General features: G+C 43.7%; 3 protein-coding genes and 2 long non-coding RNA genes across 13 annotated transcripts in view; 3 read left to right on the forward strand and 2 right to left on the reverse strand.

Annotated features, from left to right (window-relative positions):
* Positions 1 to 9,843: 9,843 nt before the first annotated feature.
* Positions 9,844 to 15,860, reverse strand: LOC110533159 (G protein-coupled receptor 83-like). Its single transcript, XM_036933470.2, has 4 exons — positions 15,301 to 15,860; positions 14,820 to 14,945; positions 13,976 to 14,109; positions 9,844 to 13,519 (listed from the first exon to the last, which is right to left on the reverse strand). The coding sequence occupies exons 1-4, from the start codon at positions 15,736 to 15,738 to the stop codon at positions 12,817 to 12,819; spliced, it is 1,401 nt and encodes a 466-aa protein (XP_036789365.2). The 5' UTR covers positions 15,739 to 15,860; the 3' UTR covers positions 9,844 to 12,816.
* Positions 15,861 to 16,061: 201 nt separating this feature from the next.
* On the forward strand, positions 16,062 to 25,507 carry LOC118936719 (uncharacterized). Of its 3 annotated transcripts, XR_016483852.1 has the most exons (3): positions 16,062 to 16,343; positions 19,631 to 19,738; positions 23,909 to 24,875. It is a non-coding gene; the product is annotated as an uncharacterized LOC118936719 (long non-coding RNA). The 3 variants fall into 3 exon arrangements; XR_016483851.1 differs by lacking the exon at positions 16,062 to 16,343 and having other exon boundaries at positions 19,441 to 19,738; positions 23,909 to 25,507; XR_016483850.1 differs by lacking the exon at positions 16,062 to 16,343 and having other exon boundaries at positions 19,631 to 19,796; positions 23,909 to 25,507.
* A 2,789-nt stretch (positions 25,508 to 28,296) lies between these two features.
* On the forward strand, positions 28,297 to 29,868 carry LOC149980100 (uncharacterized). Its single transcript, XR_016483853.1, has 2 exons — positions 28,297 to 28,940; positions 29,110 to 29,868. It is a non-coding gene; the product is annotated as an uncharacterized LOC149980100 (long non-coding RNA).
* An 821-nt stretch (positions 29,869 to 30,689) lies between these two features.
* ankrd49 (ankyrin repeat domain 49) lies at positions 30,690 to 44,387 on the forward strand. 4 transcript variants are annotated; one of them, XM_036933477.2, is made up of 4 exons: positions 30,721 to 30,794; positions 31,645 to 31,697; positions 39,382 to 39,634; positions 41,139 to 44,387. In XM_036933477.2, the coding sequence occupies exons 3-4, from the start codon at positions 39,425 to 39,427 to the stop codon at positions 41,604 to 41,606; spliced, it is 678 nt and encodes a 225-aa protein (XP_036789372.1). In that variant the 5' UTR covers positions 30,721 to 30,794; positions 31,645 to 31,697; positions 39,382 to 39,424; the 3' UTR covers positions 41,607 to 44,387. The 4 variants fall into 4 exon arrangements, with proteins under 4 accessions (XP_036789370.1, XP_021474885.1, XP_036789372.1 ...); XM_090187240.1 differs by having other exon boundaries at positions 39,385 to 39,634; XM_036933475.2 differs by lacking the exon at positions 31,645 to 31,697 and having other exon boundaries at positions 30,690 to 30,794; positions 39,385 to 39,634.
* Positions 44,388 to 61,911: 17,524 nt separating this feature from the next.
* Positions 61,912 to 71,655, reverse strand: part of si:dkey-117m1.4 (uncharacterized) — a 14,737-nt gene continuing 4,993 nt past the window's right edge. Inside the window, exons 2-9 of one of the 4 annotated variants that reach the window (XM_036933473.2) lie at positions 70,108 to 70,211; positions 69,693 to 69,771; positions 68,682 to 68,886; positions 68,032 to 68,103; positions 66,482 to 67,539; positions 65,259 to 66,085; positions 64,531 to 64,740; positions 61,912 to 64,435 (exon numbers count right to left, since the gene is read on the reverse strand). In XM_036933473.2, the coding sequence (XP_036789368.2) occupies positions 64,182 to 64,435; positions 64,531 to 64,740; positions 65,259 to 66,085; positions 66,482 to 67,539; positions 68,032 to 68,103; positions 68,682 to 68,886; positions 69,693 to 69,771; positions 70,108 to 70,211 (2,809 nt within the window). In that variant the 3' untranslated portion in view covers positions 61,912 to 64,181. Of the gene's footprint in view, positions 64,436 to 64,515; positions 64,741 to 65,258; positions 66,086 to 66,481; positions 67,540 to 68,031; positions 68,104 to 68,681; positions 68,887 to 69,692; positions 69,772 to 70,107; positions 70,212 to 71,655 lie in introns of all 4 variants that reach the window. The other 3 variants (XM_036933471.2, XM_090187236.1, XM_036933472.2) reach the window with 3 other exon arrangements.

Consider the following 71,655-nt stretch of genomic DNA (forward strand, 5'->3'; position numbering starts at 1 on the left):
ATGTTATTTTATCAAACCCGAAGTGATGTCACGGCCTACGTCATTATCTTTTACTCGTGAGACCAAAACAATGCCTACACAGCTATATAAACAAGGCTTTTATTGTGTTATCTAAAAGCTTAGCAGTAAATGTCCAAGTTGATTTATAGTGGAATGTCTGACTAGTCTTATCTCCTACACTCCCCTGCAGAGTTCTGTCTCAGTCACACATTTCTCAGAGGGGTCTCTTTATAAGAGGCAGAGCGAGAACTAGAAAACAACTGTGGAACAATATTAAAACCTCATAATGTATATATATTGCTAATCTGTAGTCTAGGACCCTATAAATGTAAGGAGGGAGGGGTCTTATAACTCCTCCCCTTCTATTAATACAACATAAGCGTAATCAATTATTCTAATACGTCCATCATTTGGTACAGCCCCAATCATGACCCCTAGGTGAACCTCTAACAATAGCATACGATCAGAGATACAACTTGGCTGCAATAAGCTTGTTCACCACTTCATCTCAAAACAAGATATAGGAAAATGGTTTGATAATGTGCTAAATAATGTGCTGGATGATTGACAATGTCACACCCTCTCTGAGGGAAGTAATCGATAGAAGATGTCAGTGTGATGGCATACCACAAAGATAAACATCCTTACCATCCTTGCTCATCTCTGTCAATCGTTGCCATGGCAATGGGGGCCACAGTGATTGAAAGCTCAGTTACTTAAACGTCCTATTTCTACATGAAATTACATCTGATCAATCACACACAGGAACATTTTGTTCCTCTGGCGGAAATGCGATGGAATTGACCCCAATCCTAGCTGTAACTTTGCACAAAAGAAGAGTAGATAATTATCCACCTCTTAAAGTTGTTAGTTTAGAGGGTTGTTGCTTTACACATTTATTTCTATTTAAATAACAGAGAAAAGCAGGGTTGGGTAGGTTACTTTCTAAATGTAATCCGTTACAGTTACCAGTTACCTGTCCCAAAATTGTAATCAGCAACGTCATTTTTGGATTACTCAAACTCAGTAATGTAATCTGACATTCAGTTACTTTTTGATTACTTTCCTCTTAAGAGGCGCAGGTTAGTAGCTGGCACATCCACAGTCATAAAGTCTGATTTTAAACCTAACCCTAAATCAAATCCAATGTTATTGGTCACATACACATATTAGCAGATGTTACTGCGGGTGTAGCAAAATGCTTGTGTTTCTAGCTCCAACAGTGCAGTAGTAGTAGTAAGTCACAACAAAACACACAAATCTAAAAGTAAAAGAATGGAACTAAGAAATATATAAATATTAGGACGAGCAATGCCAGAGTGGCATTAACTAGAATACGGTATATGCATATGAGATGAGTAAAGCAGTATGTAAACATTATAGTGACTAGTGTTCCATTATCAAAACGGCCAATGATTCCATGTCTATAATATATGGGGCATCAGCATTTAAAGTGCAGGCTTGAGTAGCCGGGTGGTAGCCAACTAGTGATGGCTAATTAACAGTCTGATGGCCTTGAGATAGAAGCTATTTTTCAGTCTCTCGGTCCCAGCTTTGATCCACCTGTACTGACCTCGCCTTCTGGATTATAGCAGGGTGAACAGGCCTTGGCTCGGGTGGTTGATGTCCTTGATGATCTTTTTTGGCCTTTGCTGTAGGTCCTGGAGAGCAGGCAGTGTGCGTTGGGCAGACAGCACCACCATCTGGAGTGCCCTGCGGTTGCTAACGGTGCAGTTGCCGTACCAGGAGGTGATAAAGCCCAATAGGATGCTTTCTATTGTGCATCTGTAAAAGTTTAAGGGTCTTAGGGGCATATCCAAATTTCTTCAGCCTCCTGAGGTTGTCCACCCACTGTCTGCTTGGGTGGACCATTTCAGATTGTCAATGATGTATACTCTGATAACTTTAAGCTTTTCACCTTCTCCACAGTGGTCCTGTCGATGTGGATAGGGGCGCGCTCCCTCTGCTGTCCCCTGGCTATATACTATCTCCACCCGCCACAGCCAGAAGACGACAGGCCACCCCTCAGAGCCTGGTTCCTCTCTAGGTTTCCTCCTGGGTTCCTGCCTTTCTAGGGAGTTTTTCCTATCAGAAATTGCTCAGTTCTGCCTTCAGGACAAGACTCATCCCAATAAACATCAAACTACTGAAGAGGCATTAGAATAAGACAAAAATGTCTATTACCAATTGAATGACATCTATTGCAGGATAAATTAATGTTGCATTTTACTTTATGGGTTGGTTATGTAGGCTTGTTCTAACCCATTGCTATCTACTATGATTAGGCAATATATTTACATTTCTGTGAAATTTCCAGTCATTCCAATTAATTTAATACCCCTTGATCTTTAAGAATAGGAAATATGGAAATATACCTTGAGTGTACAAAACATTAGGAACACCATCCTAATATTGAGTTTCATCCTCTTTTTCCATAAAATCAGCATAAATTCGTCAGGGCAGTACTCTACAGGGACGCTGGCCCATGTTGACTCCAGTGCTTCCCACAGTTGTGTCAAGTTGGCTGGATGTCCTTTGGGTGGTGGGCCATTCTTGATACACATGGGAAACTGTTGAGCTTGAAAAACCCAGCAGCGTTGCAGTTCTTGACACAAACCGGTGCGCCTGGCACTTACTACCATACCCCGTTTAATAGTACTTACATTTTATGTCTTGCCCATTCTACCTCTGAATGGCACACATACACAATCCATGTCTCAAGGTTTAACAATCCTTCTTTAACCAGTCTTCTCCCTTCACTACACTGATTCAAGTGGACATCAATATGGGATCATAGCTTTCATCTGGATTCACCTGGTCAGTCTATGCTATGGAAAGAGCAGGTATTCCTAATGTTTTGTGCACTCACTGTGGATTAGCAAAATTGTTTGACCTGAGCAACACCCAAAAACTAAGAACAAATTAGCCTACTTTGTTTTTTGTTAATTTTTGGGGGGGTTATGAAGGGTTGATTGGTCTCATTGCTTCGAGTTTAAAAGGAATTTGCTCTCGGAATGGCATGCTTGGAGCACTACCGAAAAGTAAAAAACTAGATGGTAATTTTCCATTAAGAAAATAAAAGCCCCACTCATGGTCTTCTGAAATTGAACAATACCACAAGGGAGTTTAGAAGGGAGGAACTCAAACTTGTATTCCATAGGCTGGGATCCACACTATGCAGCTGTTGAAATACCACATTTGTCACTGGCTGGCCACTGGGGCGGGGCGTATTCATTACTCCGAATCTGTTGCAAAACATTTCTTAAACGTAACGAAACAGAGACCAATATGGGGACCTGTCCAATAGAAACTCTCATTTTGCTTTGTTTGCTTCAGTTTGGTTCTTAAATGGTAACCACAATCTGTACGGCGCAAATAAATGAGAGCAGCAGTTTGAGTCACAGCAATACGCTACAGTCGTAGGCCAAAAGTTTTGAGAATGACACAAATATGAATTTTCACAAAATTTGCTGCTTCAGTGTCTTTAGATATTTTTGTCAGATGTTACTATGGAATACTGAAGTATAATTACAATAATAATAATTATAATCATAAGTGTCAAAGGCTTTTATTGACAATTGCATGAAGTAGATGCAATATTTGCAGTGTTGACCCTTCTTTTTCAAGACCTCTGCAATCTGCCCTGGCATGCTGTCAATCAATTTCTGGGCCACATCCTGACTGATGGCAGCCCATTCTTGCATAATCAATGCTTGGAGTTGGTCAGAATTTGTGGGTTTTTGTTTGTCCACCCGCCTCTTGAGGATTGACCACGTGTTCTCAATGTGATTAAGGTCTGGGGAGTTTCCTGGCCATGGACCCAAAATATCGATGTTTTGTTCCCCGAGCCAGCCACTTAGTTATCACTTTCGCCTTATGGTAAGGTGCTCCATCATGCTGGAAAAGGCATTATTCGTCACCAAACTGTCCCTGATGTTTTTCCTGGAGAGAAGTGGCTTCTTTGCTGCCCTTCTTGACACCAGGCCATCCTCCAAAAGTCTTTGCCTCACTGTGCATGCAGATGCACTCACACCTGCCTGCTGCCATTCCTGAGCAAACTCTGTACTGGTGGTGCCCCGATCCCGCAGCTGAATCAACTTTAGGAGACGGTCCTGGCGCTTGCTGAACTTTCTTGGGTGCCCTGAAGCCTTCTTCACAACAATTGAACCGCTCTCCTTGAAGTTCTTCATGATCCGATAAATGGTTGATTTTGGTGCAATCTTACTGGCAGCAATATCCTTGCCTGTGAAACCCTTTTTGTGCAAAGCAATGATGACGGCACGTGCTTCCTTGCAGGTAACCATGATTAACAGAGGAAGAACAATGATTCCAAGCACCAACCTCCTTTTGAAGCTTCCAGTCTGTTATTCGAACTCAATCAGCATGACAGAGTGATCTCCAGCCTTGTCCACGTCACGACTCACACCTGTGTTAACGAGAGAATCACTGACATGATGTCAGCTGGTCCTTTTGTGGCAGGGCTGTAAATGCAGTTGAAATTTTTTGGGGGGATTCAGTTCATTTGCATGGCAAAGAGGGACTTTGCCACTAATTGCAATTCATCCGATCACTCTTCATAACATTCTGGAGTATATGCAAATTGCCATCATACAAACTGAGGCCACAGACTTTGAAAATGAATTTGTCATTCTCAAAACTTTAGGCCACGACTGTAGATAGGCCCATCAATAATAAGTGATATATATTTGCAAACATGTCTAGGAACCTGTTTTTGCTTTGTCATTGGGGTATCTTGTGTAGATTTATGAAGTTTTTGATTTTTATTGAATCTATTCTAGAATATGCCTGTAATGAAACAAAATGTGGAAAAAGTCAAGGTGTCTGAATACTTTTCGAATGCACTGTAGCTGCAGGAAGGTGTTTTGGGGCTTTTTTTGTTATTGTGTGAGGGGCAGAATTTGTCTTTGTCGCCCGCACCACAGACGGCTATATCGGTCTGCTAATACAGGACTAGTAAAGGCTCAGGGCACTTTTTAAAATTCAGATTTGTCAAGGGGTGCTGCAGTACCCATACCTCCCGTGGCTATGAAGGGACAAGCTAACCGCTGGTCTCACTCTCTCAGTGGCAGTAGATCTTACAGAGCAGCACAATGAAAGACCCCAAGTCACCGTGTTAAGGGCTTCTTTGTCGACACATTTCCAATGACATCTTTCAGCGCTGTGCATTGAATTACCTGTGCTCAATCGTGTATAACTGACCTAGTACACCTTGTTCCCTGGACACAATGACTCCCACTCACATGAATCGTAGCAGAGTGGGAATTCAGAAACATTGTCTGACACACACATAGACTTAATGGAGGAAGTGCATAAAGCCATATCATTATCTATGAATCACACCAGCCCATCCTTGTCACGTGGCTTTTGAAAAGAGAAATAGTTAAAACCAACAATGGGTTGGATAATGAATGTATTGACCAATTGCTCAGTTAACAAATCAGCCAGTCGTAAGAGCAAAACCAGAACAGAACCTTTATTCAAACCCTTTGGCAATATCAACCCACACATACAAGCATGCGCACACACACACACACACACACACTCACACACACTACCTCGACTAACCTGTACCCCCGCACACTGACTCGGTGCCGGTACCCTGCGTATATAGCCTCGTTATTATCTCAATGCATTTTGTTCATTTTTGATTTTATTATATTTTTCTACTTGAGTTTATTTAGTAACTATTTTCTTAATTGTATTTCTTAAACTGCATTGTTGGTTAAGGGCTTGTAAGCAAGCATTTCATGGTAGGGTCTACAAAAATATGTGCACCTTGAATTAAGGCAATGGATCAAGAGATACACCTTTCACAGTCTTCACATTTTGTTGCCTTAAAATGTAATCTAAAAAAGGATTACTTTGCAAATTTTTTTTACACCAATTTTGGTTCCTTGAAAGTTGTGGGAACGTATGTTTTTGGTTTCCTATATATAACCTGACCGTTAAAACGGAACAAAACGTTATGAGAGCCATAGTGAAAATTTTAACTGTTCTGGTAATGCTCAGTTTTTAGTTTGCATGGAGGTTCTGAGAACGTTTCTCTATGGTTACCGGAAAGTTTCGATAATGGAAATGATAGGTTATTTGAAGGTAATTAAATAACATTCAATAATACTTTTAATAAGACTTCTGGCTTAGTTTGGGCTTAGTACATTGTTTTGAACTCCAAGCACATATAGGACACATGGACATCCATTTGCTTAGGCATTAATCATGAAAAACATGGTCTTTTTTTATGGTGGCATGTTGTCAGTGAGATTCAAACCTTCTGGTCTCTTTCATTGGAATTAGTCCACCGCGCCACCAGGATGGAGCTACCGTGCCGTGTTTTTGTCACTCATGCAAAGCTGTTCAATTGTGTCTATTCAAACGGACCCTATTTCAAAGGAAACAAGCACTCATTAAGATCACATGTGGGAAATGAGTGGGCACTGCCAACACACAACACACATAACAAGATAGAGGGACCTTTGAATGCTACTAATGTTTTGTTGTGGTTTTAATGGTACGTTCTCTAAACGTTCTGAGAACGTGACTTTGAATAGAACCATGAGGAACCTGGGAAGAAAAACATTATGCAAAAGTACCAAAATTCCCCAAGAAGAACATTTTGTTTCTTAACGTTCTCTGACCATTTTGACAACATTACTTTAAGTAGATCCATGAAGAAACCTGTAGGAAAGGTTATGGGAAGGTTGTATCCAAAATAACCATAGAACAACCACGCTCCTACCAAGCTCCAAGAAACATCTGGTTCTCAGAACCACTGGGTAGGCACTAACTGCATTTTGATGAGGACTTGTTCAGAATACAATTCAAACAGAAACTGAAATTGTCTCCGACAAGCACAATGTGTGAATATAAAATTGGAATAGATTGTGAATAGCAGCCTAGCAGGCATGTTAAATGTCACACACTTATTCGCAACAGCAGGACAGAAATGACATTTTTCGTATATACCTCCGTATCCTGAAAGTGTAATTTGATTACGTAGGGGCAGAGAAGGTTAATCAACATTCCTTTGGGACTTGCTTGAGGTCATCAGACAGATGTCACCTTATTTGTGCTTCTTGATGCCACATTTCCATCTTTCAGGTGTTTCATGTGCCGTACGTGAAATGCTCTGCACTCATTCATGTAACTGACCTTGGACCTCACGTTCCCTCGACACAATGACCCCCCCCCCCCCCCCCCCCCCACACTCTCATGAATAGTAGCAGAGTTGGAGTTCAGAAAGAGTGGCTACACACACACACACACACACACACAGACAGACACACAGAGAGACTCATAATGGAAGAAGAGAGGGAGTTCAGAAATAATAGTGCACAAAACCATACCGTTGTCTATGAGTCACACCAACCCATCGTTGTCGCATACTTTAATGGATTTTGAAAAGAGAAAAAGTTAAAGGGGTTGGACAATAACATATTGGCCAAATGTTAACAGAGCAATCAGCCAGTCACAATCCATTACTAAGGAGCTAAACCAGAGCAGAAACTGAACTCAAACCCTTTGGCAATACCGTCCCACGCATGCAAGCATCTGCACACACTCACGCACACACATGCATGCGCACACACAAACACAATCTGGCTGGTGCACGGCTGACCATGTAAAGTAGAAATATATATTTTACACTTTTGTAAAGAAGAACAGGACTTTGAATCACTTATGTGGAACTATGAACACAGACACATAGATAACACAATAATTGGTGGAGAATCACAATTCATGAACAAATTGCTACATATCTCAAAAGGAAAGTGCAGTATTTTATGAGAAAGGCGTGTACACGACAAAAATATGTGAACTATGAGTTCAGGCAATGGATCTCAGAAAGCACAGATCGAGAGAGGGAAGAATTCACAATTCAGATCCCACATCACAAAAACATCATATTACAGATGCTCATGTCTGATGTTAGCATCAACTCGCACAATACCCTAGCGTCAACGTTCAAAACAAGAACAACTTCCATGAAACCAAACACTAACACAAGCATGTTCAAATGCTCACACTTCACCCTGTCCGCTCAACATTCAAATGAATTAAGAACGAAACGACACAAACATTTACAAATCTGTAATTCAAATTACCATCAGGTCTTGGTGGAAACGCCACTTGTATTCTTTCACATGAATTGGGTGTTCTTGATTACGTTGCCCTACAATAGAATTGTCAAAAAGTGCAAACCCCACCCACCTGGTGCTCCTGTTCAGCTAAATAAAATAGATACAACATTTTTTTAAGAAAACAAATAAAATGTTATCCAAGGTCTGGTTACCAGTTCCATCAACAGTATTACAGAACCCTTTGAGTGACTCATCTTGTCCACCAGCCGGCCCTCTCTGTAATTGAGCCTGCGGACGAGGTTACTCAGTGCCTCATTGCCAACAAGTGAACGCATAACGCAGCATATAACCAGTAGCCTTCTCGTGGACAGTGTCCCAAATGGCACCCTGTTCTACTTTAGTGCACTGCTTTTGACCAGGCCTATAGGGTACCTTCCGTCAAGTATAGTTTACCACTTTCTTCTTTCCCACAGTCCTGAAGTCAAATCAGTTCTTAAAGGCAGAGCACAGCAACCAAATGAATGCTTGAGATTGTATTTTGAGAAGCAGCTGGATTTAGGCATTAATCAGGACAACACTTTTATTTTTTATTGCAGCATGTTGTCAGTGAGATTTGAACCTATGAACTTCTCCTTTCTACCCATGGAATTAGTCAACTGTGGGACCAGGATGGAGCTACCATGCCATGTTTTTGTAACTCATACAGAGCTTGTCATTTTAGTCTATTCAAACGTACCCTATTTCAAAGGAAACAAGCACTCATTAAGTTTAGATGTGGCCAATTAGTGGGCACGGCCAACACACCTAACAAGATAGAGGCTGGAGAGAGTTTTGTTGATGCTAAGAACGGAATGTACATGGTTTTCAGTAATATACCTAGAATGTTACTAATGTTTTGTTGTGGTTTTAATGGTAAGTTTTCTTAACGTTCCGAGAACATGACTTTATATAGAACCATGAGAAAACTGGACAAAAAGGTTATGCTGAAGTACCAAAATTCCCACAGAAGAACATTTTGTTTCTTAACGTTCTTTGAACATTTTGAGAACATTACTTTAAGTAGATCCATGAGGAAACCTGAAAGGTTATGGGAAGGTTGTATCCATAACAACCATAGAACAACCACGCTCCTACCAAGCTCGAAGAAACATCTGGTTCTCAGAACCACTGGGTAGGCACTAACTGCATTTTGATGAGGATTCATTCAGAATACAATTCAAACAGAAACTGAAATTGACCCCTCAACCACAATGTGTGAATCCCAATTTGGAATAGATTGTGCATAGCAGCCTAGCAGGCATTGTAAATGTCAGTACACTTGTTCGTTACGGCAGGACTAAAATCAAATTTTTCGTAAATACCTCCGTATCCTGAGTGTCATTTGATTCCAAAGGGGCATAGAAGGTTAATCAACATTCCTTTGGGACTTGCTTGAGGTCATCAGACAGACGTCACCTTATTTGTGCTTCTTTGAGCCCACATTTCCGTCTTTCAGGTGTTTCATGTGCCGTACGTGAAATGCTCTGCACTCATTCATGTAACTGACCTTGGACCACACGTTCCCTCAACACAATGACCCCCCCCCCCACCCCTCCCCCCCACACTCTCATGAATAGTAGCAGAGTTGGAGTTCAGAAAGATTAGCTACACACACACACACAGAGACTCTTAATGGAAGAAGAAAGGGAGCTCAGAAATAATAGTGCACAAAACCATACCGTTGTCTATGAGTCACACCAACCCATCGTTGTTGCATACTTTAATGGATTTTGAAAAGAGAATCACATATCTATTTCTACAAACACATCTGTAACACAATATTTGGTGGAGAATCCTAATTCATGAACAAATGGATAAATATTGCAAAAGGAAAGTACAGCCTTTTATGAGAAAGGCGTGTACACAAAGATATGTGCACTATGAGTTAAGGCAATGGGATCTCAGAAAGCACAGAGAGACGGAAGAATTCACAATTCAGATGCCACATCACATTTACATCACAAAACCATCATATTACAGATGCTCATGCCTGAAGTTACCAGCAACTCGCACAATACCCTAGCGTCAACGTTCAAAACGAGAACAACTTCCATGAAACCAAACATTAACACAAGCATGTTCGAATGTCAGGTTTAAACCACCATCATTATCATCTGTACACGTGAACATCATGTCACAGATGCTCACACTTTTACCCCGTTCGCTCAACATTCAAATGAATTAAGAAGTAAACATTGACACAGACGTGCAAATCTGTCATTCATATCACTGTCAGGTCTTGGTGAAAACGCTGCTTGTTTTCTTTCACGTACTTTAGATGCACTTGATTTCGCTTAACCTACAATAGAATAGTCCCAAATGTGCAAACCTCACCCACCCGGCACTCCTGGTCAGCTAAATGAAATGGATACAAAGTTTTTTTTTTAAAACAAATAAAATGTTATCCCAGGTCTGGTTACCAGTTCCATCAACAGTATTACAGAACCCTTTGACGAGTGACTCATCTTGTCCACCAGCCCTCTCTCTATGTATTTGGTTCATGGTTCGAACGAGGTTACTCGGTGCCTCATTTCCAACAAGCTAATGCATAATATAACCAGTACCATTCTCATTATAGAAAGTGTCCCAAATAGCACCCTGTTCTACTTTAGTGCACTACTTTTGACCAGGCCTATAGGGTTCCTTCCGTCAAGTATAGTTTACCACTTTTTTTCTTTAATATATTCATCCAACTGAAAAAAATAAATATATATTTAATATTGATTTAATTAGGCAAGTCAGTTAAAAGAACAAATTCTTATTTACAATGACGGCCTAACCCGGCCAAACCCAGACGGGCCAATTGTGCGCCGCCCTATGTGACTCCCAATCACAGCCAGATCTGATCCAGCCTGGATTCAAACCAGGGACTGTAATGATGCCTCTTGCATTGAGATGCAGTGCCTTAGACCACTGCACCACTCGGGAGCCCATTTAGACATTTATGCTCTGGTACTTTGGCAACTAGTATTTTTTTATTTTATTTTTTTTACCTCCCGCTTTGGGCTGGATGTGTCAATATGTATACATACAATACATAAATCTAGGAGCAGAATTACGATTTTATGTCAATTAGCCACGAAATCCCTACATTTACCCCCACGTGGGCCAGCCCTCTAGCAGTTTCCGGCCAATGAGCTTCAGCCCCTCGCCATTTGAGTGACAGCTAGCAAGAATCACACACAGCAGAGCGAGAGACCGCAATGACGTGGTGCACATACCTGGGCATTTTCGGGGGCCACAAAAGCTTACCCCCTTCCTCTTTCCCTCTGAACTCTTATCAGATCTTAAAGGTTCGGTCTGTTACTTTTGTTTACAGTCCATGGTTAAAAGCGCTGTCCCTCCACATTTTTGCAAACATTAGGAGTGGATCTTGGCAAATGCACAGAACCTGCTACAGAGTTACTGAAATTCTGTGGGTCACCTTCAGTTACATTTGCCGAGCGAGACCCAACGCCACAGTATACAAACGTGCAGGGATAGCACTTCCGGCTGGAAGTGAAAGTTACAGATTGTTCCTTCAAACTCTAGCTCCATCAGCCCCTCGCCTTCCTGCAACTCCGCGACAGCAGCAGTGAAACTCGGGGAGCGGAATATTGCGCTCACAGTCTTCACCCCCACTGGTTAGATAGTTCTGTCTTCAACAAAAATGAAATGAAAAGCTGTCAGGGACCCACCACAACACTTAATAATCTGTGTGCAGTGGGAATGAAGTGGGAATGACAATATTATTTTTTTGGAATGAACAGCAGCTGGTGAAATGACAAAATTCCACCGCCTTTTGATGTCCAATAACGGATATAAATGTCCGTGACTTATTCGGAAAGCGAGACAAAATAACTAGACAGAGCCAGAACATAAAGAGAGGCAGAGAAGTTTCGCAGGTTGTGGTGCAACGCGGTCCCGAGACAAAGCAGAACTGTCTATGCCGCGACAATACTGTTCTGCTAATGTATACTGAGTGTACGAAACATTGAGGACACCTGCTCTTTCCATGGCATAGACTCCCCAGGTGAAAGCTATGATCCCTTATTTATGTCACTTGTTAAATCCACTTCATTCATTGTCGATGAAAGGGAGGAGACAAGTTAAAGAAGGATGTTTAGGCCATGAGACAATTGAGAAATGGATTGTGTGTGTTCCTTTCAGTGCCTTTGAACAGGGTATGGTAGTACCCACAGTTTCCCGTGTGTATCAAGAATGTCCCACCACCCAAAGGACATCCAGCCAACTTGACACAACTGTGGGAAGCATTAGAGTCGACTTGGGCCAGCATCCCTGTTGAACACTTTTGACACCTTGTAGAGTCCATGCCCCAACGAACTGAGGCTGTTCGGAAGGTAAACTCAATATTAGGAAGGTGTCCTTAAATGCTTTGTACACTCAGTGTATACAGTATGTGCTGACAGAGTAGTTGCTGGTTTGGGTGTTGCATTTGTTGCTAGACCTCTCCAACCCCTACTCCTATCCATGTGAGACATTTCTTCCTGAAAGTGGCGCTGTCATGAAAGTTTAAAGATCTCACATTTCCTGTTCAAGAGCCCCCACTGTCTTTGGCTAACAACGTAGTCCTTCAACAGGACTCACCACCTAATGCAGCAACTTTACACGTCTTTAATTGTCAAATAAACTCAATCATTCACTCAATCCCAACCAAAATGCATTCTGGTAGTTGAAGTTAACTGACAGCTACTATAGGCTCCACTGATAGGATGTCTGTTTTACTGGCATGTCTAGCGGAGAAAAGGACATGCCTGTCTTTAGGGGGCTGGTGAGAGGACGAGGAGTGGCTTGGTCGAGAAGAGGCGTGGCTCGGGTGTGAAGAGGCGTGACTCGGCCGAGAACCAGTGCGGCTCTCCGGCCAGGCGGCTCTGTGGCAGGGTGCGCAGGAGGGCGGAGCCACCAGCACCGGCCCCACCCCTCCACGCCCCCTCCTCTGGCACATGCCCAATAGCTGCCTTAGCTCCTGGCGGAAGGCGGGGTTCAGACAACAGTAGATGAAGGGATTGTAACACGTCGAGCTCATCGCCAGCCAATGAAAACAGAAATACAAGGCATTGGATGACTGAATGGCCTGGCTGGAGAGAAGCACCACGTAGCAGTTCAGAGGGAACCAGCATACCGCGAACACCCCAACAACCGCCAACAACATAGCCAGGGTGCGCCGCCGCTTCCGCCGCTGCACGGCGAACTGCGCAGTGGTGGTGTCCCCGATAGCGTTACGGCGCCACAGGCGGCGAGCCACGGTTGAGTAGGCGGCCGTGATGATGAGGAGGGGTAGGACGTAGAGGAGGATGAAGGTGAGGAGGTCAATGCACTGCCAGTAGACGTCAGAGGGCTCGGGGAAGTCGGGGACGCAAAGGCTGCGCACCTTCTCCTTACTGAGGGGGGGGGGGGGGGGGTTGAGAGAGAAGGGAGAGGGAGTGAGAAGGAGGGGAAGATGGGGGAGAGTGAGAAGGAGAATGAAAGGAGGGAGAGAGAGGAAAACGAGAGAGACCCCATTACCAGCTATGAGTATTGCACAGGGAAGAATACACTCGTGAAAAGTCAACAATATTGGAACAATATTGGAAACCCCAAAACAAAAAGTCTAATGAGAAATGTAGTGAGAGGGAGAGTGAGAGAGGCTGGAGGGAAGAGAGACGTGTGAGAGAAAAATACCTTGTGGGTATTGTGTACACAAAGGTGGTGTTTGGTTGATCAATATAGTGTGTGTGTGTGTACCTGTGCATGAAAGTGAAGTGTTTGTTCTATCGATTTATTGTGTGTGTGTGTGTGGGGGCGGGGGGTACCTGTACACAAAGGTAAAGTGTGTGTGTGTACTTGTGTGTGTGTACCTGTACACGAAGGTTAGGAGCTTCTGGTAGATAGCATGAGGCAAGGAGAAGCAGCTGGCCATGACCCAGATGAGAATCACACACACAACCCCGCGAGTCGGGGACATGCGGGGCCTCAGAGGGTGGAGAATGACCTGCACACACACAAAGTGTTTTTATCAGGCCGCATTATACACACCAGACCGCACACATTCTCCAAGACACACACTCCATTACACACACCTGCTGCTATTCTCTGTTACACACTCCTCCTGTACAAGCTACACTTTTGGTTTGAGAAAAAAAAAATCGTATTCAAACTCAGCTTGAGCTCTGTAGCTCATTGATACATAGTAGACTTATATCCAATACAACTCTATGAAAAACAACTTAATGTGAAAACCATCAAATATGAATTATATTGAAAGGATAGACTACAGCAGACGCCAGAAAATAGCTTGGGAGCAGTCTTGTCCCTCAAACTATGACCATTAACCAATAAATGTATGTTACATTTATTGTCATGCTTCATTGAAATAGACCTATCTATCCCTAAAAATGTATTTCTATGTGGACACAACATCATAATAGTTAGCTTTTCGTTGCCTGTATCGAACGGTCAGCCTGGTGATTCACTAGTAACAAGCTGACAATTAGCGAGTCTATTTGATTCACCGCTTGAGCTAAGGCAGAATTGCCGCGTGGACAGCTCCCCTTTGCGCTTTCGCGTGCTGACGCTTGGCCCACTTTCCTAACAGCTTTCCTTTACAGATGTTATTTTGCTAGACTAAGCAAACTGCAACACTTTAATTAGACGAAGCACATACCCGACATTCACCAATTGTATGCATGACTGTTGGCCTACCTGACGTCTGTCCAGCGCGATTGCCGTGAGAGTGAGTGTGGATACGTGCAGGGAGCAGTACTGGACGAACCGGCTGATGTGGCACATACCCTTCCCGAAACCCCAGCTGCTGTTCACAAAGCGTACCTGAGGGAGACCACACAGGCATGTTGTCGAGTGTGTTTTTTTACTTGCATGATGGAGTGATGAAAGGCTGGAGCTTTCCTATCCATACGCGTAATAGATCGATTTAACACTGACAGATAACCCCTCACACATCATCCAAACCATCTGTGAATAATTGGTTAAAATGGATTTTAAAACCTATTCGTTCTTTCCCTTCCTGAGATAACCACTGATCTACCATGATAAAAAAGGTAGCAGTAAAATATTACATTTTTATACCGCAAGAATCTCAGGCGCTCTTAAAACAACAAAACATCGAAGGTGTGTGTGTGTGTAATGATCTGTGATGTGTGTTGTGCCTGTGTGCGAATCGCACCAAAGTAAAGGGCATGTTGAGCAGCGTGATGAGAATGTCTGCCACCGCAAGGTTAATGATGAACAGGCTCGTGGCGGAGTGCATCCGCTTGTTCTTGATCACCACATGGCACACCAGCGTGTTTCCGAACAGCGAGATGACAATGATGAAAGAGTAAGCCACGACCAGTAGGGATTTCACGGTCGCGTTCTGGAACTCTCCCCCGTAGCCCTTTTTACCCGCCATGGAGTGCCAGTCCGCGAGCGTGCCCTCGTCCAGGTCCAGCGAGAAGACATTTGTCAGGTTGGACGTGTACGGGTCTGAGAGGTTCAACAGCCCTTCTGCGTCCACAAATAGAACCCCGCCGATAACGGTTGAGTTGCTGTATTCCCGTGCCCCCAACCCGTTGGGGCTGGCGGCCAAATAGGTGAGGGACAGCCATAGACACGCACCTCGCATGTCTGCGGGTGATTGGGACTTCCAATTGGGACTTCCAATCACCGGACTTCCTCGAGCGCATCAGTAGCGGCGCGAGGAGAGGGGGACATTGCTTTCTCTGTGCAGATACTGGAGGAGATGTAATTGCGCGCGATGTGTTGGCAGCACTTTTAAACCGGTGCTGCAGGCGCGCGCAGTGTGTGTGTGTTTGTGTCAGATATTGGCGGCTCAATGCTTGTTTGTTCACGCTGAGAGAGAAGAGAAGCGAAGCATTGAGATAGAGTGAGAGAGGTCAAAGTATGAACGCTTACATGTTTACTTTTACAATGATCGATGAGGTACACAGCAGTGTTCTGTGGCTCTTTGTTGCTCATGGTCTGATAAAACAGCTCTAGCGTGGTCGATTGAGAGACATCCAATGCAACAAAAAAATATCTCTAGTTCAAACTGACAGATTTATATGGCGATTTTTTTATTATTCTAATTCAACTTCCGCGGTCCGCGGGCATCGACTCTAGGGTTTAAACTGGTTGTGGAATCTCTGCCCTCCTCTCCTGATTGTGTAAATTGATTACTAAGGGGCGGAGAAGGTTCATTTCCTTTCCTTGCAGTGACTGAAGAGCCAGGTTAGTCTCTGCCTCTCTCTCTCTCGCTCTCAATTTAATTTCAATTCAAAGGGATTCATTGGCATGGGAAACATAGATAAACAAAAGTGAAATAAACAATCAAAAATGAACAGTAAACATTAAACTTACAACATTTTCAAAGGAATAGAGACAAATGTCATAAAATGGCTATGTACAGTGTTATAACAATGTGTAAATAGTTCAAGTACAAAAGGGAAAATAAATACACATAAATATAAGTTGTATTTACAATGGTGTTTGTTCTTCACTGGTTGCTCTTTTCTTGTAGCAACAGGTCACAAATATTGCTGCTGCGATGACTCACTGTGATATTTCACCCAATATATATGGGAGTTTATCAACATTTGATTTGTTTTCAAATTCTTTGTGGGTCTGTGTAATCTGAGGGAAATGTGTCTAATATACATTTGGCAGGAGGTTTGGAAGTGCAGCTCAGTTTCCACCTCTCTCTCTCGCTTGTTAGAAAGATTCTGAATTATTAAAATGCAATTTCATTAAAATTCAAAGCACCCCTTGGCAGAGAACTTGATAGCTAATCGCAATTAAATCAGCAAGATTTATTGGCCACCCATTTATTATGATTGAGACAGCCCACCCACACACGTACCTAAAGTGTTAAACATAGTCTGTCAGAGAGCCGGATTCTATGGCAGGGATCATCAATTAGATTCAGCCACGGGAGGATTTTTTTCTTGAGCAGATGGTCGAGGAACTGGAACATAATTACAAATAATTTGGAGACTGCAAATTGACCACAAGAAACCCAAACAGATTAGACTAAAACATAATGGTGTCAAACCTTGCTTATGTAACCGATGTGAAACGGCTAGTAGTTAGCGGTGGTTCGCGCTAATAGCGCTTCGATCGGTGACGTCACTCGGTCTGAGACCTTGAAGTAGTCGTTCCCCTTGCTCTTCAAGGGCCGCGGCTTTTGTGACGCGATGGGTAACAAATGCTTCGTGAGTGAGGGTCCCTGGTTCGAGCCCAGGTTGGGGCGAGGAGAAGGACGGAAGCTATACTGTAACACTTACACGTGCAGTATACGATCACGTACACTGAGTGCACAAAACATTAGGAACACCTTCTTAATATTGATTTGCACCCCCCTTTGCCCTCAGAACAGCCCCAATTTGTTGAGACATGGACTCTACAATATGTACAAAGAATTCCACAGGGATGCTGGCCCATGTTAATTCCAATGCTTCACCCATTTGTGTCAAGTTGACTAGATGTCCTTTGGAGGACCATTCTTGAAACACACAGGAAACTGTTGAGCATGAAAAACCCAGCACCGTTACAGTTAAACAATCCTTATTTAACCGGGTCCTACCCTTCATCTACACGGATTGAAGTGGATTCAACAAGTGATAAGGAATCATAGTAAATTCCATGTACCGAATACAAAATACAAGTTAAATGGAACTTCACATGTTCAACTCTACTGATAGTTTTCTTCAAATTTTTTTTTGCGTTATATAGGTAGTGTGCCCACTCTGGTATTGGCACGTGCGCTCTAGCCAACAGCTCGCAGATACAGTGCAGGTGTAGCCGACATCAGGGTTGGGAAACTGGTGACTCCCCTTTTAAAGGCCCCCTGGCGACTTCCCTTTAGAAGTGCCATTTGAGATGCACAAATTTACATGAATCACCTAAAGGGTAAACACATGGAGAAAAAGCTGAGGATTACTGAAAACGCCTTTCCAAGTGCCGGGAAAATTGAAAAAGTAGGCTATGCGAAGGTGTGACGCACAAATGCACGGCATTCAATTCACGCTCAGAAAAGCAAAGGCTCAATTAGACCTGGAATAAATGTTAACCTAATTATGTAAATTATACGACTGACAGCAGGAGTCATAATAAGTGTGTGCGTGCGTATGCGTGCTAAGAGAGAGTATGTGTGTGTGTGTGTGTGTGTGTGTGTGTGTGTGTAGAGGTGTGTGTTTATCGAGGGGACTGAGGTGAGCTGCGTCACTTGCAATTTTCTCCTGCTCTGAGAAATGTAATTTCAGCCAGAGATACTTAATTAGAGAACCAGAGATAGACATAATTACCACAGCAGGACTAAGCCACCCCGGGGTGGACTGGGATCAGCCCTGGAATGTCATCCACACCAGCCTTTTACCAGGTACTGCAGGAATATCTACCCAAGGGAGGCTGTGCACTTCAGTTGTGGGTGGGATATTATTTGTTTTCTTTCAATAAATTTGTTGTGCTTGTTTTGGCTTACCTGATGTGCTGGGTGGGCAGGCTTTGCTCTTTTTTTTGGACTCGTCAATGTGTTGCTTTACACCAGGCAGTCTAAGATAAGCTCGACCAAATGTATTTAGAAGAAAGCAACCAGTGATTTCTGTACTTCCTATGTTTAAAAAAAAATGGTTCTATTGCTGTCTTTTGGCTTCTTGGCCAGGCTGCTGTAATCAAGAACAGGTTAAGAATGGTAGGGGAGAGTGAGGTGAGTTGTGCCATTTTGTTTTTACATTCAGCATCACTCCGTCAAGGGAAATATAGTATTCTTTCAACAAATATACATCGACAAATATTTCAGGATGTTTTGTATCCCTGGAAATAGTCAGAACTCATTGAAACATTGCAGTTTTGAAAACATAGCTTGTCCAAAAAAAAGTGGTCTCTTGGGGTAAGTTGAGCCACAGCCGGACAGTGGAAGTTACTCTGCCCAGGGGTGGACTGGGACAAAAATTCAGCCACACCTACCTTTTGTCTACCAATGGCATGCCCATCTTTTTTTTGTGAGAGATTAGACAGGTGACTCAAAACACTTCAAAAGTATACATAAAGTATAAATAGCACTCACTTTAGATTAGGGACTGCAAAATGACTTTGCTAATGATTAGTAAATGGTTTATTCATGTGGGAGTAATGGTTAAAGAAAGGTATTATCTGAGCCTATGGGCATCTATAACAGCCTAACTACACATTTCAAATGAGTACATGTCAAGTGTTCCCCCCTGTCCATTTAGCTAAGTGTTTAAATATTAAGCTACATATAATTCAATACAAGAAAACAGTGAGAGACAAGGAGAGACTGCCAGTTCCTCGCTCTCTCTTTCTCTCTCGCAGTGCATGCTGGGAATTATTTGTGTGAGTTTGGGTGTTTGCTGTGGAGGGCTCTCTCCTAACTTATTTTCTTGATTCTCTCCTTGGTCTTTTCTTTCAATTTTAATTTCAATGGTGAATGCACTGTTTGTTTTCTGTGGTGGAGGGTTAATGCACCGTTTGTTTTAGCTGTACCCACTGTTTTTTCAAAGGGTGGAAGAGGACAGAGTTTTCGTTTCCTGGGGTTTGGAAGGTGTGGTGTGCGTGATGACTTCTCAGCCTAGCGCGGAGGAGACTCTGTCGACACGGCATGGATTCAGGTGTGTTCCTGAGAATGGAGTTAAGGTGGAGGAGGTTCTGCTCGCGGTCGGTGAGCAGGTAAGAGCTGAATTTATACATTCTGCTTCCAGAATGAACAAAGTTGTGGTTGTGTTCATGAAAATAGCAAATTTGGTGTGTAGGCTCATTGCTAGTGGAATATTTGTAAGGGGTGTGTTGGTGCCAATTTTGCCTCTTTCTACCCCTTCGACCAGGGTGGTAGTTGCAAATGTGGCTCTGTTTATTGTGGATGATCAAATCAGGAAAGAGCTGAGTTGTTTTGGTAAGTTTGCTAGTGGTTTTCGTGTACTGTTGGCAGGTTTTCAGGCAGATGCCGTTAAGCATGTTGTTTCGTTCCGGAGGCAAGTGTTCATGTTTCTGAATAACAATGAGCCACAGCTAAATGTGCATTTGAAAGTGAGGCATGGGGAGAGGCTCTACACAGGGTTTGCCAGCACAGATAGTCTATGGTGTTTTGAGTGAGGGGATTTACGTCATAAGAGCTTTGTGTGCCCACATAAAGGCCGTAGACAAGGTGAGGGTACAGTCAAGCAGAATTGTCAAAGTACACCGTGAGGGAACTGACAAGGTTCCTGAATGGGAACAAGGGGAAAAAAGTTCATCTTTTTTTCTGATCCGAGAAAGTTTGTAAGATCAGTACAACATGCTATGACAAATGAGGGGCATGGTGTCCTCTCACCCAAGAAACGGTTTAGGTTGAGGAAGTCTACCTTCAGATGTTGTTTAGATGAATATGTTTTTTCTGGCACTGGGGATTTTTGAGTTTTGCTATTGGTGTCTTTCTTTGCTGGCTCTTTTCCCCACTTCTTATGGAGACTCTTCGGGTAGGATCGTTCAATATAAATGGCGCCAGAAAGAGGAGTGTGTTGGGCGAATATGTAAAACAAAAAAAGAGTACAGGGTTGTTTCTGCAGGAGACATAGTGATGTGGTGAATGAAGTCAATTGGGAGCTCTGGTGGAAAGGGACACATCTGTTAGTGCAGGGGTGGCAGTCCTTTTTGTACCGGGGCTGTCTGTAAAAATGTGCTCCTCAAAGGAGGTATGTAGGGGTAGGCTGCTTATTGTGAAAGCAGAAATTAACAACATGGGTTTTGTCTTTATAAATGTGTATGCGCCTAACACAGGGAGAACGAGTGGGGGTTCTATTTGAGTGTCTTAGACAGGAACTCTCACAGGTAGCGCATGAGGAGACGCTGGTGGTCGGCGGGGACTGGAACTGTACAATGGATTTTGAGAAAGACAGAAATGGGGAAGAGCCTCATTCAGGGTCAGCGGGAGTGTTAAGGGACATCATTAATCAGTTCGACCTCGTGGATGTTTGGAGAACTCGACATCCTGACACAAGACAGTATACATGGGTGAAGGTATTTGGGGCTAGGGTGAGTGCAGCCCGACTTGATAGTTTTTACACGTCCAGGAATCAGAGCAATAGGCTGTTGGGCGCTACCATTCTCCCGGTGGGGTTTTCGGATCGCCACATAACCATGGCTAGGCTGTCTATTTCACCAGGGCCTCGGCATGAATCCTATTGGAAGTTTAATGTAAAGCTTTTACAAGATGACACTTTTTTCTCAGATTTCCAGATTTTTTGGGGAAAGGTTGGGGCAGCAAAGACAGGAGTATAAGTCTGAGTCAATGGTGGGATGTGGGAAAAGTACAAATTCGGCTTTTCTGTCAACAGTCTACAGCTCTCTCATCCTCAGAGGGTAGGAAAGTATTGAGGGAACTCGAGCATAGTATTAGTGAGATGGAGGTAGAGATGGTGGGGCAAGGAAATGTAGTCCTCCAGGCTAATTTAGCTTAATTACGTCGAGACCTGGGAAGTTTTTTCCAGGTTAAAGCAAAGGGAGCACTTGTAAGAGCTATGTTCTCCATGCTCAAGGACACTCCCAGATCCTTCTTCTTTGGTTTGGAAAGACAGAGTGGTGAAGTCAAGGGCATGCATTGTCTACGGCTGTCTGATGGGCGGGTGACCTCTGTGGTGGGGGAGATGCGGGAGTGGACTGTGGAGTTTTATACTGAGTTGTATAGGGCAGAAATGTGTGATCCTATGTGTGCTCAGGTCTTGTTTGCAGAACTCCCTAAGCTCTCTCTGGCACAGAGGGATGAAATGGACATTCCTCTGTTATCCCATGAACTGGCAGAGGCCGTAACCCAGATGTCCCCCGGCCGTGCACCGGGGGTAGATGGACTCCCAGTGGAGTTTTAAACACAATTCTGGGGAATAGTTGGACTAGACTTCTTTTTCGTGAATGCGTCTGGGTAGGAGAGTTGCTAATGAGCTACCGTCGGGCGGCACTGACTCTCCTGCCAAAAAAGGGAACTTGTGTGAACTTAAGAACTGGAGGCCTTTGGCATTGCTCTATGCTGACTACAATATATTTGCCTAGGTCAGACTGAAGTCCCATCTGAACTCTATAGTACACAAGGACCAGACACATTGTATACTGGGACGCTCAAGCACGGACAACTTGTTCTTAATCAGGGACATGTTGGACTTGTCAAGAGGTTCTAAGGTGAACTTTGGACTGGTCTCTTTAGATCAAGAGAAGGCTTTTGATAGAGTGGACCATGATTATCTGTTTAATGTGATATCTGTGTTTGGGTTTGTGGAAATGTTTTTGACCTGTGTGAAGATATTGTATGCTGGGGCGTCATATATGGTCAAGGTGGGGGGGGGCTCAGTAAGCCAGTCTGGGTGAGATGGGGCATCAGACAATGATGCCTTCTATCAGGGAAGTTATATACACTAGCTATGGAGCCTTTTTTGGGCCTGCTACACAGGAGACTGCAGGGAGTGTGCTGGACAGGCATGGGTGTGTTGACAGGCATAGCAGTGTCAGTGTATGCAAATGGCGTATCCAGGATGGTCAGAATATGCAGGCACTAGAGACTAGTCTGAAGGTGTACGAGGGAGCTTTGTGAGCTAAGGTAAACTGGGGCAAGAGCAAAGCTCTGTTATGTGGTGCATGGGTGGATATGGCCCCTCTTCTGCTTCCAGGGAGTTTGCAGTGGGGTTGTGAAGGGCTTAACATTTTGGGGGTACCTGGGCTCCGAGAGGTGGGTCAGGAAGAACTGGGAGGGGCTGTCACAAGCAGTGGTGTTAAGACTGGCCAGGTGGAGGTGTCTTCTGTCCCAAGTGTCATATAGAGGGAGGGTACTGATAATCAACAACCTGGTAGCATCTTCCCTGTGGCATAAACTGACTGTCCTCAATCCTCCCCCTGCTGGTCTGCTCGCAGACCTGCAATGCAAGCTGGTGGACTTTTTATGGTCGGGCCATCCCCGCCATCAGCGGCTAGCGGATTAGGGCTGTTCCTCATAAAGCTGGAGAGGTTGAGGACAGCAGGTCTCTCAGACTTTTACTCTGCGATGCTGAGAGCCACCAATGTTTCCGCCACTGCAGGTGACGGCAGAGACTGGGGACTGGCAAGCGGGTCGGGAGGACTTAGATTTTAACACTCCGAGCATGGGGGAGTTTGAGGGGGTGGGAGGTAAAGCCGTCTACAACCTCTGCATTAAGGTGAGGAATATTAGGAGCCTAAAAGGAGTGAAGGCATATCAGTGGCGGTGGGGCGGAGAATATGGTGGGTTTTAGATGGAGGACCTCCAGTGGAGGGTTCTACATGGAGCCCTGGCCACTAACAGCTGGTTGGCACGGGTTGAACCGGGAGTCGGACAGGGGTGTCCTTTCGGTGTTTTGAGTGAAACTGTGATTCATGTGTTTTCTGTGTGCGCCAGGTTAATTCCCCCCCCCCCCCCCCCCCCCTATTGAATTCAATATACAACCTTTTGTGTTTTGCCAAAGAACGGTGCCAGGACTAGTTTATTTGGATGCAGATAGATTTCCAGCATTGCACTTAATTTGACAATGCTGCGCCTTTCAGTGCCTATGCAATGTAATCCGACACCAGAGTCACTTGTTACTTCAGCTCATAAACGCACTCACTGGGCTGAAGAGACTGATATTCAAAAGCAAATAAACATTGATTAAACAATTAAAATACACACTGTCCTCAAATTGACCTGTATTGAAATACACTCGACTCATCTGTCGTCAAAAACTATAGACCTGTATCCCTTCTCTCTTTTCTTTCCAAAACACTTGAGTGCACTGTCTCTTATCAACTATTCTTTTTATCTCTCTCAGAACGATCCTCTTGACCCTGACCAATCCGGCTTCAAGACTGGTCAATCAACCGAGACTGCTCTTCTCTGTGTCACGAAGGCCCTCCGAACTGCCAAAGCTGACTCATCCTCCTAGATCTATCCGATCTGCCTTGTACACCGTGAACCATCAGACTCTCCTCTCCACCCTCTCAGGGATGGGTATCTCAGCCTCTGCACACTCTTGGATTGCATCCTACCTGCCAGGCCGCTCCTACCACGTACTCTCACTGATTGGTTCTAGGCGCCTCTCTCTCTTCTCTCTTCTCTCTATACACCAAGTCACTCGGCTCTATCTTATCCTCACGTGGTCTCACCTATCATTGCTATGTGGATGACACTCGACTACTTTCCAAATCCAAATCAAATCAAATGTATTTGTCACATACACATGGTTAGCAGATGTTAATGCGAGTGTAGCGAAATGCTTGTGCTTCTAGTTCCGACAATGCAGTAATAATGAGTAATCTAACCTAACAATTCCAAAACTACTACCTTATACACACAAGTGTAAAGGGATAAAGAATATCCTCCTTCTGCCCTTCTGACACCCAGGTGGCAGCACGCAGCTCTGCGTGCCTGGCAGATATCTCAGCTTGGATGTCGGCCCACCACCTCCAGCTCAACCTCGACAAGACAGAGCTACTCTTCCTCCCGGGGAAGGCCTGCCTGCTCAAATACCTATCTATCATGGTTGACAACTCCAGTGTCGTCCTCCCAGATTGAAAATAACCTTGTCTGGACAACAACCTGTCGTTCTCTGCAAACATCAAAACAGTGACTCGCTCCGGCAGGTTCATGCTCTACATCATCCGTAGAGTACGACCCTACCTCAAAAAGGAAGTTGTGCAGGTCCTAATCCAGGCACTTGTCATCTCCCGTGTAAACTACTGCAACTCGCTGTTGGCTGAGCTCCCTGCTTGTGCCATTAAACCCCTGCAACTTACCCATAATACTGCAGCCTGCCTGGTTTTCATTCTTCCCAAGTTCTCCCATGTCACCCCTCTCCTCTACAAACTCCACTGGTATTCAGTCAAAGCTCGAATCCACTAGCAGGCCATAGTTCTTGCCTACAGAGCAGCAAGAGGAACTTCCCCTCCCTACATTCAGGCTATGCTAAAACCTTACACCCCATCACAAGCACTCCGTTCTCCCACCTCTGGTCTGAACTCTTCTCTGTCCTGGTACCCAAATGGTGGAACCAGCTTCCCTCTGAAGCTAGGACAGCAGAGTCCCTGCCCATCTTCTGAAAGCACCTGAATCCCTACATCTTGAAAGAGTATCTTAAATAATCCTCCTCCTCCTCTCGACCCCCCCCCCCACCCCATTTTTTATATTTTTTATTATTACTTTCCTGAACCACCACTTCCACTTAACCCCCTCGCCCGCCCCCCAGCTCAGACTTTGCTGATAACTACTTTATGTAGGAAAAGTGTACTTGCAATGTCTGTGATATGTGGCTGTCCAACCTAGCTAACTTAACATTAATGCACTCGAAAGCAAGTAAGTCGCTCTAGATAAGAGCTTCTGCTAAATGACTAAAATGTAAATAATGACTTGTGAATAGTAAAAAGCACGGTATAAATGTCTAGTAGGTGGCTATTGCTTTACCCTTGTGTTATACAGTGCATTCGGTAGGTATTCAGACCCCTTCCCTTTTTACACATTTTGTTACATTACAGCCTTATTCTGAAATGGATTACGTTAAAAAAAATCCTCATCAATCTACACAGAATAACCCATAATGATAAAGCGAAAACAGGTTTTTAGAAATGTTTGCAAATGTATTAAAAATAAAAAAAAACAGAAATACCTTATTTACATAAGTAAATGAGACTCGAAAATTGAGTTCAGGTGCAGCCTGTTGTCATTGATCATCCTTGAGATGTTTCTACAACTTGATTGGAGTCTACCTGTGGTAAATTCAAATGATTGGACATGATTTGGAAAGGCACACACCTGTCTATATAAGGTCCCACAGTTGACAGTGCATGTCAGAGCAAAAACCAAGCCATGAGGTCGAAGGAATTGTCCGTAGAGCTCCGAGACAGGATTGTGTCAAGGCACAGATCTGGGGAACGGTATCAAAAAATTCTACAGCACTGACGGTCCCCATGAACACATTGGCCTTCATCATTCTTAAATGGAAGAAGTTTGGAACCACTAAGACTCTTCTTAGAACTGGCCGCCCAGCCAAACTGAGCAATCGGGGAGAAGGGCCTTGGTCAGGGAGGTGACCAAGAACCTGATGGTCACTCTGACACAGCTCCAGAGTTCCTCTGTGAAGATGGGAGAACCTTCCAGAAGGACCGCCATCTCTGCAGCACTCCACCAATTGGGCTTTATGGTAGAGTGGCCAGACGGAAGCCACTCCTCAGTAAAAGGCACATGACAGCTTGGAGTTTGCCAAAATGCACCCAAAGCACTCTCTGACCATGAGAAACAAGATTCTCTGGTCTGATGAAACCAAGATTGAACTCTTTGGCCTGAATGCCAAGCTTCACATCTGGTGGAAACCTGGCACCATCCTTGCTGTGAAACATGGTGGTGGGTCAGAATCACGCTGTGGAGATGTTTTTCAGAGGCAGGGACTGGGAGATTAGTCAGGATTGAGGCAAAGATGAACGGAGCAAAGTACACAGAGATACTTGATTAAAACCTGTTCCAGAGTGCTCAGGACCTCAGCCTGGGGTGAATGTTCACTTTCCAACATGACAACGACCCTAAGCACACACCCAGGAGTGGCTTTGGGACAAGTCTCTGAATGTCCTTGAGTGGCCCAGCCAGCCCCGACTTGAACCCTATCGAACATCTCTGGAGAAACCTGAAAATAGCTGTGCAGCAACGCTCCCCATCCAACCTGACAGAGCTTAAGAGGATCTCTGGAGAAGAATGTGAGAAACTCCCCAAGTACAGGTGTGCTAAGCTTGTAGCGTCATACCCAATAAGACTGGAGGCTGTAATCGCTGCCAAAGGTGCTTCAACAAAGTCCTGAGTAAAGAATCTGAATACTTTTGTAAATGTCAATTGTCAGTTTTTTAAATTCATATAAATTCAAAAACGTGTTTTTGCTTTGTGATTATGGGGTATTGTGTATAGATCAATATATGGGGATATTATGTCTCGATTAATCCATTTTAGAAGAAGGTTGTAATGTAACAAAATGAAACGTAATAAAATGTGGAAAAAGTCAAGGGGTCTGAATACTTTCCGAATGCACCGTAAACAATCTAATGACCTTAGGCTATATCGTAAGTAGCCCAGTGTCTAAATGTTCCCCCGAATCCCCATTCCCTAATTAGCCTACTAAATTAAGTATGAATATATTTCCTACAATATGCAGCCAAAATATTAGCCCTAAATGAGCTGTGTCAGTGTGCGTGAGTGTGTCATTCTCTGTTTTCTTCCTACCTTGACTGCACAACAGCTGATCTGTCATTTCTCAGAGACAGCACTCGGACCAGCAGAACCAGAACTTTCAGCAAATAAGTTGGTTGACTTCACACATTTAGCAGCATTGTCCTCGAGATACCTTTATTGGTCTCTTTAACTTTTTCTGCACCACCTTCCCGATTTTTCTATTTTGTCTGAGTGACTGACAGAGTCAGAGCGGGTCTCGCACTCGTCGATGATTTGCGTTTGACTTTGAATGTGAATTTACGCCACATCAGCTCAGCCAATCAGAAATCCGGCTGGTCCATCTTGGTAGAGGGGCCAGTCACTGCCCATTGGTCAGCCAAATGCTAAATATAGATGATTATTACAAAGAAAAATGTTGCAAATGTCTTTAAAAAAAAAAACAGGCCCGGTCATGTCCATTTTTTATATATACAGTACCAGTTAAAAGTTTGGACACACCTAATCATTCAAGGGTTTTTCTTTATTTTGACTATTTTCTACAATGTAGAATAATAGTGAATAACACATATGGAATCATGCCTGTGCCTTGTTAAATGTTTGTGGAAAAATGTGTGGAATTTCTTTCCTTCTTAATGCGTTCGAGCCAATCAGTTGTGTTGTGACAAGGTGGGGGGTATACATAAGATAACCCAATTTGGTAAAAGATCAGGTCCATATTATGCAGGGACAGCTCAAATAAACAAAGAGAAAAGACAATCCATCATTACTTTAAGACATGAAGGTCTGCCAATCCAGAACATTTCAAGATCTTTGAAAGTATCTTCAAGTGAAGTCGCAAAAACCATCAAGCGCTATGATGAAACTGGCTCACATGAGGACTGCCACAAGAATGGAAAACCCAGGGTTACCTCTGCTGCAGAGGATAAGTACATTAATATTACCTGCCACAGAAACTGTAGTAGCTTTTTGGACTCTTTCCCGCACTGAAGCCTGTGTGCTCTCGTACCGGTTGTGGAATAAGTGATTTTGAAAGGGTTTTCCTGCTTGGAATTGTGTACATTGGATTTAGACTATTGCTATAATTTCTAAATTCTCTGTCCTCCACAATCGAAAATAGCTGGAAATCGGTGGCAATCATTGTAGCCAATGCAATATCAATTTGGCCTTGTTTTGCTACAGACATAGACTTTGGCATAAACTGGTCCATAGAAGACTGCGTTGCTGTGGGTCGCGGAGTAGGCCTACTTGACTGAGTGCATACATGTGCGGAGATGCTGGCTCCACCACTATCACTAGTAGGCCCACTAGTTTCTCGAAGCTCCACTACAGCTAGCTTCACAGTTGGGTGCACAGTTCGCATATGCCGGTGTAGGTTGTGCGTAGAACCGGCTTTATATGAGATTTTGTTTTGGCAAATTCTACACTGTGCTCTAACATTGTTTATCTACATTATTAAAATGCATCCAAATGCTACTGCGCTTCCGACTCATTTTCCAGCTGTTGTTTTCACAGCTGTCCTTCCTCTCTCTCCTCGGCTTCCTCTCTCTCCTCTCTCTCACTCATAGTTTGTGACAATGAGTGATTTGGCTCGGCCCTCCCTCACGCATCTTTGGTTCATTGGTTGACACTGCGTGTCTGATTGACAGGAACAACAGGTGAGGCTGTTAGTCTGAGCAGACAGTCAGAAGGAATGTGTGTGCACTTGAGCATTTAAGCCTATATAAATATTATTTATTTATTTTTTCATTCTTTGAATTTGTTAATTCTATTGATTTAAATCTTTTGATTATTCATATCTTAATTTTTGTATATTGTTATAAACAGATTTGTCTCTTCTGATATGCAAGTCGGCTCCCAACGTTCACCTACAAGAGCCGGCTCTTCGCGAATGACGCATCACTACAAGACTTCTATTTACTCTTCTACTGAATGGAAACTACAAGTGTTATTGCTGTGCTCAATGTCATGGCATTTACAAACGTATATCCTTCTAACACCCTCAAACAGGGAAACAGATCCCAATCAAAGGTGTTATCATGCTCCACCAAGGCAGTTATTTATCTTATAACTTGTCCTTGTGGTAAAAATTATGTGAGTGGAACTAAGAGCGAATTAACTCGATATACCCAGTTGCGGCCCACTTTTTGGAAGCGGTCCACTCTATTTCGTCCCTTCGCTATATCAGCATCTAACACCTCCCCTAGGAGAGGGGGAGACCTTGACAATTTATTGTTAAAAGGAGAGGCTGCCTGGATATTTAATTTAAAGACACTTGCTCCCTTTGGTCTCAACATAGACTTTGACCTGAAGCCATTCTTGTGATTTTTCTATTGATTATAAATGTTTTGTAGGCCTATGTAGCTACATTGTATTTATGATCATATATCCATTCATGCTTTTTATATGTTCTATTTATATCTGTATATCAACCAGTGACATCAAGCCACGCCCGGCCATGATTACAGACACCTGTGTGTCCTTCCAAATTATATAAATTAGTAACCCGCAGTGTTTGTCATTATACCCTGATGAAGACAGCTTGTCTGGTGAAACGTTGGTTATTAAATTGTTGCATCTGCGCTACTAGAGTGTGAGGCTCTAATTTTCTTTATCGGGTAGTCATGGTTACCATGAATCTGAAGATGTTCAAGTATGTAAAACGTTTGTCTGTCTGTCTGTCTGTGTGAAGCCTGTGTGTGCATGCATCTGGGGAAAGGGAAGTTCACTGCAATCTGTAACTCTATGGGTTGGATCGGGAGGGTGTAACGTTAGGCTGCAGAACGTTCAGCTGTAAATGTGTATAACCAACAAGATTGTCTGTCATGTATATTAGGGAAAATTACATTTATTTCTGTAATATTCTGAACATTTCTCCACACTGAAAACACCCTTTGACTAATAGGTATATCCAGCCTCTGTGACAGCTTTGAAAGACACGGAATGCAAACACTGGGTTTTTTAGCACATTTACCCAGCTTTAGCAAATAGACACACAAACCTACCCACACACTCAATGCAGGCTAGTTAGTATTGTTACATTTAATTACTAATTATGTTAAATTAAATATTTCAATAATTTTATTTCCATTAAACTATGATCATTATAAGGGTAATGATATAAAGTATACAACAACAACTTAGTCTACATGTCTGATATGCTGGTACAGTGTTCTGCATTTGGTTGTAGTTTGTTTTATACGAGTGATGAATGAAAAAGCACATATCTAAAAAAAATATATATAATCTATGAATGTCATTGTTGGGGCTTCTGTCTGGCTTTAACTTGCGCAGCGCAAATACTCGATAGACGACATGGAACATCACCACAGTTGTGTTTCTACTTCCTAGCACGTGCTACGAAGTGGTTATGGGAAATGTAGTTTTATATGTTAAAAATCGCTCTGCACAAAAACGCTAGATGCAACAAATACTGACGACATATCCCAGAGAAACCCGGAAAAGGGGTAAAGTGCTGTTCGATGAGGGTTTTGTTGAAAGCTACTACCACAGTAAGTCAAGTCGTATTTGTAAGGTTTTAAGCTTTGTTTTTGGTATAGCAACTTTCGAATATCAGAGTTGTCATCTACGAGCTATCACTGTCCATTCGAGGCTCTAAATGTTGTAGCTCATGCTTTCTTCTTGACTACTAACGTTAACGGTCTTGCTCTCTTGTTAAACTAACAAGGAACGATACTTACTGCTATTATTACGACCATGCTTTGAATTAGAATCATTGGGTGATAAGTAAATTCACTCTGGAGTGCGCTTTGGCCGTTCGTAAATTTAGAGCTTTATGAGATTGTCCGTGTCGGAGCAGACACTGGCCGAGGAGTAGAGTTGATCCGAGCATTCTGACCTCACAACCGCACTCAAGCTAACGTTCGCTAGCTTGTTAGCTATAGTACTTCCAGACACAAACAAGAGAACAACTCACTCTGACCATTTTACTCGCTCAAGCAGAACTGGTTAGGCAGTGTTCATGTTATCTAGAGCGTCGGTGGCTGTAACTGTGCTGCTGGCAATAACTGAGTTTTTTTTATGCCGCATTTGTAAATTCATTAGTTATTCTGCGCTCTGGCATACTCAGATGCACGGTTGTCAGGTGTAACTGATATTTGTAGTGCAATGACCACTCAAAACCCGCCCAAAAGGCGAAATGTCGCAGACAGACTTGGCAGCTCTGCTTCTAGCTCCTATGCAACTTTGTAGTATTTAGTTTACATTATTAGCCCAGAATGTTTTTTGTGTTATTACATACAGCTGGAAATACATTTTGGAAATCAGTGCGGCGATAACTCAACAGCATTATGACCAGGAATACAACTTTCCCAAATTGGATCCTTTGTTCGTACCCCCCAGGAAAATTGAACTTATCCCAGAGGCTACCCCAAGACGCTGCAAGTGGAGAAGAGGTATTTGGAGTGGACTTGAAGCCTGACTCAGGAGGCATGCACACAGTCCACTGATTCTGAGTATATTACTGTCTAATGTTCAGTCTCTGGATAATAAAGTAGACAAGCTCAGGGCGAGGATCTCCTTCCAGAGAGGCATCAGGGACTGTAATATACTTTGTTTCACGGAATCATGGCTCTCTTGGGATATACTGTCCCGTTCATACATCCAGCTGGGTTCTCAGTACAGTACGCAGACAGGAATAAAGAACTATCAGAGAAGAAGGGCGGGGGTGTATATTTAATGAATAACTACCCATGGTGTGATAACATACAGAAACCCAGGTCCTTTTGTTCACCCGACCTAGAGTACATCACAATCAAATGGCGACCATATACCTCCCAAGAGAATTCTCTTTGATTATAGTCACAGCTGTGTATATTCCCCCTCAAGCTGATACCACAACGGCCCTCAACGAACTACACTGGACATTATGCAAACTGGAAGCCATGTATCCTGAGGCTACATTAATTGTAACTGGGGATTTTAACAAACCAAATTTGAGGGAAATGCTACCAAAGTTCTATCAACACATTGATTGTAGTACTCGCTCTGGTAAAACACTCGATCACCGTGGATGCCGGCGCCTTGCTCCTGGACAAGTTAAACACCTTCTACACCGCTTTGAGAATAACCGTGCCATCGACACGGCCTGCTCTCATTCTTATGAGGTTAGACATTTAAGCGTGTTAACCCTCCCAAGGCTGCTGGCCAGGATGGCAACCCTAGCCATGTCCTCAGAGCATGCTCACACCAGCTGGCTGGAGTATTAAGGGACATATTCAATCTCCCTATCTCAGGTGCTGTCCCCACTTGCTTCAAGATGTCCACCATTGTTCCTGTACACAAGAAAGCAAAGGTTACTGAACTAAATGACTATTGCCCCTTAGCATTCACTTCGGTCATCATGAAGTGCTTTGAGAGGCTAGTTAAGAATCATATCACCTCTGCCTTACCTGACACCCACTTCAATTTGCTGACCGCCCCAATAGATCCACAGACAATGCAATTGCCATCGCATTGTACACCGCCCTTTCCCATCTGGTCAAGAGGAATACCTATGTAAGAATGCTGTTCATTGAATAAAGCTCAGCCTTCAACACCATAGTACCCTCCACGCTCATTATTAACCTCGGGGGGCCTGGGTTTGAACCCTGCCCTGTGCAACTGGGTCCTGGAGTTCCTGATGGGCCGCCCCCAGGTGGTGAAGGTAGGAAACAACATCTTCACTTCGCTTATCCTCAACACAGTGACCCCACAAGGGTGTGTGCTCATATCCTTCCTGTACTCCCTGTTCTACCATGACTGTGTGGCCACGCACGCCTCCAACTCAAGCATCAAATTTGCAGATGACACTCGGTAGTAAGCCTGGTTACCAACGATGACGAGACCGCCTACAGGGAGGAGGTGAGGGCCCTGGCGGAGTGGTGACAGCAAAATAACGCCCCTATTCACATCGACGGGACCACAGTGGAGAAGGTGGAAAGCTTCAAGTTCCTCATCGTACATATCACTGACAATCTGAAATGGTCCACTCACACAGACAGTGTGGTGACAAAGGCGCAACAGCACCTGTTCAACTTCAACAGGCTGAAGAACTTCGGCTTGGCCCCTAAGGCCCTCAAACTTTTACAGATGCACAATTGAGAGCATCCTGTCTGGCTGTATCACCGCCTGGTACGGAAACTGCACCGCCTGCAACCACAGGGCTCTCCAGAGGATGGTGCAGTCTGCCCAATGCCTCACCGGGGGCACACTGCCTTCCCTCCAGGACACCTACAGCACCCGATGTCACAGGAAGGCCAAAATGATAATCAAGGACATAAACCACCCCAGCCAAGGCCTGTTCACCCTGCTAGAAGGCAAGGTCAGTACAGGTGCATCAAAGATGGGACTGAGAGACAGAAGCTGTTTTTCAATCTCAAGGCCATTAGACTGTTAAATAGCCATCACTAGCCGGCTACCACCCGGCTACTCAACCCTGCACCTTAGAGGCTGCTACCCCATATATTATAGACATGGAATCAATGGCCACTTTAATAATGGAACACTAGTCACTATAATGTTTACATACTGCTTTACTCATCTCATATGTATATATTGTATTCTATTGTTCTGTATTTGTCAATGCCACTCTGACATTGCTCTTCCTAATATTTATATATTTCTTAATTCCATTCTTTTACTTTTAGATTTGTTTGTATTTTTGTGAATTGTTAGATACTACTGAACTGTTGGAGCTAGGAACGTAAGTATTTCTCTATACCCGCTATAACATCTGCAAAAAATGTGTATGTGACCAATAAAATTTGATTTGAAAGGCATGAAAAATAACTTTTTTGTGCTCCCAAAGTCTTTATCCAGTGCTTTGGCGCCATTTTTTTTATGCGTATCAGTTCTAGCGTGTTAATGTTTAAAAATAGGTGTCTCCATAATGACAATCTAAATGGCCTACCGACAACTGGTAAAAAGTTGTCACGACGTGCGCGCTTGCTGCTCTGTCTCCTCTCACTCAAGTGACTCAGCCAATAGTGGGCTCAGCTGCCTGCTGCAGTGCTCTCTCACGCACAGCCCTCCCCACCACTCACTCACTCACTCACTGCCTGATAGTCAGCAGCAGGTCTCAGTGAAATATCTATATATTTTAAGAGAAATGCCATTTCGGCCGCGCTGCACCTTAGAAGTAGCCCCAAAACCCGCGTCCAATACATTTTCACCCACAACATAGTTTTCAAAGTTGCCCAAATATGGGAAACTGCTGACGTGGCAACCCTGCTCGAACGAGAGTGCTCTGTTTGGATTTCTTATCAGGTTTTTTTGTCTGCCATATGAGTTCTCTTATACTCACAGACATAATTCAAACAGTTTTAGAAACTTCAGTGTTTTCTATCCATCAGTAATAATAATAATATGCATATATTCCCATCTGGGAAAGAGTAGGAGGCAGTTTACTCTGGGAACCCCTTTCATCCAAAAGTGAAAATGCTGCCCCCTAGCCCCAACAGGTTAGAAGTAGCCCCAAAACCCGCGTCCAATACATTTTCACCTGCGACATAGTTTTCAAAGTTGCCCAAATATGGGAAAACTGCTGACGTGGCAACCCTGCTCGAACGAGAGTGCACTGATATCCGAGTAGATAGCTAGAGGGAATTTACGAACACACACAGTATTGTGTGTCTAATCCTTCTGGCTAGCTTCACATGGGGATTCATGATTTAGACCCTAAAATACCCTAATCTGATAGGCCAGGCTTTTTGACATAATATGCTTTCATTTCCATTTGACTTCATTTGGGAAAAACTCAGATATTTAGACTAGACTACCCTGAATATGTTATTGGTACATTTCCATGATAACATCATATAGGGACAAATTACCCAAACATGGCCTAGGCTATATCTTTAGTGTCTGTCTCGCTCAGTAATCATGTTGTTAATGCTGAATGACTATCTTTTCTTCCCATCTCTCAATGCAACATTTCCATGACTACAATGGTCTATCCCTAACATCAAAAGGGGACAAATTACTTTGAATGAATAGTGTGATTTCGCACCAGCATAGTGTGAAAATATTTTTTTGTATCCCAGATTGTTCTGGCAATTCTCACGTAGTAACTTCTTAGGAGGAAGGATGTTTGACATGCTTTTTAAACTAGTATCACATTTTGGGAAATCATGATAAAACTGTCAATTTTAGGCCCTTTTTAATCCTATGCCTCCTGTAGTAAGACCCCATGACAGTGTTTCTCAAACTTGGGGCCTCAAGGGGTGCACGTTTTGGTGTTTGCCCTAACACTACACAGCTGATTCAAATGATCAAAGCTTGATGATTAGTTTATTTTATTATAGGTATTTCATTTTAATTGTATTATTATTAATCAGCTGTGATGTGCTAGGGCCAAAAACAAAACGTGCAACCCCTTGCTCTATGATCTGTGAAACCGTTGATGAGACGGACAGCATTTTGGTGTCATCATACTCCTTAGTGTTCTCTCAAATATGGATTATGTCTAGATTCTGAAATACAAATATTCAGAAATGGGTTCAACATTATAAATATGAATATCTAAAAACGACCCTAATTTGGCCTATTTTTTTCGATATTGTTAGATTCTAAATATCAGAGTACGAACTTGACGGACACTATGAAAGCTTAAATCAAGTTTATTCACCCCAAAGGATCTAACAGTTGAACAGACAAAAACATGGCTCCACCAATGGTGATATATACACACACACACACACACAGAGGGGCAAAAAAGTATTTAGTCAGCCACCAATTGTGCACGTTCTCTGACTTGATGAGATGAGATGAGAAGCCTGCAATTTTCATCATAGGTTCACTTCAACTATGACAGACAAAATGAGAAGAAAAAAATCCAGAAAATCACATTGTAGAATTTTTAATGAATTTATTTGCAAATTATGGTGGAAAATAAGTATTTGGTCACCTACAAACAAGTAAGATTTCTGGCTCTCACAGACCTGTAACGTCTTCTTTAAGAGGCTCCTCTGTCCTCCACTCGTTACCTGTATTAATGGCACCTGTTTCAACTTGTTATCAGTTTAAAAGACACCTGTCCACAACCTCAAACAGTCACACTCCAAACTCTACTCTGGCCAAGACCAAAGAGCTGTCAAAGGACACCAGAAACAAAATTGTAGACCTGCACCAGGCTGGGAAGACTGAATCTGCAATAGGTAAGCAGCTTGGTTTGAAGAAATCAACTCTGGGAGCAATTATTAGGAAATGGAAGACATACGAGACCACTGATAATCTCCCTCGATCTGGGGCTCCACGCAAGATCTCACCCCGTGGGGTCAAAATGATCACAAGAACGGTGAGCAAAAATCCCAGAACCACACGGGGGGACCTGCAGAGAGCTGGGACCAAAGTAACAAAGCCTACCATCAGTAACTCACTACGCCGCCAGGGACTCAAATCCTGCAGCGCCAGATGTGTTCCCCTGCTTAAGCCAGTACATGTCCAGGCCCGTTTGAAGTTTGCTGGAGAGCATTTGGATGATCCAGAAAAAGATTGGGAGAATGTCAGATGAAACCAAAATATAACTTTTTGGTAAAAACTCAACTCGTCATGTTTTGGAGGACAAAGAATGCTGAGTTGCATCCAAAGAACACCATGCCTACTGTGAAGCATGGGGGTGGAAACCTCATGCTTTGGGGCTGTTTTTCTGCAAAGGGACCAGGACGACTGATCCGTGTAAAGGAAAGAATGAATGGGGCCATGTATCGTGAGATTTTGAGTGAAAACCTCCTTTCATCAGCAAGGGCATTGAAGATGAAACGTGGCTGGGTCTTTCAGCATGACAATGATCCTAAACACACCGCCCGGGCAATGAAGGAGTGGCTTCCTAAGAATTATTTCAAGGTCCTGGAGTGGCCTAGCCAGTCTCCAGATCTCAACCCCATAGAAAATCTTTGGAGGGAGTTGAAAGTCCGTGTTGCCCAGCAACAGCCCCAAAACATCACTGCTCTAGAGGAGATCTGCATGGAGGAATGGGCCAAGACTTACAGAAAACGTTTGACCTCTGTCATTGCCAACAAAGGGTACATAACAAAGTATTGAGATAAACTTTTGTTATTGACCAAATACTTATTTTCCACCTTAATTTGCAAATAACTTCATTAAAAATCTTACAATGTGATTTTCAGGATTTTTTCATAGTTGAAGTATACCTATGATGAAAATTACAGGCCTCATCTTTTTAAGTGGAAGAACTTGCACAATTTGGTGGCTGACTAAATACTTTTTTGACCCACTATATATGTATTGGGGTGGAATCTCCTCCTCTCTAAACATTACATATCTGTTGCTAGGCAGGAAAATAACTGTCAATAAACTGTTCCTTCTCCCATAACTTGACCTCGACCCTAGTGTGTGGTGGTTGCTCATAAATTGATCATACCTTCAGTTTTAGCAGAGAGCCCACTCTGGAAATGAGATGTACTTGTAGAGTATATTGTTCCAAACAATGTCTTCAAATTTAACAAAATCAAACAGCTAGTTTTGAAATATTACTATTCATATTTTTAATGTTGAAAAAATTGTTCACTTTAATTTCAGAATCAAGACATACTATAAGGAGTATGCTCTAAAATATGGAGTATCATGACGCCAAAATGTTGTCTGTATCATGTACAGTTGACAGATCATAGGTCTTTACAGGAGCCAAGTTTAGGTCTAAAAAGTGCCACTTTCATCATGATAAAAAAAAGTTTGATACAAATTGCCAGGGACCTCACACTATTATCACGATACTTATGTGCCGACACTATATTACGATTCTCACAATTCTATACAGTATGTATTACGATTCAATACTGTGATTTCTATTGCAATTAGATGTTCCAAACATATTGCTCACCATATGTCAGCTCCCGAGGGACAAGACAGCCATGAGAAAATTCGTTTTGATCAGTCAAATTGGCTCCCTTATTAAAAAGATGGAGAATAAGTTTCGAAGGTACAGCTGACTAGCTCAAAAATAATATTGTGATATTGTAAAAAATAATATAATACGATATCGTCAAAAATAATATCCCTCAATGAAACTACATTTTTATATATATTTATTTTGTTCCCGAAAATTGTCAGACCTCCTTCCTCCCAATGAAGTTTCTATGTGAGAATTGCCGGGAACAACCGGAGATATCAAAAATATTTTAGGCTACGCTGGCATGAAATTTCTCACGAGGACCATATTTTTTTTTTGTTCTAGCAGTTGGTCTTTCTCACAGTACCATAATTAAGTTGTTGATTTGTTTAAGTATATTGATGTATTGTCTCCTCGCTCTCTCTCATTCTCACACACACCTTCAGTAATCTTGGTCTAAAATCATAATTATGTCAAGTGCAGAGTTCTCTCTCTAAGTTGTTGTATCTCCTCTCTTTCCTCTCTTGATCTTTTTCTCTCTCACACACTACTTCAGTAATCAAGTTGCTAATGCTTAATGACTGTACAATCTTCTCTCTCCACTTCCCATCTCTCAATGCAACATTTCCATGATTACAGGGGCCTATCCCTAACATCAAAAGGGGACAAATGACTTAGAATGAATATTGTGATTCCACACCAGAGTAGTCTCTAAAAATATTTTTGGTAACTCCGATTGTTCTGGCAATTCTCACATAGTAACTTAATTGGAAGTAACTTCATTTGAAGTTTTGTTTCACAAACTATTTTTGGGGGAAATCATGATGAAAGTGGCCATTTTAGGCCCTTTTTAGACATGTACATGCCTCCTGTAATACTCTATGATCTGTGAACCGTACATAATACAGACATCTTGGAGTCATTATCCTCCTTATCGTGTCAAATATCGAGTATGTCCACATTCTGAAATACCATTATTTTTTTTCACATTCATTTATTCAACGTGAAATCTCTGATCTTTTATTTCCGCTCGTGAAACAGGGGACCAACACTTTACATGTTACGGTTTTATATTTTTGTTCAGTATATAGTGTTGATCAGTCAAATCGCATCCCTTAATAAAAAGTAGCTGTCGGTCTTTCTCGCAGTAGACTACATTTAAATATTGATGTATTGTTCTCTCTCTCTCCTAAGTGAATTAAGTTGTTGATAATTAATATCAATTACCCAATATCTCCTCTCTATGTCAGCAGATTCTGAGTAGACTGAGTGTGCATGGGCAGTTAGTACAGGATGGAGGAGTTCCCAGAGAGCTTTAACCAGCTGGAACTGCTGAAGACCCACGACCACCTGATCCCCCGCGGAGCATGCAGCCTCTGGCCGGGAGACGAAGGAGAGGAAGAGGAGGAGGGGGAAAGGAGTGAAGAGTGGTGTCAGCAGAAGGAGGAGAAGCTGAAAGACCGACCGGAGGAGCTAATGCTGTGGGCGGCAGAGAATAACAGAGTGAGTGTGACATGCAAACTACACACACCTTCTCACTAGGGTTGGGAATCACCAGGGAACTCACGATACAATGTTGTCATGAGACTTAGGTGCCGATTTATATGTATTGCGATTCTGACGATTCTATATGTATTGTGATTTGATATACTGTGGTTTAATTGGGATTTGATGTTCCTAACATATTGCTCACCTATCCTGCACTGAGCACCAACCAGGCTCCAAAGTACCAGTTGGAAACTAAAAGTCATCTGAACGTGTGTATGTGTGTGCATGTGAAGAAGTGGTCGGGGGGGGTCGGGGGGGGGGTCGATACAGTTAAATATCGGTATATTATTCTTGATGAAAAAAGTTTTTGGCAATATCGCAGTATAATTTTTGCGCTAGTTGGCTGTACCGGCACCAAAACTCCAGTATTTTTCCTTCATAGCTTCTTCTCCATCTTCTTTTTAAATAGGGAAACGATCTGTTTTCCTGATCAGGACTTGTTTTCTCATGCCTCTCTCTTGTCCCTCTGCTGCAGACATATGGCACACTGAAGCAAAACGTTTTGCAACTAACTTTTTTTCAACTAAAATAAGTTCAGGTAGTCCCTCCCAGTTTTTGTCAAAACATTATTTATTTCTTTGATGTGTTGTGAATACGACCCAGCACTTTTACCTTCGCTCCCATGTCCTGGACTAACTTCCTGGCTCTTTGGTCTTGTCAAGGCATGTGTCCAAGATCAAGGGAAGGGACATGTAGACATAAAGTCACTATAATGTAGGGTAGTTGAGTATGGATGAATTTGAAATTATTGATTTGCAATTTACCCAGAGAGACTTGTGAACGTGAAAAGCTTTTTTATTAAAAGCGTACAACAAGATTTGGTGTTGAACCGACCATCCTGGAGCTGGTCCTCCAGGGCCAAATTGTTGTGAAATTGGCGTCTCGTCAAACATCTTTCTGTTGCAAATCCGGTGCTCAAAGTTGACCTATTTTGCTTACCACAGCCTACCATGAGACGTCACTGGAAGAGTTTGATATCATGGGCCAATATTTCTAGAAATGTTTGTTCAAATCAACAGTGAATGAGCTGTGAGAGTATAATGAATGCGTCTCCGTTTAGACGTCTGATCACTGCTTAAGATTGGAACAGAACAGCACAGAAAGCCTCTGATTACTTTGTGTGTCCTTGTGTGTGGGTGAGTGTCATGATGTGTCTCACTGGTATCAAGAGTTAGGGAGATTTTAATAAATGGAAGGAAGGGGGGAAGAAAGATAATCCCCTAGAGCTCTTGTTTGTTCCCCCTGTCAAACCCGTGCAGAAATAACTTTACATCTCCATCTCTCTCTGTGGATCCAGAGGCAATAACAGGGGCCAGGGTGGGGTTTTATCTCTATTTTTCTGGCCTTGCTTTTAGATTCTTCATGAAATGCATCTGCCTTTCGGCTATTTCATGACATGTTGAAGAGTTCCATAAAGGTCAGTTAAAATGCAAATATTCTCTCTCTCTGCCACTTTAAGCTGCCAACGGTGAAGCGGCTGCTCTCGGTCGACCCCTTGCTTGCGCATTGCCAGGACGAGGACGGCTATACTCCGCTGCACCGTGCGGCCTACGGAGGTCACGCCGCCACGGCCTCTACCCTGTTGGCAGCGGGCACCGAAGTTAACTCCCGCACTGCCGACGGCTGGACGCCCCTACACAGTGCCTGTCGCTGGGGCCAAGTTGCCACTGCGTCCCTCCTGTTGCGCCAAGGGGCGGAGTTGAACGCCCAGACGAACGGCGGCCTCACAGCGCTCCATCTAGCTGCCTCCTACCCTGGACCGGGCTCCGCCCACACACTGGAGTTCCTCCTATCGCAGCGCCACATCAAGGCGGAGCTTCAGAGCAATAGCAGGGAGACGGCTAGTGAAATCGCACGCCGAAGTGGACCGCATCACTTCCTGTTTGAGATGGTTGAGGACTGTAACAGTGTGCGGTCTCCCCGGTGACCCCCCCCCCCCCCCCCCCTCCCCTCCCCTTCACACACACACACGTACATCAGCTCTTCTTTCCCTCTACCCAGGGGCCTTCATGGAAGACAAGACAGTGTTCCAAGAAGTGTCTTGTGAACAGTCACGTACACCACCACATAGTCTTTCTTTGCAGTCCTGGGAGGAAACCTCAATTCTCAATATGATGACAGCTTATCTCATATATTCTCTGTATGCTTTTTGTCTTGAGTCCCAAATGGCAACATATTCTGTACATAGTGCACTACTTTTGGGTCCTGGTCAAAACTAGTGCACTGTGTAAGGGAATAGGGTGCCATTTGGGATGCAGACCCTAATAGCCGGGTACTTGGAATGGGTTGAAAATAAGTGATCCAATTAGCATCCTCAGATACTATGGGTGATTTTTAGCATGGAAACCCACATGGTCAGACTGTACTTTGGATTAGTTCATCTTGTGATTGGGTGAAGGTGATCCAATTGCTGACTTAATTATTTTTTTTTTAATAATGCCCGTCATTACAGACGTAGGCTCAAATGGGTTTCAGCGGTGGTATGACTAATATTGTGAAATGAAGCAGATCAGTCTGGGTTCCAGGCTAAATTGTGTGTGTGCTGGAGTAATGTTTCTCATTGGTCTCTGAGCATTGGGGGTGTATTCATCTCATTTAATGAATTGATTGTTGAGCGTTGTGGCCATTTTAGATGTGTCATGATTTATTCAAATTCTATGCTAATTCTACAGCTAATTTGTTAGTCATCCAAGTGTCATCCGTGCTCGCTGTAGAAATAAAAATCAAATCAGTCTAAATCTTTAGCGACGTTTGAATGTCCCATCTCCCTTTACAAATAATGGCCGCCATTTTGATAGCGCTTACCAAACACAACCTGAGGATATTATTCAGAACCGCGTTCATTTTCAAATGTTTGTTTTGCCTCTGGGATGTCCATGGGAAGATGTCTGAAGTGTGTCTATGCCCAGCTTCAAACTCGCTTGGGATAAAGTGCCCTGCCATGTTTTTGTAACTTCTGGTTGTTTTTGATAAAAAATCACCTTGATTTTGCGCTAAAATGGGTTGTCAGACCTGTCACTATCCAGCCGTGCTACAAAGGATAGAAGTATGGTCATCAAGATGTCACTAGAGGTAAGCAGAAGGAGAGTCGATGCTCCGGCGTTGACGCTTACCCCTATGTACAGAGCTAGGATCAGCTTCCCCTTCCTCTATCCTAATTTACCCATTATTGGGGTAAATGCGAAATTGACCCAAGATCAGTGTGTAGGGGCAACTTCACCCTACTCTGAGGGTCAACTTTGAGTGTGACAGTTTTACTTCTAATTGCTAAGATACCATATTAGGCTACCCACAAAACGTTAAAGCACAACTGAATCTAATAACCAACTTCTCAGATTAAAAAGGTTAAAAACAGCCTATGTAGCATCAATATTAGCCAAACATTTGTTTGTGCCAAAATTGACTGAAGTGTAAGTAGGATCATTTTGGTCATATAAGCCAGTATATTCCAAAACAGAGTTTTGTGAGATTTGTGTAATGGAGTTCGTCATGACTTACATGAGGGTTGGGCTTGGATTACAATGTTGCCCACTTTCTCACTAACACAAGATGGTAGAATTGTCATGCCCAGAGAAACGGCTGTGCTGACTGCGCTCTATCCAATCATAGCAGCCAGAACCTAGAGACATTGGGCTTGTTCGACATTTGCAGACGACAGTGCAAGCAACTGCCGACTGATCTACAAATCATTTAGCAGCATAAATAACTACTCATTATTATTTGTAGATCAGTCACCACAATGCATCATGGATTTGATGCTCTCGAGCACGGCTATTGAGACAGCCTTGCCCATTACGCAGCGCCACAGACCTGTTTACATAAGACAACACGGCGCCAGTTTTATGTTGCTGAAAGAACATTTGGCCTCTAAGCCCTTTATTGGGGTGGCCAATTGCTGATGTTTTTGATAGTGATCACTCGAGTATGCCACATTTTTGGGCAAAATGAGAATTGAGATGATGCACTGCCACTTGTCAAAATTCCATTTGCGAGCGTCTTGTGTCCCGCCGTGACCTGTTTTGTATCATGATTCGCTATCAAACACTGTCAGACAGACACACTGGATAGTGAGAAAGTTGTAAATAAAACAAAACAGCAACGAAGCGCACACATCGCTTATCGCAAGTGACTTTATAAGCTTATTTAGCTAACGTGGCCTGGCAGCTTAATGTGCATGCTAGCTACTACTAGCTTCATTGACAAATAAACTGTATGCAAGGCACCGACTAGTTTTTCATGCACATTTTTTTACTTGAGAAGTACTGCACCAAACAGCTTAGCTAGATGTAAAATTGTGCTATTAAGACATTGGCAAAAATGTCAATTTATTACAGATTTCTTGATTTATCTTAGATTAATTCTGACTATTTGGAGGAAGTGAGTGACCGTTGTTGCTACGGTGACTCGGGAGGGACAAAACACAAACATAACACACCCACATCGAACCACACCGCCAAGACCCAAATCTTATGTATTCATAATGAGCACCAGAAAAACACACGCAGAGTCATTGTGTTCAGTCAGTCTCCCTTTAAGCAGAATGTCTTCAAAACCTTTCCACTGCTCCGTCAATGTCTGAGACGAGGCTGATTTTATTTATGCAAATGTTGTTGTTCAATCGCAAGATAATTGTTCTGTCTTTTTTTTTTTAAGTATGATAATTGTACATGCCGTGCACAAAGTAGCAAGTAAAGAAGATCTGAGTGACTTACCTGTTGTCATGGGAACTGGGAGAGTCTGCTGTGCTGCGGTACATATGTGGGCGCAGCCATGTTAAAATACTCACACTGTCCTGTTTCCTCCCACACACACACGCACGCACACACCCAAACCTAGCCCTTGGGTATTTATGTAAAAAGGATTGTTTGTACCTACAGTCCATTAGCCTTTCAAATGCCTGGGCACTAGGGGGATAGGGACTGAAAATGGATTTGGAATCGAGCAGTTGCAGTCTAACGGACCCCGGGTCATATTAATTAGGGCACACTGTACCAAAATGTTTTGCAATAGAAAACTAGTGTTTCTTGATGGACAAGTTAAGATAGTAGATCCCTATTTTTGTCAGTTTTCTTCCATTTTGGGCCTAGTGTATACACTGTTGCTGTTGAAGTAAGGCTTCACAGATACACACAATGGCTATTTGACACCTGTGTGTTTCTGTGTGAGAGCAGAGAAGTTGTCCCTAGATGCTGATCTTGGGTCAGTTTAAAAAAATAAGTAATTCCCCACAAATGGTTAAGGTTAGGGTGGGGGGGGGGGGGCTGATCCTAGTTCTGTACCTAAAGGATACTTCACATTGGAGCGAGAGCAGATGGACTAACAGCCCTAATACACTTCTCATGTTTGACCAAGAGATGCAACTGAAATGCTTAACAGTAGAAGCCCTGCAACTTCTTCAAGGTGCTCATTCAGAAAGCAACCGCTGAATATCCATGTTAAAACCGAAACACTTGAAAAGACGACAAATCGAGCTTGATTGTTGTTTAATGTCTGAACATTTTGCTGCTCAATGACAAGTTGTCATGCATGCTCGCTGTGGAAAAACAAATACATCTTTGTTCAAATCTCTGTTTATTCAATCGTCATAGTGCATCAACCTCGTCTGGTTCCTTCACTGACTGAGACCGATATGCTTTGACCGTGAGATGCAAGAGATCCTTCTGTTCTCAAAGGAGCAGCACATCAAAACTGGACAGATTTGTATCCCTTTTTAAAGTTCTACTCTTCTAATGTAGCAGATCCAAAACTACGCTATTAGAAAGTTTGCCCTGTGTGCCAAATGGCACCTCTTTTCTTTTCTTTTAGTGCATTACTTTTGACAAGCCATATGGTGCTCTGTGCACTAAAAGTGAATAGTGCACTAAAAAAAGTCCACTAAAAGGGAATTAGGGTGCCATTTGGGGCAAACCCTTAGCCACGACATGCAAAGGAAGCAGTCAAGCTGTGTTGGTTGAAGTCATCGCAAAGGATCAAAGCTTGACTAAACCACCGAGCCCATGGAAGGTTGCAGGATACTAATGGGCACTAGCTAGATCTGTTTGGCATAACTTGTATCTCGAATTCAAACATAAAAACCCTACACACACAGATTCCTAATGTCCTTGAGTGATAAAGCATCATGTAGATCCTTGACTTCAAACAGGCTGCGGGAGGCTTTGAAGAGTAATCACAGGAGGACCACTAACTGCAGTGCGGCAGCCGTAGCCCTTTCAACTCTTCAGACCCGCACTTTCATTCAGTGGGGAAAAGAAAAGTGTGTCCTTTAATGTTATATACTCCCACACCTCTCTTAAGTTAACCCCTGATCGTGGCTCCTGGCTCAGTGGCTGTCACCCAGGGCAATAGAGGAAATTGCTCTGAACCCTGTATTCAGATGCATCCTGTTTCCATTGATCATCCTTGATGTTTCTTCAACTTGATTGGAGCTCACCCGTGGTAAATTCAATTGATTGGACATGATTTGGAAAGGCACACATCTGTCTATATAAGGTCCCACAGTTGACAGGGCATATCAGCTCAAAAACCAAGCCATGAGGTCGAAGGAATTGTCCTTAGAGCTCTGAGACAGGATTGTGTCGAGGCACAGATCTGGGGAACGGTACCAAAAACATTTCCGCAGCATTGAAGGTCCCCAAGAACACAATGGCCTTAAATGGAATAAGTTTGGAACCACCAAGACTTCCTAGAGCTGGCCGCCCGGCAAAAGCAAGTGGGGGAGAAGGGCCTTGGTCAGGGAGGTGACCAAGAACCCGATGGTCACTCTGACAGAGCTGCAGAGTTCCTCTGTGGAGATGGGAGAACCTTCCAGAAGGACGACCATCTCTGCAGCAATCCACCAATCAGGTCTTTATCGTAGAGTGGCCAGACGGAAGCCACTCCTCCGTAAAAGGCACGACAGCCCACTTGGAGTTTGCTAAAACGCACCCAAAGCGCACTCAGACCATGAGAAACAAGATTCTCTGGTCTGATGAAACCAAGATTGAACTCTTTGGCCTGAATGCCAAGCGTAACATCTAGAAGAAACCCGGCACCATCCCTACAGTGAAACGTGGTGGCGGCAACAGATCACTTTGCGTGTGCTGCACAACAGTGAGTGACTCACAAGGCTCCGGTCTCGTTATTGTGTGCTTGTAAACAAACACCACTTGAACGGGGGAGTACCGGTAAGCTTCATAATGAAAAATGTCACATATCACACAAATTATGTAACGTATCACAGAAGTTGACTGCAGGTATTTACTTAAAAAGTAGCTACAAATAATCAAATGTATTAAAAAAAACATCAAATTGTTGACGGTATTGAAGAATCATCCCGTGGCTATTTCCAAATACCCCGATTTATATGGTATACTGCCCAAGCCGAGCGAGAACTTGTATTTAAACTTGTGTGTGTGTGCCCTTCCGTTGCTGTGGTTTGGATAAGGACTTTGAAGGGTGTCAAGGGACATAGGCCAGCTGACGTTACCATGGAGACAGATCTCATGAAATTAGAGTTGGGAAAGGTAGAACATGGTAGAGGACCACAATGGAACATTGATCCTATCAGTAGGCAAGTGGCTGCAGGGCAAAACACGGGACATGGGCACTCTGTGCCATACATTCAATCATACACAATAATATAGATCATAATGCATAAGATTACATGCAGACAAGGGGGACCTGATCCTAGATTCACACTCCTACTCTGAAACACTATGTTATTATGGGCCCTGATATGAATCTCTGCACTTTCAGAAATGCAATCTAAAATCTGACCTGGGGTCATGTGATCTAATGAAATGGCTACCCAGGTTATTTGCATCCCCCCCTTTTACACTGCTACTACTCTCAATGCATAGTCACTAATAATTCAACCTACCCCGCACATTGACTCTGTACTGGTACCCCCTATATATAGCCTATTGTTATTTTACTGCTGCTCTTTAATTATTTGTTACTTTTGTTTATACATATTTTTTTTTTTTTGTGGTATTTTTTGTAAAATTGTATTGTTGGTTAAGGGCTTGTAAGTAAGCATTTCACTGTTGTATTCGGGCGCATGTGACAAATTTTATATGATACTTTTTTGTATGCGTCATTTCAGCAAGCGATGAATGCCTGCTTTTAAGACACTTACTGGGATTTAGCAGAGCGGTATGAAAGATGCACTAGTCATTGATGCCACTCTATTCACATGAATTCAAGAGCCATTCATGAAAGAACTGAGTTTCAACACAGCTTAGTGTGATGCTATTTGAAGAGGGAAGTGAACGTAAGATAGAGATAATGGTGTACATTAACTGCCCAGTTGTATACAATGGCAGTACGTTTCTTATCAATTGCTTAAAACCTCTTATGGATCTGCAACTTTTTGCCTAAAATGACATACCCAAATTTAACTGCCTGTAGCTCAGGCCCTGAAGCAAGGATATGCATATTCTTGGTACCATTTTTTAAAAATGTAACAAGGCAAGTCAAATGATTATTTTCAATTTTTCTTATTTTCAATGACGGCCTAGGAACAGTGGGTTAACTACCTTGTTCAGATGCAGAACGATTTTTACCTTGTCAGCTTGGGGATTTGATCTTGCAACCTTTCGGTTACTCGTCCAATGCGCTAACCACTAGGCTACCTGAAAGGAAACAGCAAAGAAAACTTTAAGCTCGTCTCTCAATTAAAAACAACGTGTCAATACTTTGCCCCTTGATAACCAGCGTACTTCTGTATGTTGTAAAAGCGTTACATGGTTGCTGCCCATATCATTGCATAATACAGAAAATACACGAGTTCAGGGGCCTTGCTTTAGCAAAGTTAACCATTTTCACTGTAGTGTCCAAAACGTCTTTCAAGCTGTCAGGCATTCTCTTGGCAGCAAGAGCCTCTCGGTGGATGCTGCAGTGTACCCAAGCGGGGAAGAGAGCAACTGCATTACCGCTCCACTGTCATGGCTTTTGCGCCATCAGTACAGATACCAACACATCTTGACCACCTAAGTCCATTTGATGTCACAAAGCTGTTCAATACTTTAAAAATATCCTCTCCTGTTGTTCTGGTTTCTAGTGGTTTGCAGGAGAGGATGTCTTCCTTAATTGACCCCCCATAAACGTAACATCTGTTGACTCATCCAGCTGTAATGCATAGAATTCACTGGCTTGTATGTGAAGCAGTAATTGTTTCAAAACATCTCCTGCCATGTCACTGATGCATCGTGAAACAGTGTTGTTTGATGAAGGCATTGTATATATAGTTTTTTGGGCCTTTTCCCCCAGCATTTTCCCAGCTATATTTTTATTTTTTTTTATTTATTTTACCTTTATTTAACCAGGCAAGTCAGTTAAGAACAAATTCTTATTTTCAATGACGGCCTGGGAACAGTGGGTTAACTGCCTGTTCAGGGGCAGAACGACAGAACGACCTTGTCAGCTCGGGGGTTTGAACTCACAACCTTCCGGTTACTAGTCCAACGCTCTAACCACTAGGCTACCCTGCCACGGCAGCAGGAAGAATGAAGTCCTCCACAATAGTATGGGGCGTGCCTGTCCTAGCCACTCGATAGCTCACCATATAAGACGCTTCTAGCCCCTTCTTATTAATGGTATCTGTTGCTTTTATACGTCTTACTACTCAAAAGTTCTATTTATTCTCGCTCAAAAATTGCCCGTGGCTTATTTTTCAAATTGTCATGTTTCGTTTGTACATTTCTGCGCAAGAGTGAAGGTTTCCCGCGAGTGAGTAACTGTTAATGTGATTGGATGTTAATTATTTGACTAGCCTAACTGTATTTGACAGCCGGCCCACCTGCTGGGTGTGCGGGATTGTTCTATGTGTACTCATTATACACGACTGTAAGTCATGGTTGTTCGTGTAAGTGAGTTGTTTTTGGGACTGTTTAGTTCCCCTGTGTTTTTGGGGCATTTGTTTTGAGTGGCGTCTGTTTTCACCTGGTTGGTGAATTTTTTATTTTTTTATTTAACAAGGCAAGTCAAATGATTATTTTCAATTTTTCTTATTTTCAATGACGGCCTAGGAACAGTGGGTTAACTACCTTGTTCAGATGCAGAACGATTTTTACCTTGTCAGCTTGGGGATTTGATCTTGCAACCTTTCGGTTACTCGTCCAATGCGCTAACCACTAGGCTACCTGAAAGGAAACACTGAAGTTTGTGGAAATGTGAAAGGAATGTAGGAAAATTTAACACATTTTATCTGGTAAAAGATAATATAGAGAAAAAAAACTTATTTTGTATTTTTTTTGTACCATCTTTGAAATGCAAAAGAGAGGCAATAATGTATTATTCTAGCCCAGGGACCATTTAGGCTTTGGCCACTAGATGGCAGCACTATGTGCAATGTTTTAGTGATTCAGTGAAATCTTGCATATCTATTCAAAATGTTGTGTCCAGACTGCCCAAATGTGCCTAATTTGTTTATTCATACATTTAAGTTCATAATTGTGCACTCTCCTCAAACAATAGCATTATATTATTTCACTCTAATAGCTACTGTAAATTGGATAGTGCCGTTAGATTAACAAGAATGTAAGCTTTCTGCCCATATCAGATATGTTTATGACCTGGGATTTGTTTTTGTTTCTTTTGTTCTTGCTAATCACAATAGCCTACGTAAGCTCAACCGTCCCGTGGAGTACGGAACAATGTAGCCAATTTTTCAGAACATTTGACTCTGGCTGCGTTTACAGAGGCAGCCCAGTTCTGATATTTTTCATCAGATCAGCTCTTTTGCCAATAATTGGGGGAAAAAGATCAGAAATCAATCACATGCGCCAAATACAACAGGTGTAGGTAGACTTTACAGTGAAATGCTTAATTACAAGTCCTTAAAGTGTTAAGTAAAAAAATTGAAGTAATACATCATTAAACAGCAGCAGTAAAATAACAGTAGCGAGGCTATATACGGGGGGTACCGGTGCAGGGGCACCAGTTAATCGAGGTGATATGTACATGTAGGTAGAGTTAAAGTGACTATGCATAGATAGTAAACAGAGTAGCAGCAGTGTAAAAGAGGGGTCTGGGTAGCCCTTTGATTAGCTGTTCAGGAGTCTTATGGCTTGGGGGTAGAAGCTGTTAAGAAGCCTTCTGGACCTCGACTTGGCACTCTGGTTGCTGTGTGGTAGCAGAGGGAACAGTCTATGACTAGGGTGGCTGGAGTCTTTGACAATTTTAGGGCCTTCCTCTGACACCGCCTGGCATAGAGGTCCGGGATGGCAGGAAGCTTGGGGCCTCGGTGATATACTGGGCTGTTCCCACTACCCTCTGTAGTGCCTTGCGGTCGGAGGCGAGCTGTTACCATACCAGTCAGGATGCTCTCGATGTTGCAGCTGTAAAACCTTTTGAGGATCTGAGGACCCATGCCAAATCTTTTCAGTTTTCTGAGGGGGCATTGTCATCTTCACAACTGTCTTAGTGTGTTTGGACCATGACAGTTTGTTGGTGATGTTGACACCAAGGAACTTGAAGCTCTCAACCTGCTCTACTGCAGCCCCGTCGAACAGAATGGGGGCTTGCTCGGTCCTCCTTTTCCCGTAGTTCACAATCATCTCTTTTTGTCTTGATTATGTTGAGAGGTTCTTGTCCTGGCACCATACGGTCAGGTCTCAGGCTGTGTCATCGTTGTTGGTGATCAGACCTATCACTGTTGTCATCTGAAAATGTAATGATGGTGTTGGAGTTGTGCCTGGCCATGCAGTCATGAGTGAACAGGGAGTACAGGAGGGGACTAAGCACGCACCCTTGAGGGGCCCCTGTGTTGAGGATCAGTGTGTCGGATGTGTTGTTACCTACCCTTACCACCTGGGGGCGGCCCGTCAGGAAGTCCAGGATACAGTTGCAGAGGGAGGTGTTTAGTTCAAGGGTCCTTAGCTTAGTGATGAGCTTTGAGGGCACTGTGGTGTTGAACGCTGAGCTGTAGTCAATGAATAGTGTTCTCAAATAGGTGTTCCTTTTGTCCAGGTGGGAAAGGGCAGTGTTGAGTGAAATAGAGATGGCATCATCTGTTGGTGCGGTATGCAAATTGAAGTGGGTCTAGGGTTTCTGGGATAATGGTGCTGATGTGATGTCTATACAAAAATGTACCTCCTCTCTCTCCCTCTCTCGACATGGACAGTATTTTGCCTACCCCTTAGAGTGATAATGGCTGCAATTGACTGCCTATTTTATTTATTTACCAGGAAAAATATAGCTTTATAGATAAAACCAAACAGAATTTGAGATTCCTCGGTAAGAGTGCTGTGCTTAACCTCAACAGCGCTGAAGTCCTGACCTCACACAAACACATTTCACATGCTCCACTCGCACCTGATACACACCTCTCTGCCAGACTGTTCATTCACCTGATACACACCTCTCTGCCAGAGTGTTCACACACTCACTCCACTCTCACAGAACACTCACACACTCCACTCTCACCAAACACACTCACACACTCCCACTTCACTCACATAATTCACCCTCCCACTCTATTGTATCACACCCTCCGGACCTACACCTTTCACTCTCCTCACACATACTCCTGCTCCTCTCCTACATAGCAAAGAGACAGACAGTGCTACTCCGTCCTGCCTCACACACCCCGCTGTGTCTCAGCTCAGGGAATAATAATAGCCGGTTAGGTTTTTACGAGACATGACTATACAAGACTTTCATCATAATTTGCAAATAAATTCATTAAAAATCCTACGATGTGATTTTCTGGATTTTTTTTCTCATTTTGTCTGCCATAGTTGAAGTGTACCTATGATGAAAATTACAGGCCTCATCTTTTTAAGGGGGAGAACTTGCACAATTGGTGGCTGACTTTTTTGCCCCACTGTACATGCCCACAATAAGATTATTGGGGATAGTCAGATTGAATATAATAGTTTGTTTTAAACTGTTTACATGCTTTGCAAAAAGAACGGTTTCCCTAATAATCCTGTTTACATGGACACATCTGAAATCAGGCTACCTGATGAATGCAGGTAAACGCCTTTTTAAAAAAAAACGTTCTACCACAGTGACCATGTTATTTTGCTATGCCTGTTTGATTCTGAGTTCGGGCATATGACGTTTGTTTGTGAAAACTATTTGGAAGATGCACTTGTTCAGTTTTGCCGAACTCAACGTCGAGGGAGACTTGCACTACCGGTGCTGGCACATGCTCAGATCAAATGCACAGATGGATGCCGATTTTAATAGTTCTAATAGTTTAAAAAATTGCTCAGAAAACCAGGTGTTTTAATAGGCCTATGCGTACTTCGATTTTGACCTTACGCTGATTAAGATAAGCAGATTAAAGTGTTTACATGACTATTGCCGTGCTCTGCCTTAATATCTAATGAATATCTAATTATTAAAGTGCATGTAAACGTATTTGCTGATTAGTCACTTAACCTTTTAATCAGTGTGGCAGCAGGTGAAGCATCACAGACCCAGCTCCCCACATCCCAAACCCCCACCTCCAACTCTCCATACTCCCAGGATGTGTTCCAAATACCACCCTATAGTGCACTACTTTTGACCGGGGTCCATAGGGGAACTATATAGGCAATACGGCGCCATTTGGGAAACACACCCAGACTTGAAGACAAATCTCCCACTAGGCTAGACACAGAATCTTGGTTTCTATTTCTATGACACACTGCCCCCTAGGGGGTAGTACTAGCAGAGAGCCTCGGAGATACACTCCACCACTTCTCAGTTAAACGGTGCTCAGGTGAATCAATCTCTCGTAATGAATGTATGTCCCTGAGGTAAATACTGTATGGAAAGATAATCCACTTATCATACATGCAGCAGACCTGAGATGGAATATACTGTGCATCCAAAATGGCACCCTATTCCCTTTACAGTGCACTACTTTGGCAACATAGTTGGAGGGATAGTTGGGAGGCTGGGTAGATGGAAGAGTAGTGTACTGTAAATGGAATAGGGTGCCATTTGGGACACAACCAGTCTGACGTTTCTTTGGGAAACTGTTTGCCAATTATGGTAAACTCTCTCGGAAACATTCAGAGCACTTTTTTCATCACAAACTCAACCACAACAAGTCTCGGGAACCAACTGAAATGTGCCTGGGAATGGTAAGCATGCACAGCGGGCTACTACACACTGACGGCTAAATGCATAGCTTTTCTTCCTGTGAGATTGATGAAAAACATGGATCACCATGTTGATCTAGAAGTGACAAGTTTCAGTTGTAAAATGCAAGAATTGTCATGCTTGTCAGTGATAGCCAATCTTTAAATTCTTAGTGTTTGACAGATGTAACATTTCCCTGGATGTTATATTTGGATGCCGCATCCTATGCATATTCTAATATTATTTCGAATGGATTTTCCTCAAGAAATTGCGTCGGTTCATTCATAGTCGTTATCCAACTTTGATTATCCATATACACTGAGTGTACAACACATTAGGAACACCTGCTCTTTCCAGGACATAGACTGACCAGGTGAAAGCTATGGTCCCTTATTGATGTCACCATTTTTAATTCCACTTCAATCAGTGTAGATGAATGGGAGGACACAGGTTAAAGATTTTTAAGCCTTGAGACAATTGAGACATGGATTGTATATGTGTGCCATTCAGAGGGAGAATGGGCAAGACAAGATATTTAAGTACCTCTGAATGGGATATTGTAGGTGTCAGGTGTACCAGTTTGAGTGGTCCAGAACTGGCTGGGGTTCCTATTGTTTTGTACACTCAGTGTAAGTCAGGGATGGGCAACTGGCGGCAGCCCTCGGAAGGCCCGGTAAAACAGCAAATTTTCCTCTCTGCCATAATGCAAAATGAGTAGAATTGCATGAAATTAGTTATAAAATTGCAAAATCCTCTCTCCACCCCATAGCAAAATGTGTAGAATTGCAGCAAACTTGCTGAGCAATTGTATTACTGTAAAATAATAAGCCACATTTTTGGAGCACACAATATAGCTCAGTATTTTATTAATTTATTTGATACAATTCTTATTGCTCATCTTTATCAAGGTTGTCAATAATTTCAGAACCCACTGTACAATATACCACACCCCCATTCCATGAATTAAACTTCAACCTACCAGCACCATCACCCACTGTCACGGGACACAATCACCCACTTACCCCCAAAGAGGCTCAACTTAACCCGGTGTAAGTTGTGCCAAGAGACCACTTTTTTTGGACAAACTACTTTTTCAAAACAGTTACGTTTACATGACTGGTTATTCCAAGGATGCACAACATCCTGAAATATGTAGATATCTTTGTTAGAAGGAATACTATATTTCCCTTGATGTAGTGATGCTGAATGTAAAACACGGCTTACCACACTCTCTCTTAATGAGTTAGGTTTCTTTTCTATCGCCACCCACCAGAGCGATGCACAACTCAGGGAGTCCAACCAATACACAGACTCCTAATGTTGTTTCCCAAAGCTAGTTATAGTATTTTAGTGAGGGTGTGTGTCTACCTTGTAGGCCATCATTTGTAAAGTAGAATTGGTTCTTAACTGACTTGCCTAATTTAAATAAAGGTTAAATAAAAAATGTCCATGGAAGGAGAGGATGCCACTTAAAGTATTGAGATGTACCCTATCTGAGACGTTGTATTGGAACCTACCCACTAGAGGGCAGTGAGAACTCAGAAGTGTGTGCATGACTGCAGCACACAAAACGGATGCCTCCCTTCTCATAGTGAGCATGGTCAATTTGGATATAATCGCACACTTGCCAAACTACACAGCCCTACGCATCTGCAGTGATTTCCTGCTGATGTGAGTTTGAGAAATGCTGAAGTTAAAGCCCTGTTATTGTGGGGATGACAGCTGGGTGGCCTAGAAGACTGGGTGTGTGGGTGGGAGTATGGATGGATGGATGGATGGGTACATAGGTGACTGTCTGGAGGCAACATGGTGGGGTGGATGAGGATGGGTGGCTGGGGAATGAAAGACTGGAGGTTTGGGAGGCTGAGTAGCAACATAAATAGGAGGCTGGATGGCTAGGGAATGGAAGGCTGATGGCTGTTTGGAGGCTGGGTGGCAACAGATTGATGGATAGTTGGGAGGCGGGGTAGATGGAAGGCTGGAGACTGAGGAGTGAGAGTCTAGGGGGGATGGAGGTCTAATATCTTTGGCCCCTCTGCTAGAAGACTGGGAGGCTGGGTGGGTGCTGGATGGCTGGGGGGGGACGACACATTGAATTAACAAGAATCCGATGCATTGCACCATCACACTTAAATTGACACTAACATTCAGGGTTTGTCCCTAGATTACTTATATAAAGGAAGGGCAACTTTGATGGAGGTGGGGGCCACCATTTTTTTTACTCATTGTGAGGGGCCATAGTTTCTCGCGGGTCTGCATATCCACATCAGTCCTTTTTGTTTTGTTGCAATTCTATATACAGTGGGGCAAAAAAGTATTTAGTCATCCACCAATTGTGCCAGTTCTCCCACTTAAAAAGATGAGAGAGGCCTGTAATTTATCATAGGTACACTTCAACTATGACAGACAAAATGAGAAAAAAAATCCAGAAAATCACATCGTAGGATCTTTTATGAATTTATTTGTAAATTATGGTGGAAAATAAGTATTTGGTCACCTACAAACAAGCAAGCTTTCTGACTCTCACAGACCTGTAACTTCTTCTTTGAGGCTCCTCTGTACTCCACTCGTTACCTGTATTAATGGCACCTGTATGAACTTGTTATCAGTTTAAAAGACACCTGTCCACAATCTCAAACAGTCACACTCCACTATGGCCAAGACCAAAGAGCTGTCAAAGGACACCAGAAACAAAATTGTAGACCTGCACCAGGCTGGGAAGACTGAATCTGCAATAGGTAAGCAGCTTGGTTTGAAGAAATCAACTGTGGGAGCAATTATTAAGAAATGGAAGACATACAAGACCACTGATAATCTCCCTCGATCTGGGGCTCCACACAAGATCTCACCCCGTGGGGTCAAAATGATCACAAGAACGGTGAGCAAAAATCCCAGAACCACACGGCGGGACCTAGTGAATGACCTGCAGAGAGCTGGGACCAAAGTAACAAAGCCTACCATCAGTAACACACTACGCCGCCAGGGACTCAAATCCTGCAGTGCCAGACGTGTCCCCCTGCTTAAGCCAGTACATGTCCAGGCCCGTCTGAAGTTTCCTAGAGAGCATTTGGATGATCCAGAAGAAGATTGGGAGAATGTCATATGGTCAGATGAAACCAAAATATAACTTTTTGGTAAAAACTCAACTCGTCGTGTTTGGAGGACAAAGAATGCTGAGTTGCATCCAAAGAACACCATACCTACTGTGAAGCATGGGGGTGGAAACATCATGCTTTGGGGCTGTTTTTCTGCAAAAGGACCAGGACGACTGATCCGTGTAAAGGAAAGAATGAATGGGGCCATGTATCGTGAGATTTTGAGTGAAAACCTCTTTCCATCAGCAAGGGCATTGAAGATGAAACGTGGCTGGGTCTTTCAGCATGACAATGATCCCAAACACACCGCCCGGGCAACGAAGGAGTGGCTTCGTAAGAAGCATTTCAAGGTCCTGGAGTGGCCTAGCCAGTCTCCAGATCTCAACCCCATAGAAAATCTTTGGAGGGAGTTGAAAGTCCGTGTTGCCCAGCAACAGCTCCAAAACATCACTGCTCTAGAGGAGATCTGCATGGAGGAATGGGCCAAAATACCAGCAACAGTGTGTGAAAACCTTGTGAAGACTTACAGAAAACGTTTGACCTCTGTCATTGCCAACAAAGGGTATATAACAAAGTATTGAGAAACTTTTGTATTGACCAAATACTTATTTTCCACCATAATTTGCAAATAAATTCATTAAAAATCCTACAATGTGATTTTCTGGATTTTTTTTTTCATTTTGTCTGGCCTCATCTTTTTAAGTGGGAGAACTTGCACAATTGGTGGCTGACTAAATACGTTCTTGCCCCACTGTATATTGCTATGGGGTGTAGAGAAAAAGTTGCAGTATTTGACAAGAAATAAAAACCATCTAAAAAAAGTAGGGGTCAAAATGATTGACACCCCTAAAGATTTTTTATAAATAAAGTAGTCAAAAGTGTATTTGTTCCCATATTCCTAGCATGCAATGATTACATCAAGCTTGTGACTACAAACTTGTTGGATGCATTTGCCGTTTGTTTTGGTTGTGTTTCAGATAATTTTGTGCCCAATAGAAATGAATGGTAAATAATGTATTGTCATTTTTATTGTAAATAAGAATATAATGTTTCTAAACACTTCTACAATGTGGGTGCTATCATGATTATGGATAATCTTGATTGAATCGTGAATGATAATGAGTGAGGGAAATTAGAGTGTCATATCATAGAAGTGGCTCCAAAATGATACTGCATTATTTACCATTCATTTCTATTGGGCACAAAAAAATCTGAAACGGCTACCTAAACTGCAAATGCATCCAACAACTTTGTATAAAATAATATACCCCCCCCCCCCCAAAAAAAATGTACAATACAACATACAGGGGCTACACCCCTGCTTGCTTGTTTTAAGTTTGTATCCACAAGGCATGATTGTGTGCTTCTACATCTGCATTGCTTGCTGCTTGGGGTTTTAGGCTGGGTTTCTGTATAGCACTTTGTGACACCTGTTGATGTAAAAAGGGCTTTAGAAATACATTTGATTGGTGTCTGCTCTGTAACAATAAAAATGCACTAACTTGAATTCATATGCATGACCCGTTGCATAAAACTGACCAAATTTAAGCATAATTTGGATGCGGTATGGTGGTCATTGGCTCAACTTACCCCAAGGCAAACATTTTCACTATATTAGCCCACACAGCTACAAGGATGCACTTTCATGCCAGGTTTAGGACCTCATATTGTAGCTTATAGAGGCCCTAACTTATGTATAAAACAATCTACACTGACCAAAAATATAAATGCAACATGTAATATGTTTCATGAGCTGAAATAAAAGATCCCAGAAATGTTCCATACTCACAAAAAGCTTATTTCTCTCATTTTGTGCACAAATTTGTTTACATCCCTGATAGTGAGCATTTCTCCTTTGCCATCCACCTGACAGGTGTGGCATATCAGGAAGCTGATTAAACAGCATGATCATTACACAGGTGCACCTTGTGCTAAGGACAATAAACAGCCACTCAAATGTGCAGTTTTGTCACACAACACAATGCCACAGAGTACAAAAATCGAGTTTGATAAGTTAGATAAATAGCAAGTTAGCTTCTCTATGTTGACTACACAGCTGATTCAAATGATCAAAGCTTGATGAGTAGTTGATTATTTGAAAAAACTAAATGTGCTCCCCTTGGTGTCCCGAGGCCTGAGTTTGGGAATCCCTGATCTAACCCAAAGAATAGAGGCGTCACTGCAGACCCGGTTCAATCCTAGGCTGTATCACAACTGGCCGTGATCGGTAGTCCTGTCGGGCCCTGCGTTGTCCGTGTTAAGTGAGGGTTTGACCAGAGTGGTGGGCTTTACTTGGCTCATCGCGCTCAGCGACTCGTTGTGGTGGGCCGGGCGCCTGCAGGCTGACCTCGGTCGTCAGGGGAATGGTGTTTCCTCCGACACATTGGTGCGGCTGATTTTCCCGGGTTAAGCTGACTGGTGTTTAGAAGCACGGTTTGCCGTTTCGGGGGACGCGTGACTCAACCTTCGTCTCCCGAGCCCGTTGGGGAGTTGTAACGATGAGGCAACATTGGAAATTGGGGAGAAAAAGGGGGTAAAAACAAATAAAAATACCTTGATGCAAGTGAGTTTTCTGATTGATTTATTGGCAGTGATGCTCTCAAACCGAACAAAGATTTGAGGGGCCAGAACACTGCTCTCCGTGCAGCCAAGATAGCAATGGTAATATCTCTGCTTTGCGTGTTTTCCGCATGTATTTGCCTGGGGGGGTGATGACTGCACATAATGATCATTACAAAAACACAGATGTTAACATCAATCTGTAAGCTCTTTGTGGTAGTTGTAGCTGTTGTATGACTAAGCAAATACTAGAACAAAAACTGTAGCATCCTGTAGCAGCATATTCTATATAGATTCCATCTGCAAGTCAACGTAGAGCAAGATACAGTAGTAAACACCAGGGGGCGAGTGTCGAGTGAAATGATGTTCGACTGGCACTGCATAGTCGTTGTAGTAATTTTAAATGGACAGGACGAGTGGTACTACAGTAGGCTAATTTTATTTTTTAAATCTAGTCAATTGTTACACATAGATACAGGTTGTGTGCCTGTTTGAGTGTAGTCATGTCAGAGTTATGTAGCAGTAGATGCAGGCTACTTGATTATGGATAGTAGGGTGCATAAAACGTCATAAATTCGTAACAAAGGGCAATATTTCAGAAGGTACAATAGAAATGACGGTTAGAAAATGTGGAAAAGCAGTGGTGGTCACATCTACTGAAAATATGTATGTTTGTTTCTAACTTCAAGTATGTGCAGTAATCAAGTGACAAGTTGACTTAAGCTGGTAAATTTGTAGTAATGTTGGTATTTTTTTTAGCTTTGGAGCTCTTACAGAAATTTGAGAAACTGAAAGAAGTCAAGATTCCGTGGAACGTCATAAGCACTCATTACAAGGGAAGGTTCCATAGAATGTCATGACCACTTGCAATTGAGGGTAAGGGACTAGATAAAGGAAATGGGGTTAGGTTAAGCCAGTTGAACAGCCTTTCTTAAACAATTAGGCTGTGTTCACACAGGCAGCCCAATTCTGATATTTTTTTCCCACTAATTAGTCTTTTGACCAATTACATCAAAAGACCAATTAGCGGGGGGGAGGAATCAGAATAGGGCTGCCTTTCTGAACAGCCTGCTAGGCTCTGTACAGACTGCAATGGCTGAGAAGAATCAAACCCGTCCCTTGGATCTTTCCCTCCAATGCTTTTGAGGAGGTGAGGAGAGAAGACACAAGGAATGGAGGAAATATTAATTCGGCCTTTTCTCAATTGGGTACACATTTAAAAATGACATACTACTTATTTTATCTACAGCATTTCTAGCACAACTAGCTACATTTTTTTTTACTACCTTATTTTACCCCCATAAATAGAATTTTCCTGATGACGAGAATGAGTCTAGCGAAGTAGGAGTTTCAATCCTGCTGCTCTATAACAGGTCTTGGATTGAATCCTGGGGGCGTATATTCATTACGGAAACAGTTGACCGTTTAAGAACCAAACGGAAGAAAACAGAGAAAAACAAGAGTTTATATTGGTCAAATTCAGGTTAGGTCCCTCCCTGTTCCATTAGGTTTTCTTTCGTTTAGGAAATGTTTTTCAACAGAATCGGAATAATGTATACACCCCCAGGCCTCAATCTTGTTCTGAGGGAAGCTCAGCCTCATGGGCAGATCTAATGTAATTGGTTGGATGAAAGCTCAGTGGGCAGCACTTAGGAGTTTATGGGTAAAAACATATATAAAAAAGAAAAGGCCTTACAGGTGGCAGGAGCGACCTGCCAGTTCTTATCCAGGTTGCAACTTTTGTTGACAACCTTACCTAAGATTCTTAACTAATAATATTTATAAATCTAACTGTATATGTTTCAAAGGGCTCCATTCAATCCATATCGCTGAAATTCAGCTTTGTAGCACGATAGACAATTAAAGGCAATGTTCCCAGTTTGAAATATGAGTAAAAAAAAAAAAAGACTGGGGGGGGGGACCTGATTCTTGCTCAGCACTCAGATGCTTTATGAATGCAGGTCTAGTTCTGTTTGATTCCAGGGCAACACTCCCATCTGGTGGTCTAGTTAGTGAACTGTATGGTGTGGAAAAATAAAGCACTTAACATTTTGGAATGTGTCCCAATTATCTCTTCTTCTCAAAGTGTGCACCTGTTCACTTTCCTTCATGATTAAACTACATTTGAAAATAAATATTGTGTAAACACCCACTAGCCCATTCATCCACCAATTCAATGTATTTAGATTTGTGGTAAGTAGTAAACAAGTGTACACTTCAGGAGAAAGAATATATTATTGGGACGCACTCATTGTTAGTACATTGAAAGATTCATATTTCAGAAATATGACTTGAACTTTTCATCAGACTCATATAAAACATAACACAAACAAACCGAGCCATTGTGTAGTTTTTTCCCCTTTATGTGTTTCTGTGAATATTTACAAAACCATAGGCCTATGTACAATACCAACTCGCAAATGAACAAATAAAAGCTACGGATAGCACAAACTAACCAGTTTACGTAATGATCTTTTTTTTATGTACACTGAAACTGGCAAGATGATAGCGTGAAACAATGTAAGATTATATGTGATTAGTTTAATGTATTTAACATATCTGTCGAGAGGCGTTGTGTGGGTTTTATTCCAATAAGACAAGATGTCGGGTTACTTGGCGCTCTGATTAACCTACAAAGAAACCTAGCTCTGGTCCGGGGCGTTAGTGCGACTTGCTGAAGCTGAGAAGGCTCCTGCCATGATTCAACCCGACCGCGCTTCGTCGGCAATGCATTTTTTAAAAGGCAATGTTCCCGCGTTCGTGAAGACCGCGTGCATGGTAAACTCTGCACGTGTTGGCGTAATCGGGAAATTACCTTTCACATGTCAAGCGCGCTATAACGCAAATCTACCAATGATCGGATTGAATGCCGGCCTAAGAGTCAGCAAGCCACACTAACACCCTGGACTAGAGCTACAAGCGGCCCATCATCTAACTGCAATGAACCATAGAGACTAGAGTAGCTTTAAAAAAGTCTGCTACACTGGTCAGTCTGAAAAGACAAAACGATCAACAAACGACGCAACAACAATGCATGTAAAAAAAAAAAAAGATATATAACGTGGCATAGTATTCAGCTATGCTCACTCTTCCAAAAATCACTTAGTAACATAGAACACACCCAAGTTAAATACGGAACTCTGCACGGGCTAATGCGCCTCTTTAAACCGCTTTTAAGAAAACCCATGTGCAACAGCATCAAAATTAAAAGAATGATGCCAACAACAATAATATACTTGGTATATTTTAGGCAAAAGCAGTATTCAACTGCTGTCTTGTAGTGTCAATTTTGAAGGGAGCGGAAAAGCACCATGCTGACTATAGTGTCTCAGGTAGTCCAAAAAGAAACTTCACAACACATTGATGGTGGCGTCCCCCCCCCCCCCCCCACTCTAACCCAGGGTCTCTCTAGCGCCGCTCCTGGGGTGCAGGCTTTTGCTCCGGCCCAGCACTAACACACCCATTTTAAGTAATGAACTAACCATGGTCTTTCAGTCAGGTCTAGTTTGATCAGGTGAATTAGTGCTGGGCTGGAACGAAAGCATGCACTCTCCAGGACTGGGTGTTGGGAGACCCTATAACATCTTCTCAGCACTAGAAATACACACACACACACACTACAGCCTCAAACTCTAACAGTGTCAAGCTTTCTTGTGTTCAGAAACGTCCCTACAACACCCATGAAACACTGGAGTCCAGAAAATCTGAATAGAACAATATGTGGTGTGTTATCATTAACATCATCGTCATTATAACGTTATCATCGTTAACATTGTTCTTCTCGTTTTGGAGAGAAAACTAAATGAACATGTCCATATACACTGTATACTATACAGGTTGTGGCAAGTCCTACACAGTCACTCCCTCTCTCACTCGCTTTGTCTCAGAGGACTATATATATATAAGGGTATCAATAGCTAGGTTTCCATCCAATGTGGAGACAAATATTCAAAAATCTGCATCAAAACAATATGTGCATTTTCCCACCAGAAATGTTTCCATCAAACCGACTGTGCGTGATGACGTAGTGCACATAAAAATACCTTTAGCTGTTAAATTCCCGTGTACCGAATAAAATACAAAGTTAAATGGGTTTCCATCAAATTTTCAACTCTGCGGATGGGTTTCTCACAAAAAGTGTTGTTATATTGTGATGAGTCTGCCCAGTCTGTTATTGGAAAATCGCGCAGGCGCAGGTATAGCCTACATGATGAAAATATTATGGCCAAAAGAGCGGGATTATTTTAAATTTGTCAAATGGCAGCCAAGCATCGATCATTTCACCAGAATCGTAAAGTAGCATCAAGCTCATCACCTTGCAACCATCGATATGATGGTTTTTATATCAATATTTGCACATAAAAGCATTTCCACCGACATTTCTCGTGTACTTCACTTTACACACACAAAAAGATCCCACCGTGTCTAACATATTTTGTTTTTGTTGACATTTGGAAGGTTTATCGAAACATTTTCTGTTTCCATCAGGCCTGTCGTGACATTTTTGACCCGACATGGACTTTTCTGCCATTAAACGGATGGAAACCTGCTTAATGAGATGTAGGCTACGTTCCGATACCCACATTAGCGTACCACTTCGAACACACGGCCACTACATTGCTTCCTTAAGCGTCAACTCTGTTGCACTACAGAGTTGCCCATCAGCACTGTTGTGACGTTACGGAGTTGACCACTCCTCTGTTTTGGCTTCCTTCATTCTATGTAGTACGCAAGTGTGGATACTGTGGAGCTGTTGTCGTGTCCGTCCATCAGTCTGTCCGTCCTCCGTCCTCTCAGCACACCATGATTGGCGTCCCGTCGTCCTCGCGCCGCTGGTTCTTCTTGAGCAGCTGGATGCGGTTGTGACAGTAGAATTTGATGGCCCGCCAGTCTCGCCGGTTGGTGACCAGCAGAGGGCAGCTCTGAAGGCAGCGCTCGCAGTCGGCCTTGGCGGGCACGCGCAGCTCGGCGATGTTGGAGGTCAGGTGCTCCTCCACGGCGGCGCGCTCCGCGTCTGACCACGGGCGCTTGAGGACGCCGCGTTTGCCTGTGCGGGGAGAGTGTGGGTTAGTACACACAGCGGTGGATCTGTGTAGACATGTCTTTGGAGTGTGAACACACACACACCTGATTTGGGCCCACCTGAGCCTCTCCTGCGGCCGGGGAGTGAGGGGGAGAGGGGCAATGCGGAGGAGGGCGTGACCTTGAGTTTCCTGGCACGCGGCGTCCTGCCGTTGGTCCTGCTCTTCCTCACCATCAGCAGGCTGGGAGGGGCCACCTCGCCCTTCTCCTTCCCCCCTTCGCCGTCAGAGTCGCCGTCCGAGTACGAGTCGGCCGAGTTGCCCGACATCACTGTAGGGGGAGAAAGAGAAGGGTCAAATACATGTACATGTTTCTCAACTTTAACTACAGCGCTGGTCCTCATCATACTAAAGGTCAGTCCAAAATGAACAATCAATGTGAGATGACTCTAAACTGTTTAACCCCCTAGAGTCGATTGGCGCATTGCTGCGTCAATCGAAGTAACATAATGAACAAATCCCCATCAAAATGTCAGTTTAAGCTAGAGAGAACTTTTTGGTGGCAGAGGTGGCAGAGCCAGAGTGGTGTTTGTCAGACCATGAAAAAAAATTAAAATTTGAAATTTGATGAGACATGCGGAAAATCGGTCTTCTCAAGAGAACGTCCGATCGGTTTGACCGACCGCTAACCTTTCTCTAACGGTCATCATGCTTTGTTCCATCCGTTCCGTTATATCAAGCAGGTTGATTCGAGCGCACTTAATACACAGTAAAGGAGAGAAAAATAACTCCACTTCTAGCTTGACTAGTCAGGTCTGACGTATATGTCAATCCTCAGTGTCTCCTTACCGTCAAGCTCCAGACAGATGTGGTGGAGGCTCATCCCCCGGAACAGCACGCCGTCTCTCTCCCCGCACAGCACCACACGCCCCACTCTACCCATCAGCCCCGGGTCCTGGCCAATCCCGCCGCAGCTCTGCGTCACGTGGTACTCGCGCTCCAGGAAGTGTTCCAGGCGCTCTATGGCGTTCCCGCCCGGCTGTCCTGGCTCCTCCCCCTCGCCGAGCAATAGCAGCTGCGTCAAGATGGCGACCTGGCGCCGGACGCGCGTCTGGGTGAGGGCGCGGGGGTTCCGGGTGCCGCTGGAGCGGGCCAGACTCCGGAGGAGGTCGGTGCCCCGGAGGGGGGTGGCTGGAGAGTGGTACGGCCGGGCGAAGACGTACGGGTTCTGGGGATCGACGCCGACATCTTGCCTGGTCTGGAGGAGGAGTTCCAGACACGGCTCGCAGTGCGGTGGCAGGATAAGAGGCTGGACTCTTCCTCGTTTGCCCTGGACACCTACTCGAGGCAAATGCGGAAGCACGAGACGCTCAAAGGGCGAAAGCGATGCCTCCAGGGGTGTGAGGGCGGGCGGGGCGCCGGGGGGCACCGGCACGGGGCACTGGGGGGTGACACGGGCACGGTATTCGGCTATGACCAGTTTGGAGACCTCGCATTCGCGGCGACGGTTGTAGAGGATGAGCAGGGCGAGGGAGGAGTGGCACAGGAGGCGCCAGGCCTCGGCGGATTGGAGCTGGCGGGACAGGGAGAGGAAGGCAGAGTGCTGGAGCCTGCGGAGGTAGAGAACCAGGGAAGACAGGGAGGAGAGGAGGGGCAGCATGTGGAGACGGCCCGAACTGAGGGAGAGAAGAAGAGAAAGAGAGAGGGGAGAGAGATTAGTTTCAATTGCAGGTGTCAGTTATTCATTTATTCAACGCACAATACAACAGGGAAAAATGTTTTCAAAGTATCTACTATCCTCATTACCTTTATTATAATGATAACATCACATTTGCAGTTTGAAGTTACTTTTAAGTCAGTCTCAGTTGATTTGATTTTAGTAATCTAATTTGAGCATGCTAAAAGCATTCCCACTGTTTTACATCCACCAATGCAGAAGCTAAGCAGCAGTTCAGTTTGCGGATACATCAACTACTTTCTCACTATCCATTTGATGAGGTGAATTTGTAATTTAGGTGAACTAGTCCTTTAACGAAGTACCAACCCCCCCCCCCCCCCCACACAGCACTCACCTCAACAACTCCTTCTCCTTCTCCTCGGCTCCACTGTCATCTTCCATCATTCCGCTCTCCTCCTCCTCTTCTTCATTTTCATCCTCTTTAGGCAGCCGCTCCACCTCTTTGGGCGTCTGCTGAAAGACGTGGGGACAAGCCGCCTCTGCCTCTTCTTTGGGCCTCGCCACCGCCACTTCCACCAGGTCGTTCTCCTCTTCCTCCTCCTCTTTTTCCTTCTTCACTTTGCGCAGTCCCGCCTTTCTGGGCGGGGTCACAGGCACTGGAGGCGGGCTTCTCTTCAGAACGGACACGGCCACGGCACTGCGTCCTCGGGGCGGAGTCAACACCAGTGGGGAGGAGTTTCTCCCGACGGCAGAGAAAGGGGACTGGGCGGTGGTGGCGGAGGGACGTTGAGGAGACAGGGAGAGCGCGGCGGCTGCGGCGCCCCCCTGTGGTGGCTTGTGGGAATTTTGCTCCGCTCCTGACGCTGCCGATGATGACCGAGGTTGCTGCTCGGACTGAGCGTGGTGTGCGGCGTGTGCGGCCGCCAGGTGGGGCATAAATCGCTCGATAAGCGCGGCACGGATCTCAGGCTGGTTGGGGTGGTGCTTGTCCAGGTGGCGCCCCAGTGAGCGGAAGTGGCGCCCGCAGTAAGCGCAGCTCAACTTCTGGGGGGGCACGCCCATGCCAACCCCCCTGGCGATGTTAATACTGATGTTCGCCGTCGTGTTGGGCCCCAATGGAGCAGGGGATTTGAACAGAGAAGGGCGAGAAGAGGTGGAGGAGGAGGAGGAGGGAGGAGGGGAGGAGAAGGTGAGGGGGCGGTATGAAGTGGAGAGGGGAGGGCGGCCTGGGGACGTCCGGTGAGGGGTGGTCCTCTTTTTGGAGGGGGTGGTGGTCCGGCGGCGTTTGCGGCGGCGAGGTGTGTGTCTCTGACTCCCGTCCTCGCCCCCCTCATTCTGGGGATCCGAGTCGCTGGCATTGGAGTGGGAGAGGGGGGAGGAAGAGGGGGAAAGGGGCCAGGAAGGGGTGAGGTAGTCCTGGGCTGAGAGAGAGGGGGGCACGGACTCTTCCTCCTGGGAGCGAGAGATGAGTAGTGTTTGAGCCAGTTGTGTGAGTAGAGAACAGACAAGTGACATAAGACAGACTGTTTAGAGCAGTGGTTCTCAATCCTGGTCCTGGGGGACCAAAGGGGTGCCCATTTTCGTTTTTCCTTCGCACTGCACACCTGATTCAAAGCTTGAAGCATTGATGATGAGTTGATCATTTGAATCAGCTTTGTAGTACTAAGGCAAAAAACGAAAAGGTGCACCCCTTTGGGTCCCCAGGACCAGGGTTGAGAACCACTGGTTTAGAGTGTCTGTCAATGGTGGGTGTGTGAATGAGGAGTGTCCATTTAGAGCGCTGAGTGAGCAACACTAGTATGTTACGACACTTAGAATCCTATAAGGAAAGTGAGTTGAGGGTATAGCAGACAGGCGTATGGAACGTAGACATACAAAGCACGCACATGAGTATAGTATTTAAGTGTTGTATAAACATAGTAGGCAACGGCTGTCTTTCCTAACCTTTTTGATACTGTTGTTCTCGGGGTCGGAGAGACACTCATATCTCCCTGGAGACACGGTACCACGGAAACCCTGGAGGAATATAGGCTCCATTAGCATTCATTGTTATCACCCAGTGCTGTCAATCAGACGGTCAAACCAATAACAGTAGTGCCCCAAAAAGCACTAGATACTATAATCAGTCAGATACAGTAGTCAGCCAAGGTGAAAATTCCCAGATACCCATGTATTATGGCCCAACAAAAATAACTCAACAATTTCTGTGAGAAAAAAGAGGATTATTTAACCAGAGTAAAAGTAAACAGCGCAGAAATGTGTTGCACGTGATCCAATCGCTAGTTTCGGGACTTGCAACTTGCCTCGGATAACACAAATCATGGATATTGTGGCATACTGTCGATTTCAAAATGTAACTATTTTGTCGTTATTTGGCTCACTACATGTGAAATGTAAGTTGTTCATTGAAAACACTATTCACCAAATAGAAAGATGGGTAAACTGCATTTGACTTCAACTATATCCCAGGTTATATCTGTAGCAGCCATCGCTATGGCTACAGTTACTTAGGCTCTAACAGGTACATCGTCATGGTTACTCACCATGGCAACAGTTACTTCGGCTCTCACAGGTATGTCGCCATGGTTACTCACCATAGTGTTGTCTCCCCACTCGGTCAGGCTGTAGTCAACGGTGATCTCCTCTCCTTTGGTGATGTCTCGGATCGCTATGACGACCAGACGCACCTGGCTCCCACAGTGTACCTCACGGATGCGGCAGTTTGGAGGAGGGGGGTATATCACCGCCGCCCCCCTGCCCCCGCTGGATCCCTCCTCACCCAGCTCTAAAGACCCACTGCTGAAAGGGGGAGGAAGGAAGAGAGGTGGGGGGAGAGATAGGGAGGGAGAGAGAGAAGGGGTTGGAGGGAGCTAGATCAGCACAAGTGGACCTATGCGTACAAAATCAGCAAAAATAGCAGCTAACACACACACTTTCAATTACACACTGCAACACACACACAGCTACCCCACGCAAAAACAGCACAACAATACAAAACATTAGGAACACCTGCTCTTTCCATGAGACTGACCAGGTGACAGCTTTGATCCCATATTGGATGTCACTTCAAATCCACTTCAATCAGAACGGATGAAGGGGAGGAGACAGGTTAAAGAATGATTTTTAAGCCTTGAGACAATTGAGACATGGATTGTGTATGTCTGCCATTCAGAGGGAGAATGGACAAGATAAAAGATTGCCTTTGAACGGAGTATGGTAGTAGGTGCCAGGCGCACCGGTTTGTGTCAAGAGCTGCAATGCTGCTGGGTTTTTTCACTCAACAGTTTCCTGTGCGCATGAAGAATGATCCACCACCCAAAAGGACATCCAGCCAACTTGACACAACTGTGGGAAGCATTGGAGTCAACATGGGCCAGCATCCCTGTGGAACACTTTCGACACCTTGTACGGTCGGTCAACTCAGTATTAGGAAGGTGCCCTTAATGTTTTGTATTCTACATAACAAAAAACACACACACACACACACACACACACAAACACAACTATACACACATAAAAAAAATACAAATGTCATCAAATAAAAAACGTATCATAAAAAAATAACACCATGAAATTAAATCCCCCACACACACAATCACACTCACCAGATCTGAGCAGGGTCATTGATGTAACATGGTCCATCCAGTGTTGGTCGTTTGTTCTCTGCAGCCTCCTTACCATCACCTGAGAGAAGAGTACAACAGGATTACACACGAGCACACACGCGAATGCACACAGACACACATGCACGACTGCACACACACCGACACGTACGAAAGAACACACACAAGGTCATCAACCTTTCCCCCACCTGAACGCATATGCACGTCACACACCAGTCGCACGCGAACACAGTCGCACACACGAACACAAACACACATTTATATATGTCAGCACGCACACACAACCCCCCTCTTCCACCCATAACACACACAATCATGGATGCATACACTACACAACTATTACACACACACACACACGTGTCAACACAAGAATCATCAATATAGGACAAACACACACCTGGACAGTAGCTGTGTTCGGAGCTGTCCTCCTCATCCTCTGTGACAAAGACTCGGTCGCACACTTTCACCGGCGTTCCCTTCCTTTTCCTCCCACAACCGCGTCTGTGGAACACACACAGGGAGAGAGAGAGAGATTCTATCAATTTCATCAATGCCCCAGGCGGACCAATCTTCACATCAATCAAGTAGGAAAAGCAATCAATACACTGATCACCAATTTATTTGACTAAGCAAGTCAGTTAAGAACAATGTTTTATTTTCAATGACGGCCTAGGAACAGTGGGTTAACTGCCTTGTTCAGGGGCAGAACGACAGATTTGTACCTTGTCAGCTCGGGGATTCAAACTTGCAACCTTTCGGTTACTAGTCCAACGCTCTAACCACTAGGCTACCCTGCCGCCCCACCAATAGGAAGCCAGTCTCAATTTCTGTCTCCAACTACTTTCAACCAATAACAACTGAATCATTGATAAAACATTTTTGGATTGATTTAAACTATTTATTGGTAAAATTGCAATTACTTTGGTTTATTTGGGGAAAAAGCTGAATGCTGACTGGGTAGAATTGGATCAAATTCTTACTGGGTAAATTGGTGTTGAAGGGACATTTGTGAATCACAAGCCACAATACAAGACACTGATCCAAGGTGGATCACTCCACTGCCAGGGATTCAGGATACAGGGATGGTAAACTGATCCAAGATCTGTGACTGCGGTGCAGAGTCTAGCCATAGCGTAAAGCCACTTGTAAGAGCAGTGGATACACTAGCAGCTGATCTGAGCTAATCTTTCTTTGCCTCAATCCTAGCTGTAACCATTCAAATACAAGCACTAGAAACTGGCTTTGGATCAGTGTGATTTAGGGCAGTTTGTCCACACACACACACACACACACACTGTTTTCTGTAATTCTTTCTATTTTCTCCTTACATGACATTGGAGGCTCTTAAAACTAGGCCATAGGAAGACAGTGCCTTGGTTTCTCAAGTGTTCATTACTGCGTGTGTGTTTGTGTGTGTGTGAGCGAGGGAGAGAGAGACTCTTTGAGCAGAGATATCAACCAGATTCGCTGTCTTTGTATTGATCTGCCCCTCGCTCTCCATCTGGACTCGTGATAACGTGTGTGTGTGTGTGTGTGTGTGTGCGCGCCTGCACTTTCTTGTCTGCACACACACTCCTGTGTGTGTGTGTCTGCATGGTCACTCATGTAAACTTGGGCCTAGTTGCTCTTTCTTAAAGTAACAGCCTTCTTTTAAATGCATTTCACCCATTCCCCATTGTGTGAGGTAATTAACATTATCTAGAATGGTCTGTAATGGTAGAGCTATAAGAGGCATTAGCAACAACTGATTTACATACAGTACAGTGGTTTATTGTGTGTGTGTGTGTGTGTGTGTGTGCGTGTGTGTGTGTGTGTGTGGTACAGTACCACAGCCTTTCTAGCCTGGTAAATACCTCCACTTAGGTTACATACACTACATGACCAACAGTATGTGGACACCGGCTCTGCAAACATCTCATTCCAAAATATTGGGCATTAATATGGA

Source organism: Oncorhynchus mykiss, chromosome 10 (assembly GCF_057628025.1).
Source record: "Oncorhynchus mykiss isolate SJ-2025 chromosome 10, ASM5762802v1, whole genome shotgun sequence".
NCBI lineage: Eukaryota > Metazoa > Chordata > Actinopteri > Salmoniformes > Salmonidae > Oncorhynchus > Oncorhynchus mykiss.

Excerpts from the sequence above, each read along its gene's own strand:
- LOC110533159 (XM_036933470.2), bottom strand. The coding sequence starts at position 15,738 with ATGCGAGGTGCGTGTCTATGGCTGTCCCTCACCTATTTGGCCGCCAGC. Across the intron at positions 14,110-14,819 it reads TCGCGCTGGACAGACGTCAG|GTCATTCTCCACCCTCTGAG; the intron begins GTAGGCCAACAG and ends GTGTGTGTGCAG. Across the intron at positions 13,520-13,975 it reads CTCCTAACCTTCGTGTACAG|TAAGGAGAAGGTGCGCAGCC; the intron begins GTACACACACAC and ends CCCCCCCCTCAG.
- ankrd49 (XM_036933475.2), top strand. The coding sequence starts at position 39,425 with ATGGAGGAGTTCCCAGAGAGCTTTAACCAGCTGGAACTGCTGAAGACC. Across the intron at positions 39,635-41,138 it reads GGGCGGCAGAGAATAACAGA|CTGCCAACGGTGAAGCGGCT; the intron begins GTGAGTGTGACA and ends TGCCACTTTAAG.